This window comes from Mobula birostris, chromosome 7 (assembly GCF_030028105.1).
Source record: "Mobula birostris isolate sMobBir1 chromosome 7, sMobBir1.hap1, whole genome shotgun sequence".
Taxonomy (NCBI): domain Eukaryota; kingdom Metazoa; phylum Chordata; class Chondrichthyes; order Myliobatiformes; family Myliobatidae; genus Mobula; species Mobula birostris.
The window spans coordinates 95,559,606-95,631,694 of NC_092376.1; positions in this window are offsets into that span (position 1 = coordinate 95,559,606).

Sequence of the window (72,089 nt, forward strand, 5' to 3'; positions counted from 1 at the left end):
TCTTGATGTGCACAGCCATAATACAACTTTCAAACAAGTCAGAAACATGTGGGAAGTTAACCTAAGGTGTTTCCATTAGGTTTGCAGTATGTACTTTGGTGTAAAATTGAAATGTATACTATTTGTATTATCTAAGCATTGTATGCACTGAGATAACAACTTTTTTGTGTTGTTGTGTGGAGCCATGAAACAACTTTCAAACTAATCAAAATCATGTGGGAAGTTAATTTGAAATGTTTCCCAATGGTTTGCACTCTGCACTTTGGTTTAAAATTGTGATGTATACTCCCTTTATGTCAGAACATAGTATGCACTGAGAAAGTAACTTTTTTGTCTTGATGAACAGAGGCATGAAACAACTTTCAACCTACTCATACTCATGTGGGAAGTTAACCAAAGGTGTTTCCATTGGGTTTGCAGTAAGTACTTTGGTGTAAATTTGAAATGTATGCTATTTGTATTGTAAAAGCATTGTACGCAGTGAGAAAACAACTTTTTTCTCTTGCTGTGCAGAGCCATAATACAACTTTCAAACAACTCAGAAACATGTGGGAAGTTAACCTAAGGTGTTTCCATTAGGTATGCAGTAAGTGCTTTGGAGTAAAATTGAAATGTATACTATTTGTTTTGTCTTAGTATTGTATGCACTGAGATAACAAGTTTTTTGTTTTCATGTGTATAGCCATGAAACAACTTTCAACCTACTCATACTCATGTGGGAAGTTAACCAAAGGTGTTTCCATTAGGTTTGCAGTATGTACTTTGGTGTGAAATTGAATTGTATACTATTTGTTTTGTCTTAGTATTGTAAGCACTGAGATAACAACTTCTTTGTTTTCATGTGTAGAGCCATGAAACAACTTTCAAACTACTCATAATCATGTGGGAAGTTAATCTGTGGTGTTTCCATTCGTTTTGCAGTAAGTATTTTGGTGTAAAATTGAAATGCATACTATTTGTATTGTAAAAGCATTGTACGCCCGGATAAAACAGCTTTTTTGTCTTGATGTGCACAGCCATAATACAACTTTCAAACAACTCAGAAACATGTGGGAAGTTAACCTAAGGTGTTTCCATTAGGTTTGCAGTATGTACTTTGGTGTAAAATTGAAATGTATAGTATTTGTATTATCTGAGCATTGTATGCACTGAGATAACAACTTTTTTGTGTTGATGTGTGGAGCCATGAAACAACTTTCAAACTAATCAAAATCATGTGGGAAGTTAATTTAAAATGTTTCCCAATGGTTTGCACTCTGCACGTTGGTTGAAAATTGAGATGTGTACTCCCTTTATGTCAGAACATAGTATGCACTGAGAAAGTAACTTTTTTGTCTTGATGAACAGAGGCATGAAACAACTTTCAACCTACTCATACTCATGTGGGAAGTTAACCAAAGGTGTTTCCATTGGGTTTGCAGTCAGTACTTTGGTGTAAAATTGAAATGTATGCTATTTTTATTGTAAAAGCATTGTACGCAGTGAGAAAACAACTTTTTTCTCTTGCTGTGGAGAGCCATAATACAACTTTCAAACAACTCAGAAACATGTGGGAAGTTAACCTAAGGTGTTTCCATTAGGTTTGCAGCAAGTGCTTTGGAGTAAAATTGAAATGTATACTATTTGTATTATCTTACCATTTTAAGCCCTGAGTTAACAACATTTTTTTGTTGATGTGTAGAGCCATGAAACAACTTTCAACCTACTCATACTCATGTGGGAAGTTAAGCAAAGGTGTTTCCATTAGGTTTGCAGTAAGTGCTTTGGAGTAAAATTGAAATGTATACTATTTGTTTTGTCTTAGTATTGTATGCACAGAGGTAATAACTTTTTTGTTTTCATGTGTATAGCCATGAAACAACTTTCAACCTACTCATAATCATGTGGGAAGTTAACCAAAGGTGATTCCATTAGGTTTGCAGTATGTACTTTGGTGTAAAATTGAATTGTATACTATTTGTTTTGTCTTAGTATTGTATGCACTGAGATAACAACTTTTTTGTTTTCATGTGTAGAGCCATGAAACAACTTTCAAACTACTCATAATCATGTGGGAAGTTAACCTATGGTGTTTCCATTCGTTTTGCAGTAAGTATTATGGTGTCAAATTGAAATGTATACTATTTGTATTGTAAAAGCATTGTATGCACTGAGATAACAACTTTTTTGTGTTGATGTGTGGAGCCATGAAACAACTTTCAAACTAATCAAAATCATGTGGGAAGTTAATTTAAAATGTTTCCCAATGGTTTGCACTCTGCACGTTGGTTGAAAATTGAGATGTGTACTCCCTTTATGTCAGAACATAGTATGCACTGAGAAAGTAACTTTTTTGTCTTGATGAACAGAGGCATGAAACAACTTTCAACCTACTCATACTCATGTGGGAAGTTAACCAAAGGTTTTTCCATTAGGTTTGCAGTCAGGACTTTTGAGTACTTTTGATATGAATACTACCTTTATGTCAAAGCATTCTATGCACTGAGAGATCAACTTTTTTGTCTTTATGTGCACAGGTATGAAACAACTTTCAGACATCTCAGAATCATGTGGGAAGTTAATCTAAGGTGTTTCCATTAGGTTTGCAGTCAGAACTTTGGTGTAAAATTGAAATGTATACTATTTGCATTATCTAACCATTGTATGCCCTGAATGAACAACTTTTTTGGGTTGATGTGTAGAGGCATGAAACAACTTTCAGACATCTCAGAATAATGGGTGAAGTTAACCTAAGGTGTTTCCATTAGGTTTGCAGGATGTACTTTGGTGTAAAATTGAAATGTATACTATTTGTATTATCTAAGCATTGTATGCCCTGAGTTAACAACATTTTTGTGTTGATGTGTTGAGCCATGAAACAACTTTCAAAATACTCATAATCATGTGGGAAGTTAAATTAAAATGTTTCCCAATGGTTTGCACTCTGCACTTTGGTGGAAAATTGAGATGTATACTACCTTAATGTCAGAACATAGTATGCACTGAGAAAATAACTTTTTTGTCTTGATGAACAGAGGCATGAAACAACTTTCAACATACTCATACTCATGTGGGAAGTTAACCAAAGGTGTTTCCATTAGGTTTGCAGTAAGTGCTTTGGAGTAAAATTGAAATGTATAGTATTTGTATTGTCTTAGTATTGTATTCTCTGAGATAACAACTTTTTTGTTTTCATGTGTCGAGCCATGAAACAACTTTTAACCAACTCATACTCATGTGGCAAGTTAACCAAAGGTGTATCCATTAGATTTGCAGTAAGTACTTTGGTGTAAAATTGAAATGTATACTATTTGTATAGTAAAAGCATTGTATGCACTGAGAAAACAACTTTTTTGTCTTGATGTGCAGAGCCATGAAACAACTTTCAAACTACTCATAATCATTTGGGATTTAACCTAAGTTGTTTCCGTTAGGTTTGCAGTAAGTACTTTGGTTTAAAATTGAAATGCAGACTATTTGCATTATCTAACCATTCTATGCCCTGAGTTAACAACATTTTTGTGTTCATGTGTAGGGCCATGAGTCAACTTTCAAAGATCTCAGAAACATTTTGGAAGTTAATGTAAATGTTTCCCTCTGGTTTGCACTCTGCACTTTTGTGGAAAATTGAAATGTATACTACCTTAATGCCAGAACACAGAATGCACTGAAAAAGTAACTTTTTTGTCTTGATGAATAGAGGCATGAAACAACTTTCAACCTACTCATACTCATGTGGGAAGTTAACCAAAGGTGTTTCCATCAGGTTTGCAGTCAGGACTTTTGAGTACAATTGAAATGTATACTACTTTTATGTCAAAGCATTCTATTCACTGAGAGATCAACTTTTTTGTCTTTATGTGCACAGGTATGAAACAACTTTCAGACATCTCAGAATCATGTCAGAAGTTAATCTAAGGTGTTTCCATTAGGTTTGCAGTACGAACTTTGGTGGAAAATTGAAATGTATACTATTTGTACTATCTAACCTTTGTATGCTCTGAATTAACACCATTTTTGTGTTGATGTGTAGAGGCATGAAACAACTTTCAGACATCTCAGAATCATGTGGGAACTTAACCTAATGTGTTTGCATTAGGTCTGCAGTCAGTTCTTTTGAGTACAACTGAAATGTATACTACATTTATGTCAAAGCATTCTATTCACTGAGAAATCAACTATTTTGTCTTTATGTGCAGAGCCATGAGACAACATTCAAAGAACTCCGAAACATGTTGGAAGTTAAGTGAAAATGTATCCCTCTGGTTTGCACTCTGCACTTTGTTGAAAATTGAAATGCATACTACCTTAAAGTCAGAACATATTAAGCACTGAAAAAGTAACTTTTTTGTCTTGATCAACAGAGGCATGAAACAACTTTCAACCTACTCATACTCATGAGGGAAGTTAACCAAAGGTGTATCCATTAGATTTGCAGTAAGTACTTTGGTGTAAAATTGAAATGTATACTATTTGTATAGTAAAAGCATTGTATGCACTGAGAAAACAACTTTTTTGTCTTGATGTGCAGAGCCATAATACAACTTTCAAACAACTCAGAAACATGTGGGAAGTTAACCTAAGGTTTTTCCATTAGGTTTGCAGTCAGGACTTTTGAGTACAATTGAAATGTATACAACTTTTATGTCAAAGCATTCTATTCACTGAGAGATCAACTTTTTTGTCTTTATGTGCACAGGTATGAAACAACTTTCAGGCATCTGAGAATCATGTGGGAAGTTAATCAAAGGTGTTTCCATTAGGTTTGCAGTAAGTACTTTGGTGTAAAATTGAAATGTATACTATTTGTATTATCTAACCATTCTATGCCCTGAGTTAACAACATTTTTGTGTTGATGTGTAGAGCCATGAGACAACTTTCAAAGAACTCAGAAACATGTTGGAAGTTAACGTAAATGTATCCCTCTGGTTTGCACTCTGCAATATGGTGGAAAAATGAAATCTATATTACCTTAATGTCAGAACGTAGTATGCACTGCGAAAGTAACTTTTTTGTCTTGATGAAGTGAGGCATGAAACAACTTTCAACATACTCATACTCATGTGGGAAGTTAACCAATGGTGTTTCCATTAGGTTTGCAGTAAGTGCTTTGGAGTAAAATTGAAATGTATACTATTTGTATTGTCTTAGTATTGTATTCACTGAGATAACAACTTTTTTGTTTTCATTTGTAGAGCCATGAAACAACTTTCAACCTACTCATACGCATGTGGGAAGTTAACCAAATGTGTTTCCATTAGGTTTGCAGTAAGTACTTTGGTGTAAAATTGAAATGTATGCTATTTGTATTGTAAAAGCATTGTATGCACTGAGAAAACAACTTTTTTGTCTTGATGTGCAGAGCCATAATACAACTTACAAACAACTCAGAAACCTGTGGGAAGTTAACGTAAGGTGTTTCCATTAGGTTTGCAGTAAGTACTTTGGTGTAAAATTGAAATGTATACTATTTGTATTATCTAAGCATTGTATGCACTGAGATAACAACTTTTTTGTGTTGATGTGTGGAGCCATGAAAAAACTTTCAAACTACTCATAATCATTTTGGAAGTTCACCTAAGGTATTTCCATTAGGTTTGCAGTAAGTACTGTGGTGTAAAATTGAAATGTATGCTATTTGTATTGTAAAAGCAGTGTATGCACTGACAAAACAACTTTTTTGTCTTGATGTGCAGAGCCATAATACAAATTTCAAACAACTCAGAAACATGTGGGAAGTTAACCGAAGGTGTTTCCTTTAGGTTAGCACTAAGTACTTTGGTGTAAATTTGAAATGTATACTATTTGTATTATCTACCCATTCTATGCCCTGAGTTAACAACATTTTTGTGTTGATGTGTAGAGCCAACAGACAACTTTCAAAGAACTCAGAAACATGTTGGAAGTTAACGTAAATGTTTCCCTCTGGTTTGCACTCTGCACTTTGGTGGAAAATTGAATTGTTTTCTACCTTAATGTCAGAACATAGTATGCACTGAGAAAGTAACTTTCTTTTCTTGATGAACAGACGCGTGAAACAACTTTCAAAATACTGATACTCATGTGGGAAGTAACCCAAAGGTGTTTCCATTACGTTTGCAGTCAGGTCTTTTGAGTACAATGGAAATGTATACTAAATGTATGTCAAAGCATTCTATTCACTGAGAAATCAACTTTTTTGTCTTTATGTGCAGAGCCATGAGTCAACTTTCAAAGAACTCAGAAACATGTTGGAAGTTATGTTAAAATGTATCCCTCTGGTTTGCACTCTGCACTTTGTTGGAAAATTGAAATGTATACTACCTTAATGTCAGAACATAGTATGCACTGAGAAAGTAACTTTTTTGTCTTGATGAACAGAGGCATGAAACAACTTTCAACCTACTCATACTCATGAGGGAAGTTGACCAAAGGTGTTTCCATTAGGTTTACAGTAAGTACTTTGGCGGAAAATTGAGAAGTATACTATTTGTATAGTAAAAGCATTGTATGCACTGAGAAAACAACTTTTTTGTCTTGATGTGCAGAGCCATAATACAACTTTCAAACAACTCAGAAACATGTGGGAAGTTAACCTAAGGTGTTTCCATTAGGTTTGCAGTAAATACTTTGGTGTAAAATTGAAATGTTACTATTTGTATTATCTAACCATTCTATGCCCTGAGTTAACATACATTTTTGTGTTGATGTGTAGAGCCACGAGACAACTTTCAAACAACTCAGAAACATGTGGGAAGTTAACTTGAAATGTATCCCAATGGTTTGCACTCTGCACTTTGCTGGAAAATTGAAATTTATGCTAACTTAATGTGAGAACATAGTATGCACTGAGAAAGTAACTTTTTTGTCTTGATGAACAGAGGCATGAAACAACTTTGAACCTACTTATATTCATGTAGGAAGTTCACCAAAGGTGTTCCCATTAGGTTTGCAGTAAGTGCTTTGGAGTAAAATTGAAATGTATACTATCTGTATTGTCTTTGTATTGTATGCACTGAGATAACAACTTTTTTGTGTTGATGTTTAGAGCCATGAAACAACTTTCAACCTACTCATAATCATGTGGGAAGTTAACCTAAGGTGTTTCCATTAGGTTTGCAGTAAGTCCTTTGGTGTAAGATTGAAATGTATACTATTTGTATTGTCTAAGCATAGAATGCACTGAGAAAGTAACTTTTTTGTCTTGATGAACAGAGGCATGAAGCAACTTCCAACCTACTCATACTCATTTGGGAAGTTAACCAAAGGTGTTTCCATTAGGTTTGCAGTCAGGACTTTTGAGTACAATTGAAATGTATACTACTTTTATGTCAAAGCATTCTATTCACTGAGAGATCAACTTTTTTGTCTTTATGTGCAGAGGTATGAAACAACTTTCAGACATCTCAGAATCATGTGGGAAGTTAACCTAAGGTGTTTCCATTAGGTTTGCAGTAAGAACGTTGGAGTAAAATTGAAATGTATACTATTTGTATTATCTAACCATTGTATGCCCTGAATTAACAACTTTTTTGTGTTGATGTGTAGAGGCATGAAACAACTTTCAGACATCTCAGAAACATGTGGCAAGTTAACTTAAAATGTTTCCCAATGGTTTGCAATCTGCACTTTGGTGGAAAATTGAGATGTATACTACCTTAATGTCAGAAAATAGTATGCACTGAGAAAGTAACTTTTTTGTCTTGATGAACCGAGGCATGAAACAACTTTCAACCTACTCATACTCATGTGGGAAGGTAACCTAATGTGTTTCCATTAGGTTTGCAGTAAGTACTTTGGTGTAAAATTGAAATGTATGCTATTTGTATTGCAAAAGTATTGTATGTACAGAGAAAACAACTTTTTTGTCTTGATGTGCAGAGCCATAATACAACTTTCAAACAACTCAGAAACATGTGGTAAGTTACCCTAAGGTGTTTCCATAAGGTTTGCAGTAAGTACTTTGGTGTAAAATTGAAATGTATACTATTTGTATTATCTAAGCATTGTATGCACTGAGATAACAACTTTTTTGTGTTGATGTGTGGAGCCATGAAAAAACTTTCAAACTACTCATAATCATTTGGGAAGTTAACCTAAGGTTTTTCCATTAGGTTTGCAGTAAGTACCTTGGTGTAAAATTGAAATGTATACTATTTGTATTATCTAACCATTGTATGCCCTGAATTAACAACTTTTTTGTGTTGATGTGTAGAGGCATGAAACAACTTTCAGACGTCTCAGAAACATGTGGCAAGTTAACTTAAAATGTTTCCCAATGGTTTGCACTCTGCACTTTGCTGGAAAATTGAGATGTATACTACCTTAATGTCAGAAAACAAATATGCACTGAGAAAGTAACTTTTTTGTCTTGATGAACAGAGGCATGAAACAACTTTCAACCTACTCATACTCACGTGGGAAGTTAACCAAAGGTTTTTCCATTAGGTTTGCAGTCAGGACTTTTGAGTACTTTTGATATGAATACTACCTTTATGTCAAAGCATTCTATGCACTGAGAGATCAACTTTTTTGTCTTTATGTGCACAGGTATGAAACAACTTTCAGACATCTCAGAATCATGTGGGAAGTTAATCTAAGGTGTTTCCATTAGGTTTGCAGTCAGAACTTTGGTGTAAAATTGAAATGTATACTATTTGCATTATCTGACCATTGTATGCCCTGAATGAACAACTTTTTTGGGTTGATGTGTAGAGGCATGAAACAACTTTCAGACATCTCAGAATAATGGGTGAAGTTAACCTAAGGTGTTTCCATTAGGTTTGCAGGATGTACTTTGGTGTAAAATTGAAATGTATACTATTTGTATTATCTAAGCATTGTATGCCCTGAGTTAACAACATTTTTGTGTTGATGTGTTGAGCCATGAAACAACTTTCAAAATACTCATAATCATGTGGGAAGTTAAATTAAAATGTTTCCCAATGGTTTGCACTCTGCACTTTGGTGGAAAATTGAGATGTATACTACCATAATGTCAGAACATAGTATGCACTGAGAAAATAACTTTTTTGTCTTGATGAACAGAGGCATGAAACAACTTTCAACATACTCATACTCATGTGGGAAGTTAACCAAAGGTGTTTCCATTAGGTTTGCAGTAAGTGCTTTGGAGTAAAATTGAAATGTATAGTATTTGTATTGTCTTAGTATTGTATTCTCTGAGATAACAACTTTTTTGTTTTCATGTGTCGAGCCATGAAACAACTTTCAACCAACTCATACTCATGTGGCAAGTTAACCAAAGGTGTATCCATTAGATTTGCAGTAAGTACTTTGGTGTAAAATTGAAATGTATACTATTTGTATAGTAAAAGCATTGTATGCACTGAGAAAACAACTTTTTTGTCTTGATGTGCAGAGCCATGAAACAACTTTCAAACTACTCATAATCATTTGGGATTTAACCTAAGTTGTTTCCGTTAGGTTTGCAGTAAGTACTTTGGTTTAAAATTGAAATGCAGACTATTTGCATTATCTAACCATTCTATGCCCTGAGTTAACAGCATTTTTGTGTTCATGTGCAGGGCCATGAGTCAACTTTCAAAGATCTCAGAAACATTTTGGAAGTTAATGTAAATGTTTCCCTCTGGTTTGCACTCTGCACTTTTGTGGAAAATTGAAATGTATACTACCTTAATGCCAGAACACAGAATGCACTGAAAAAGTAACTTTTTTGTCTTGATGAATAGAGGCATGAAACAACTTTCAACCTACTCATACTCATGTGGGAAGTTAACCAAAGGTGTTTCCATCAGGTTTGCAGTCAGGACTTTTGAGTACAATTGAAATGTATACTACTTTTATGTCAAAGCATTCTATTCACTGAGAGATCAACTATTTTGTCTTTATGTGCACAGGTATGAAACAACTTTCAGACATCTCAGAATCATGTCAGAAGTTAATCTAAGGTGTTTCCATTAGGTTTGCAGTAAGTACTGTGGTGTAAAATTGAAATGTATGCTATTTGTCTTGTAAAAGCAGTGTATGCACTGACAAAACAACTTTTTTGTCTTGATGTGCAGAGCCATAATACAAATTTCAAACAACTCAGAAACATGTGGGAAGTTAACCGAAGGTGTTTCCTTTAGGTTAGCACTAAGTACTTTGGTGTAAATTTGAAATGTATACTATTTGTATTATCTACCCATTCTATGCCCTGAGTTAACAACATTTTTGTGTTGATGTGTAGAGCCAACAGACAACTTTCAAAGAACTCAGAAACATGTTGGAAGTTAACGTAAATGTTTCCCTCTGGTTTGCACTCTGCACTTTGGTGGAAAATTGAATTGTTTTCTACCTTAATGTCAGAACATAGTATGCACTGAGAAAGTAACTTTTTTTTCTTGATGAACAGACGCGTGAAACAACTTTCAAAATACTGATACTCATGTGGGAAGTAACCCAAAGGTGTTTCCATTACGTTTGCAGTCAGGTCTTTTGAGTACAATGGAAATGTATACTAAATGTATGTCAAAGCATTCTATTCACTGAGAAATCAACTTTTTTGTCTTTATGTGCAGAGCCATGAGTCAACTTTCAAAGAACTCAGAAACATGTTGGAAGTTATGTTAAAATGTATCCCTCTGGTTTGCACTCTGCACTTTGTTGGAAAATTGAAATGTATACTACCTTAATGTCAGAACATAGTATGCACTGAGAAAGTAACTTTTTTGTCTTGATGAACAGAGGCATGAAACAACTTTCAACCTACTCATACTCATGAGGGAAGTTGACCAAAGTTGTTTCCATTAGGTTTACAGTAAGTACTTTAGCGGAAAATTGAGAAGTATACTATTTGTATAGTAAAAGCATTGTATGCACTGAGAAAACAACTTTTTTGTCTTGATGTGCAGAGCCATAATACAACTTTCAAACAACTCAGAAACATGTGGGAAGTTAACCTAAGGTGTTTCCATTAGGTTTGCAGTAAATACTTTGGTGTAAAATTGAAATGTTACTATTTGTATTATCTAACCATTCTATGCCCTGAGTTAACATACATTTTTGTGTTGATGTGTAGAGCCACGAGACAACTTTCAAACAACTCAGAAACATGTGGGAAGTTAACTTGAAATGTATCCCAATGGTTTGCACTCTGCACTTTGCTGGAAAATTGAAATTTATGCTAACTTAATGTGAGAACATAGTATGCACTGAGAAAGTAACTTTTTTGTCTTGATGAACAGAGGCATGAAACAACTTTGAACCTACTTATATTCATGTAGGAAGTTCACCAAAGGTGTTCCCATTAGGTTTGCAGTAAGTGCTTTGGAGTAAAATTGAAATGTATACTATCTGTATTGTCTTTGTATTGTATGCACTGAGATAACAACTTTTTTGTGTTGATGTTTAGAGCCATGAAACAACTTTCAACCTACTCATAATCATGTGGGAAGTTAACCTAAGGTGTTTCCATTAGGTTTGCAGTAAGTCCTTTGGTGTAAGATTGAAATGTATACTATTTGTATTGTCTAAGCATAGAATGCACTGAGAAAGTAACTTTTTTGTCTTGATGAACAGAGGCATGAAGCAACTTCCAACCTACTCATACTCATTTGGGAAGTTAACCAAAGGTGTTTCCATTAGGTTTGCAGTCAGGACTTTTGAGTACAATTGAAATGTATACTACTTTTATGTCAAAGCATTCTATTCACTGAGAGATCAACTTTTTTGTCTTTATGTGCAGAGGTATGAAACAACTTTCAGACATCTCAGAATCATGTGGGAAGTTAACCTAAGGTGTTTCCATTAGGTTTGCAGTAAGAACGTTGGAGTAAAATTGAAATGTATACTATTTGTATTATCTAACCATTGTATGCCCTGAATTAACAACTTTTTTGTGTTGATGTGTAGAGGCATGAAACAACTTTCAGACATCTCAGAAACATGTGGCAAGTTAACTTAAAATGTTTCCCAATGGTTTGCAATCTGCACTTTGGTGGAAAATTGAGATGTATACTACCTTAATGTCAGAAAATAGTATGCACTGAGAAAGTAACTTTTTTGTCTTGATGAACCGAGGCATGAAACAACTTTCAACCTACTCATACTCATGTGGGAAGGTAACCTAATGTGTTTCCATTAGGTTTGCAGTAAGTACTTTGGTGTAAAATTGAAATGTATGCTATTTGTATTGCAAAAGTATTGTATGTACAGAGAAAACAACTTTTTTGTCTTGATGTGCAGAGCCATAATACAACTTTCAAACAACTCAGAAACATGTGGTAAGTTACCCTAAGGTGTTTCCATAAGGTTTGCAGTAAGTACTTTGGTGTAAAATTGAAATGTATACTATTTGTATTATCTAAGCATTGTATGCACTGAGATAACAACTTTTTTGTGTTGATGTGTGGAGCCATGAAAAAACTTTCAAACTACTCATAATCATTTGGGAAGTTAACCTAAGGTTTTTCCATTAGGTTTGCAGTAAGTACCTTGGTGTAAAATTGAAATGTATACTATTTGTATTATCTAACCATTGTATGCCCTGAATTAACAACTTTTTTGTGTTGATGTGTAGAGGCATGAAACAACTTTCAGACGTCTCAGAAACATGTGGCAAGTTAACTTAAAATGTTTCCCAATGGTTTGCACTCTGCACTTTGCTGGAAAATTGAGATGTATACTACCTTAATGTCAGAAAACAAATATGCACTGAGAAAGTAACTTTTTTGTCTTGATGAACAGAGGCATGAAACAACTTTCAACCTACTCATACTCACGTGGGAAGTTAACCAAAGGTTTTTCCATTAGGTTTGCAGTCAGGACTTTTGAGTACTTTTGATATGAATACTACCTTTATGTCAAAGCATTCTATGCACTGAGAGATCAACTTTTTTGTCTTTATGTGCACAGGTATGAAACAACTTTCAGACATCTCAGAATCATGTGGGAAGTTAATCTAAGGTGTTTCCATTAGGTTTGCAGTCAGAACTTTGGTGTAAAATTGAAATGTATACTATTTGCATTATCTGACCATTGTATGCCCTGAATGAACAACTTTTTTGGGTTGATGTGTAGAGGCATGAAACAACTTTCAGACATCTCAGAATAATGGGTGAAGTTAACCTAAGGTGTTTCCATTAGGTTTGCAGGATGTACTTTGGTGTAAAATTGAAATGTATACTATTTGTATTATCTAAGCATTGTATGCCCTGAGTTAACAACATTTTTGTGTTGATGTGTTGAGCCATGAAACAACTTTCAAAATACTCATAATCATGTGGGAAGTTAAATTAAAATGTTTCCCAATGGTTTGCACTCTGCACTTTGGTGGAAAATTGAGATGTATACTACCTTAATGTCAGAACATAGTATGCACTGAGAAAATAACTTTTTTGTCTTGATGAACAGAGGCATGAAACAACTTTCAACATACTCATACTCATGTGGGAAGTTAACCAAAGGTGTTTCCATTAGGTTTGCAGTAAGTGCTTTGGAGTAAAATTGAAATGTATAGTATTTGTATTGTCTTAGTATTGTATTCTCTGAGATAACAACTTTTTTGTTTTCATGTGTCGAGCCATGAAACAACTTTCAACCAACTCATACTCATGTGGCAAGTTAACCAAAGGTGTATCCATTAGATTTGCAGTAAGTACTTTGGTGTAAAATTGAAATGTATACTATTTGTATAGTAAAAGCATTGTATGCACTGAGAAAACAACTTTTTTGTCTTGATGTGCAGAGCCATGAAACAACTTTCAAACTACTCATAATCATTTGGGATTTAACCTAAGTTGTTTCCGTTAGGTTTGCAGTAAGTACTTTGGTTTAAAATTGAAATGCAGACTATTTGCATTATCTAACCATTCTATGCCCTGAGTTAACAGCATTTTTGTGTTCATGTGCAGGGCCATGAGTCAACTTTCAAAGATCTCAGAAACATTTTGGAAGTTAATGTAAATGTTTCCCTCTGGTTTGCACTCTGCACTTTTGTGGAAAATTGAAATGTATACTACCTTAATGCCAGAACACAGAATGCACTGAAAAAGTAACTTTTTTGTCTTGATGAATAGAGGCATGAAACAACTTTCAACCTACTCATACTCATGTGGGAAGTTAACCAAAGGTGTTTCCATCAGGTTTGCAGTCAGGACTTTTGAGTACAATTGAAATGTATACTACTTTTATGTCAAAGCATTCTATTCACTGAGAGATCAACTATTTTGTCTTTATGTGCACAGGTATGAAACAACTTTCAGACATCTCAGAATCATGTCAGAAGTTAATCTAAGGTGTTTCCATTAGGTTTGCAGTAAGTACTGTGGTGTAAAATTGAAATGTATGCTATTTGTCTTGTAAAAGCAGTGTATGCACTGACAAAACAACTTTTTTGTCTTGATGTGCAGAGCCATAATACAAATTTCAAACAACTCAGAAACATGTGGGAAGTTAACCGAAGGTGTTTCCTTTAGGTTAGCACTAAGTACTTTGGTGTAAATTTGAAATGTATACTATTTGTATTATCTACCCATTCTATGCCCTGAGTTAACAACATTTTTGTGTTGATGTGTAGAGCCAACAGACAACTTTCAAAGAACTCAGAAACATGTTGGAAGTTAACGTAAATGTTTCCCTCTGGTTTGCACTCTGCACTTTGGTGGAAAATTGAATTGTTTTCTACCTTAATGTCAGAACATAGTATGCACTGAGAAAGTAACTTTTTTTTCTTGATGAACAGACGCGTGAAACAACTTTCAAAATACTGATACTCATGTGGGAAGTAACCCAAAGGTGTTTCCATTACGTTTGCAGTCAGGTCTTTTGAGTACAATGGAAATGTATACTAAATGTATGTCAAAGCATTCTATTCACTGAGAAATCAACTTTTTTGTCTTTATGTGCAGAGCCATGAGTCAACTTTCAAAGAACTCAGAAACATGTTGGAAGTTATGTTAAAATGTATCCCTCTGGTTTGCACTCTGCACTTTGTTGGAAAATTGAAATGTATACTACCTTAATGTCAGAACATAGTATGCACTGAGAAAGTAACTTTTTTGTCTTGATGAACAGAGGCATGAAACAACTTTCAACCTACTCATACTCATGAGGGAAGTTGACCAAAGTTGTTTCCATTAGGTTTACAGTAAGTACTTTAGCGGAAAATTGAGAAGTATACTATTTGTATAGTAAAAGCATTGTATGCACTGAGAAAACAACTTTTTTGTCTTGATGTGCAGAGCCATAATACAACTTTCAAACAACTCAGAAACATGTGGGAAGTTAACCTAAGGTGTTTCCATTAGGTTTGCAGTAAATACTTTGGTGTAAAATTGAAATGTTACTATTTGTATTATCTAACCATTCTATGCCCTGAGTTAACATACATTTTTGTGTTGATGTGTAGAGCCACGAGACAACTTTCAAACAACTCAGAAACATGTGGGAAGTTAACTTGAAATGTATCCCAATGGTTTGCACTCTGCACTTTGCTGGAAAATTGAAATTTATGCTAACTTAATGTGAGAACATAGTATGCACTGAGAAAGTAACTTTTTTGTCTTGATGAACAGAGGCATGAAACAACTTTGAACCTACTTATATTCATGTAGGAAGTTCACCAAAGGTGTTCCCATTAGGTTTGCAGTAAGTGCTTTGGAGTAAAATTGAAATGTATACTATCTGTATTGTCTTTGTATTGTATGCACTGAGATAACAACTTTTTTGTGTTGATGTTTAGAGCCATGAAACAACTTTCAACCTACTCATAATCATGTGGGAAGTTAACCTAAGGTGTTTCCATTAGGTTTGCAGTAAGTCCTTTGGTGTAAGATTGAAATGTATACTATTTGTATTGTCTAAGCATAGAATGCACTGAGAAAGTAACTTTTTTGTCTTGATGAACAGAGGCATGAAGCAACTTCCAACCTACTCATACTCATTTGGGAAGTTAACCAAAGGTGTTTCCATTAGGTTTGCAGTCAGGACTTTTGAGTACAATTGAAATGTATACTACTTTTATGTCAAAGCATTCTATTCACTGAGAGATCAACTTTTTTGTCTTTATGTGCAGAGGTATGAAACAACTTTCAGACATCTCAGAATCATGTGGGAAGTTAACCTAAGGTGTTTCCATTAGGTTTGCAGTAAGAACGTTGGAGTAAAATTGAAATGTATACTATTTGTATTATCTAACCATTGTATGCCCTGAATTAACAACTTTTTTGTGTTGATGTGTAGAGGCATGAAACAACTTTCAGACATCTCAGAAACATGTGGCAAGTTAACTTAAAATGTTTCCCAATGGTTTGCAATCTGCACTTTGGTGGAAAATTGAGATGTATACTACCTTAATGTCAGAAAATAGTATGCACTGAGAAAGTAACTTTTTTGTCTTGATGAACCGAGGCATGAAACAACTTTCAACCTACTCATACTCATGTGGGAAGGTAACCTAATGTGTTTCCATAAGGTTTGCAGTAAGTACTTTGGTGTAAAATTGAAATGTATACTATTTGTATTATCTAAGCATTGTATGCACTGAGATAACAACTTTTTTGTGTTGATGTGTGGAGCCATGAAAAAACTTTCAAACTACTCATAATCATTTGGGAAGTTAACCTAAGGTTTTTCCATTAGGTTTGCAGTAAGTACCTTGGTGTAAAATTGAAATGTATACTATTTGTATTATCTAACCATTGTATGCCCTGAATTAACAACTTTTTTGTGTTGATGTGTGGAGGCATGAAACAACTTTCAGACGTCTCAGAAACATGTGGCAAGTTAACTTAAAATGTTTCCCAATGGTTTGCACTCTGCACTTTGGTGGAAAATTGAGATGTATACTACCTTAATGTCAGAAAATAATATGCACTGAGAAAGTAACTTTTTTGTCTTGATGAACAGAGGCATGAAACAACTTTCAACCTACTCATACTCATGTGGGAAGTTAACCAAAGGTTTTTCCATTAGGTTTGCAGTCAGGACTTTTGAGTACTTTTGATATGAATACTACCTTTATGTCAAAGCATTCTATGCACTGAGAGATCAACTTTTTTGTCTTTATGTGCACAGGTATGAAACAACTTTCAGACATCTCAGAATCATGTGGGAAGTTAATCTAAGGTGTTTCCATTAGGTTTGCAGTCAGAACTTTGGTGTAAAATTGAAATGTATACTATTTGCATTATCTAACCATTGTATGCCCTGAATGAACAACTTTTTTGGGTTGATGTGTAGAGGCATGAAACAACTTTCAGACATCTCAGAATAATGGGTGAAGTTAACCTAAGGTGTTTCCATTAGGTTTGCAGGATGTACTTTGGTGTAAAATTGAAATGTATACTATTTGTATTATCTAAGCATTGTATGCCCTGAGTTAACAACATTTTTGTGTTGATGTGTTGAGCCATGAAACAACTTTCAAAATACTCATAATCATGTGGGAAGTTAAATTAAAATGTTTCCCAATGGTTTGCACTCTGCACTTTGGTGGAAAATTGAGATGTATACTACCTTAATGTCAGAACATAGTATGCACTGAGAAAATAACTTTTTTGTCTTGATGAACAGAGGCATGAAACAACTTTCAACATACTCATACTCATGTGGGAAGTTAACCAAAGGTGTTTCCATTAGGTTTGCAGTAAGTGCTTTGGAGTAAAATTGAAATGTATAGTATTTGTATTGTCTTAGTATTGTATTCTCTGAGATAACAACTTTTTTGTTTTCATGTGTCGAGCCATGAAACAACTTTCAACCAACTCATACTCATGTGGCAAGTTAACCAAAGGTGTATCCATTAGATTTGCAGTAAGTACTTTGGTGTAAAATTGAAATGTATACTATTTGTATAGTAAAAGCATTGTATGCACTGAGAAAACAACTTTTTTGTCTTGATGTGCAGAGCCATGAAACAACTTTCAAACTACTCATAATCATTTGGGATTTAACCTAAGTTGTTTCCGTTAGGTTTGCAGTAAGTACTTTGGTTTAAAATTGAAATGCAGACTATTTGCATTATCTAACCATTCTATGCCCTGAGTTAACAACATTTTTGTGTTCATGTGTAGGGCCATGAGTCAACTTTCAAAGATCTCAGAAACATTTTGGAAGTTAATGTAAATGTTTCCCTCTGGTTTGCACTCTGCACTTTTGTGGAAAATTGAAATGTATACTACCTTAATGCCAGAACACAGAATGCACTGAAAAAGTAACTTTTTTGTCTTGATGAATAGAGGCATGAAACAACTTTCAACCTACTCATACTCATGTGGGAAGTTAACCAAAGGTGTTTCCATCAGGTTTGCAGTCAGGACTTTTGAGTACAATTGAAATGTATACTACTTTTATGTCAAAGCATTCTATTCACTGAGAGATCAACTTTTTTGTCTTTATGTGCACAGGTATGAAACAACTTTCAGACATCTCAGAATCATGTCAGAAGTTAATCTAAGGTGTTTCCATTAGGTTTGCAGTACGAACTTTGGTGGAAAATTGAAATGTATACTATTTGTACTATCTAACCTTTGTATGCTCTGAATTAACACCATTTTTGTGTTGATGTGTAGAGGCATGAAACAACTTTCAGACATCTCAGAATCATGTGGGAACTTAACCTAATGTGTTTGCATTAGGTCTGCAGTCAGTTCTTTTGAGTACAACTGAAATGTATACTACATTTATGTCAAAGCATTCTATTCACTGAGAAATCAACTATTTTGTCTTTATGTGCAGAGCCATGAGACAACATTCAAAGAACTCCGAAACATGTTGGAAGTTAAGTGAAAATGTATCCCTCTGGTTTGCACTCTGCACTTTGTTGAAAATTGAAATGCATACTACCTTAAAGTCAGAACATATTAAGCACTGAAAAAGTAACTTTTTTGTCTTGATCAACAGAGGCATGAAACAACTTTCAACCTACTCATACTCATGAGGGAAGTTAACCAAAGGTGTATCCATTAGATTTGCAGTAAGTACTTTGGTGTAAAATTGAAATGTATACTATTTGTATAGTAAAAGCATTGTATGCACTGAGAAAACAACTTTTTTGTCTTGATGTGCAGAGCCATAATACAACTTTCAAACAACTCAGAAACATGTGGGAAGTTAACCTAAGGTTTTTCCATTAGGTTTGCAGTCAGGACTTTTGAGTACAATTGAAATGTATACAACTTTTATGTCAAAGCATTCTATTCACTGAGAGATCAACTTTTTTGTCTTTATGTGCACAGGTATGAAACAACTTTCAGGCATCTGAGAATCATGTGGGAAGTTAATCAAAGGTGTTTCCATTAGGTTTGCAGTAAGTACTTTGGTGTAAAATTGAAATGTATACTATTTGTATTATCTAACCATTCTATGCCCTGAGTTAACAACATTTTTGTGTTGATGTGTAGAGCCATGAGACAACTTTCAAAGAACTCAGAAACATGTTGGAAGTTAACATAAATGTATCCCTCTGGTTTGCACTCTGCAATATGGTGGAAAAATGAAATCTATATTACCTTAATGTCAGAACGTAGTATGCACTGCGAAAGTAACTTTTTTGTCTTGATGAAGTGAGGCATGAAACAACTTTCAACATACTCATACTCATGTGGGAAGTTAACCAATGGTGTTTCCATTAGGTTTGCAGTAAGTGCTTTGGAGTAAAATTGAAATGTATACTATTTGTATTGTCTTAGTATTGTATTCACTGAGATAACAACTTTTTTGTTTTCATTTGTAGAGCCATGAAACAACTTTCAACCTACTCATACGCATGTGGGAAGTTAACCAAATGTGTTTCCATTAGGTTTGCAGTAAGTACTTTGGTGTAAAATTGAAATGTATGCTATTTGTATTGTAAAAGCATTGTATGCACTGAGAAAACAACTTTTTTGTCTTGATGTGCAGAGCCATAATACAACTTACAAACAACTCAGAAACCTGTGGGAAGTTAACGTAAGGTGTTTCCATTAGGTTTGCAGTAAGTACTTTGGTGTAAAATTGAAATGTATACTATTTGTATTATCTAAGCATTGTATGCACTGAGATAACAACTTTTTTGTGTTGATGTGTGGAGCCATGAAAAAACTTTCAAACTACTCATAATCATTTTGGAAGTTCACCTAAGGTATTTCCATTAGGTTTGCAGTAAGTACTGTGGTGTAAAATTGAAATGTATGCTATTTGTATTGTAAAAGCAGTGTATGCACTGACAAAACAACTTTTTTGTCTTGATGTGCAGAGCCATAATACAAATTTCAAACAACTCAGAAACATGTGGGAAGTTAACCGAAGGTGTTTCCTTTAGGTTAGCACTAAGTACTTTGGTGTAAATTTGAAATGTATACTATTTGTATTATCTACCCATTCTATGCCCTGAGTTAACAACATTTTTGTGTTGATGTGTAGAGCCAACAGACAACTTTCAAAGAACTCAGAAACATGTTGGAAGTTAACGTAAATGTTTCCCTCTGGTTTGCACTCTGCACTTTGGTGGAAAATTGAATTGTTTTCTACCTTAATGTCAGAACATAGTATGCACTGAGAAAGTAACTTTCTTTTCTTGATGAACAGACGCGTGAAACAACTTTCAAAATACTGATACTCATGTGGGAAGTAACCCAAAGGTGTTTCCATTACGTTTGCAGTCAGGTCTTTTGAGTACAATGGAAATGTATACTAAATGTATGTCAAAGCATTCTATTCACTGAGAAATCAACTTTTTTGTCTTTATGTGCAGAGCCATGAGTCAACTTTCAAAGAACTCAGAAACATGTTGGAAGTTATGTTAAAATGTATCCCTCTGGTTTGCACTCTGCACTTTGTTGGAAAATTGAAATGTATACTACCTTAATGTCAGAACATAGTATGCACTGAGAAAGTAACTTTTTTGTCTTGATGAACAGAGGCATGAAACAACTTTCAACCTACTCATACTCATGAGGGAAGTTGACCAAAGGTGTTTCCATTAGGTTTACAGTAAGTACTTTGGTGGAAAATTGAGAAGTATACTATTTGTATAGTAAAAGCATTGTATGCACTGAGAAAACAACTTTTTTGTCTTGATGTGCAGAGCCATAATACAACTTTCAAACAACTCAGAAACATGTGGGAAGTTAACCTAAGGTGTTTCCATTAGGTTTGCAGTAAATACTTTGGTGTAAAATTGAAATGTTACTATTTGTATTATCTAACCATTCTATGCCCTGAGTTAACATACATTTTTGTGTTGATGTGTAGAGCCACGAGACAACTTTCAAACAACTCAGAAACATGTGGGAAGTTAACTTGAAATGTATCCCAATGGTTTGCACTCTGCACTTTGCTGGAAAATTGAAATTTATGCTAACTTAATGTGAGAACATAGTATGCACTGAGAAAGTAACTTTTTTGTCTTGATGAACAGAGGCATGAAACAACTTTGAACCTACTTATATTCATGTAGGAAGTTCACCAAAGGTGTTCCCATTAGGTTTGCAGTAAGTGCTTTGGAGTAAAATTGAAATGTATACTATCTGTATTGTCTTTGTATTGTATGCACTGAGATAACAACTTTTTTGTGTTGATGTTTAGAGCCATGAAACAACTTTCAACCTACTCATAATCATGTGGGAAGTTAACCTAAGGTGTTTCCATTAGGTTTGCAGTAAGTCCTTTGGTGTAAGATTGAAATGTATACTATTTGTATTGTCTAAGCATAGAATGCACTGAGAAAGTAACTTTTTTGTCTTGATGAACAGAGGCATGAAGCAACTTCCAACCTACTCATACTCATTTGGGAAGTTAACCAAAGGTGTTTCCATTAGGTTTGCAGTCAGGACTTTTGAGTACAATTGAAATGTATACTACTTTTATGTCAAAGCATTCTATTCACTGAGAGATCAACTTTTTTGTCTTTATGTGCAGAGGTATGAAACAACTTTCAGACATCTCAGAATCATGTGGGAAGTTAACCTAAGGTGTTTCCATTAGGTTTGCAGTAAGAACGTTGGAGTAAAATTGAAATGTATACTATTTGTATTATCTAACCATTGTATGCCCTGAATTAACAACTTTTTTGTGTTGATGTGTAGAGGCATGAAACAACTTTCAGACATCTCAGAAACATGTGGCAAGTTAACTTAAAATGTTTCCCAATGGTTTGCAATCTGCACTTTGGTGGAAAATTGAGATGTATACTACCTTAATGTCAGAAAATAGTATGCACTGAGAAAGTAACTTTTTTGTCTTGATGAACCGAGGCATGAAACAACTTTCAACCTACTCATACTCATGTGGGAAGGTAACCTAATGTGTTTCCATTAGGTTTGCAGTAAGTACTTTGGTGTAAAATTGAAATGTATGCTATTTGTATTGCAAAAGTATTGTATGTACAGAGAAAACAACTTTTTTGTCTTGATGTGCAGAGCCATAATACAACTTTCAAACAACTCAGAAACATGTGGTAAGTTACCCTAAGGTGTTTCCATAAGGTTTGCAGTAAGTACTTTGGTGTAAAATTGAAATGTATACTATTTGTATTATCTAAGCATTGTATGCACTGAGATAACAACTTTTTTGTGTTGATGTGTGGAGCCATGAAAAAACTTTCAAACTACTCATAATCATTTGGGAAGTTAACCTAAGGTTTTTCCATTAGGTTTGCAGTAAGTACCTTGGTGTAAAATTGAAATGTATACTATTTGTATTATCTAACCATTGTATGCCCTGAATTAACAACTTTTTTGTGTTGATGTGTAGAGGCATGAAACAACTTTCAGACGTCTCAGAAACATGTGGCAAGTTAACTTAAAATGTTTCCCAATGGTTTGCACTCTGCACTTTGGTGGAAATTTGAGATGTATACTACCTTAATGTCAGAAAATAATATGCACTGAGAAAGTAACTTTTTTGTCTTGATGAACAGAGGCATGAAACAACTTTCAACCTACTCATACTCATGTGGGAAGTTAACCAAAGGTTTTTCCATTAGGTTTGCAGTCAGGACTTTTGAGTACTTTTGATATGAATACTACCTTTATGTCAAAGCATTCTATGCACTGAGAGATCAACTTTTTTGTCTTTATGTGCACAGGTATGAAACAACTTTCAGACATCTCAGAATCATGTGGGAAGTTAATCTAAGGTGTTTCCATTAGGTTTGCAGTCAGAACTTTGGTGTAAAATTGAAATGTATACTATTTGCATTATCTAACCATTGTATGCCCTGAATGAACAACTTTTTTGGGTTGATGTGTAGAGGCATGAAACAACTTTCAGACATCTCAGAATAATGGGTGAAGTTAACCTAAGGTGTTTCCATTAGGTTTGCAGGATGTACTTTGGTGTAAAATTGAAATGTATACTATTTGTATTATCTAAGCATTGTATGCCCTGAGTTAACAACATTTTTGTGTTGATGTGTTGAGCCATGAAACAACTTTCAAAATACTCATAATCATGTGGGAAGTTAAATTAAAATGTTTCCCAATGGTTTGCACTCTGCACTTTGGTGGAAAATTGAGATGTATACTACCTTAATGTCAGAACATAGTATGCACTGAGAAAATAACTTTTTTGTCTTGATGAACAGAGGCATGAAACAACTTTCAACATACTCATACTCATGTGGGAAGTTAACCAAAGGTGTTTCCATTAGGTTTGCAGTAAGTGCTTTGGAGTAAAATTGAAATGTATAGTATTTGTATTGTCTTAGTATTGTATTCTCTGAGATAACAACTTTTTTGTTTTCATGTGTCGAGCCATGAAACAACTTTCAACCAACTCATACTCATGTGGCAAGTTAACCAAAGGTGTATCCATTAGATTTGCAGTAAGTACTTTGGTGTAAAATTGAAATGTATACTATTTGTATAGTAAAAGCATTGTATGCACTGAGAAAACAACTTTTTTGTCTTGATGTGCAGAGCCATGAAACAACTTTCAAACTACTCATAATCATTTGGGATTTAACCTAAGTTGTTTCCGTTAGGTTTGCAGTAAGTACTTTGGTTTAAAATTGAAATGCAGACTATTTGCATTATCTAACCATTCTATGCCCTGAGTTAACAACATTTTTGTGTTCATGTGTAGGGCCATGAGTCAACTTTCAAAGATCTCAGAAACATTTTGGAAGTTAATGTAAATGTTTCCCTCTGGTTTGCACTCTGCACTTTTGTGGAAAATTGAAATGTATACTACCTTAATGCCAGAACACAGAATGCACTGAAAAAGTAACTTTTTTGTCTTGATGAATAGAGGCATGAAACAACTTTCAACCTACTCATACTCATGTGGGAAGTTAACCAAAGGTGTTTCCATCAGGTTTGCAGTCAGGACTTTTGAGTACAATTGAAATGTATACTACTTTTATGTCAAAGCATTCTATTCACTGAGAGATCAACTTTTTTGTCTTTATGTGCACAGGTATGAAACAACTTTCAGACATCTCAGAATCATGTCAGAAGTTAATCTAAGGTGTTTCCATTAGGTTTGCAGTAAGTACTGTGGTGTAAAATTGAAATGTATGCTATTTGTATTGTAAAAGCAGTGTATGCACTGACAAAACAACTTTTTTGTCTTGATGTGCAGAGCCATAATACAAATTTCAAACAACTCAGAAACATGTGGGAAGTTAACCGAAGGTGTTTCCTTTAGGTTAGCACTAAGTACTTTGGTGTAAATTTGAAATGTATACTATTTGTATTATCTACCCATTCTATGCCCTGAGTTAACAACATTTTTGTGTTGATGTGTAGAGCCAACAGACAACTTTCAAAGAACTCAGAAACATGTTGGAAGTTAACGTAAATGTTTCCCTCTGGTTTGCACTCTGCACTTTGGTGGAAAATTGAATTGTTTTCTACCTTAATGTCAGAACATAGTATGCACTGAGAAAGTAACTTTTTTTTCTTGATGAACAGACGCGTGAAACAACTTTCAAAATACTGATACTCATGTGGGAAGTAACCCAAAGGTGTTTCCATTACGTTTGCAGTCAGGTCTTTTGAGTACAATGGAAATGTATACTAAATGTATGTCAAAGCATTCTATTCACTGAGAAATCAACTTTTTTGTCTTTATGTGCAGAGCCATGAGTCAACTTTCAAAGAACTCAGAAACATGTTGGAAGTTATGTTAAAATGTATCCCTCTGGTTTGCACTCTGCACTTTGTTGGAAAATTGAAATGTATACTACCTTAATGTCAGAACATAGTATGCACTGAGAAAGTAACTTTTTTGTCTTGATGAACAGAGGCATGAAACAACTTTCAACCTACTCATACTCATGAGGGAAGTTGACCAAAGTTGTTTCCATTAGGTTTACAGTAAGTACTTTGGCGGAAAATTGAGAAGTATACTATTTGTATAGTAAAAGCATTGTATGCACTGAGAAAACAACTTTTTTGTCTTCATGTGCAGAGCCATAATACAACTTTCAAACAACTCAGAAACATGTGGGAAGTTAACCTAAGGTGTTTCCATTAGGTTAGCAGTAAATACTTTGGTGTAAAATTGAAATGTTACTATTTGTATTATCTAACCATTCTATGCCCTGAGTTAACATACATTTTTGTGTTGATGTGTAGAGCCACGAGACAACTTTCAAACAACTCAGAAACATGTGGGAAGTTAACTTGAAATGTATCCCAATGGTTTGCACTCTGCACTTTGCTGGAAAATTGAAATTTATGCTAACTTAATGTGAGAACATAGTATGCACTGAGAAAGTAACTTTTTTGTCTTGATGAACAGAGGCATGAAACAACTTTGAACCTACTTATATTCATGTAGGAAGTTCACCAAAGGTGTTCCCATTAGGTTTGCAGTAAGTGCTTTGGAGTAAAATTGAAATGTATACTATCTGTATTGTCTTTGTATTGTATGCACTGAGATAACAACTTTTTTGTGTTGATGTTTAGAGCCATGAAACAACTTTCAACCTACTCATAATCATGTGGGAAGTTAACCTAAGGTGTTTCCATTAGGTTTGCAGTAAGTCCTTTGGTGTAAGATTGAAATGTATACTATTTGTATTGTCTAAGCATAGAATGCACTGAGAAAGTAACTTTTTTGTCTTGATGAACAGAGGCATGAAGCAACTTCCAACCTACTCATACTCATTTGGGAAGTTAACCAAAGGTGTTTCCATTAGGTTTGCAGTCAGGACTTTTGAGTACAATTGAAATGTATACTACTTTTATGTCAAAGCATTCTATTCACTGAGAGATCAACTTTTTTGTCTTTATGTGCAGAGGTATGAAACAACTTTCAGACATCTCAGAATCATGTGGGAAGTTAACCTAAGGTGTTTCCATTAGGTTTGCAGTAAGAACGTTGGAGTAAAATTGAAATGTATACTATTTGTATTATCTAACCATTGTATGCCCTGAATTAACAACTTTTTTGTGTTGATGTGTAGAGGCATGAAACAACTTTCAGACATCTCAGAAACATGTGGCAAGTTAACTTAAAATGTTTCCCAATGGTTTGCAATCTGCACTTTGGTGGAAAATTGAGATGTATACTACCTTAATGTCAGAAAATAGTATGCACTGAGAAAGTAACTTTTTTGTCTTGATGAACCGAGGCATGAAACAACTTTCAACCTACTCATACTCATGTGGGAAGGTAACCTAATGTGTTTCCATTAGGTTTGCAGTAAGTACTTTGGTGTAAAATTGAAATGTATGCTATTTGTATTGCAAAAGTATTGTATGTACAGAGAAAACAACTTTTTTGTCTTGATGTGCAGAGCCATAATACAACTTTCAAACAACTCAGAAACATGTGGTAAGTTACCCTAAGGTGTTTCCATAAGGTTTGCAGTAAGTACTTTGGTGTAAAATTGAAATGTATACTATTTGTATTATCTAAGCATTGTATGCACTGAGATAACAACTTTTTTGTGTTGATGTGTGGAGCCATGAAAAAACTTTCAAACTACTCATAATCATTTGGGAAGTTAACCTAAGGTTTTTCCATTAGGTTTGCAGTAAGTACCTTGGTGTAAAATTGAAATGTATACTATTTGTATTATCTAACCATTGTATGCCCTGAATTAACAACTTTTTTGTGTTGATGTGTAGAGGCATGAAACAACTTTCAGACGTCTCAGAAACATGTGGCAAGTTAACTTAAAATGTTTCCCAATGGTTTGCACTCTGCACTTTGGTGGAAATTTGAGATGTATACTACCTTAATGTCAGAAAATAATATGCACTGAGAAAGTAACTTTTTTGTCTTGATGAACAGAGGCATGAAACAACTTTCAACCTACTCATACTCATGTGGGAAGTTAACCAAAGGTTTTTCCATTAGGTTTGCAGTCAGGACTTTTGAGTACTTTTGATATGAATACTACCTTTATGTCAAAGCATTCTATGCACTGAGAGATCAACTTTTTTGTCTTTATGTGCACAGGTATGAAACAACTTTCAGACATCTCAGAATCATGTGGGAAGTTAATCTAAGGTGTTTCCATTAGGTTTGCAGTCAGAACTTTGGTGTAAAATTGAAATGTATACTATTTGCATTATCTAACCATTGTATGCCCTGAATGAACAACTTTTTTGGGTTGATGTGTAGAGGCATGAAACAACTTTCAGACATCTCAGAATAATGGGTGAAGTTAACCTAAGGTGTTTCCATTAGGTTTGCAGGATGTACTTTGGTGTAAAATTGAAATGTATACTATTTGTATTATCTAAGCATTGTATGCCCTGAGTTAACAACATTTTTGTGTTGATGTGTTGAGCCATGAAACAACTTTCAAAATACTCATAATCATGTGGGAAGTTAAATTAAAATGTTTCCCAATGGTTTGCACTCTGCACTTTGGTGGAAAATTGAGATGTATACTACCTTAATGTCAGAACATAGTATGCACTGAGAAAATAACTTTTTTGTCTTGATGAACAGAGGCATGAAACAACTTTCAACATACTCATACTCATGTGGGAAGTTAACCAAAGGTGTTTCCATTAGGTTTGCAGTAAGTGCTTTGGAGTAAAATTGAAATGTATAGTATTTGTATTGTCTTAGTATTGTATTCTCTGAGATAACAACTTTTTTGTTTTCATGTGTCGAGCCATGAAACAACTTTCAACCAACTCATACTCATGTGGCAAGTTAACCAAAGGTGTATCCATTAGATTTGCAGTAAGTACTTTGGTGTAAAATTGAAATGTATACTATTTGTATAGTAAAAGCATTGTATGCACTGAGAAAACAACTTTTTTGTCTTGATGTGCAGAGCCATGAAACAACTTTCAAACTACTCATAATCATTTGGGATTTAACCTAAGTTGTTTCCGTTAGGTTTGCAGTAAGTACTTTGGTTTAAAATTGAAATGCAGACTATTTGCATTATCTAACCATTCTATGCCCTGAGTTAACAACATTTTTGTGTTCATGTGTAGGGCCATGAGTCAACTTTCAAAGATCTCAGAAACATTTTGGAAGTTAATGTAAATGTTTCCCTCTGGTTTGCACTCTGCACTTTTGTGGAAAATTGAAATGTATACTACCTTAATGCCAGAACACAGAATGCACTGAAAAAGTAACTTTTTTGTCTTGATGAATAGAGGCATGAAACAACTTTCAACCTACTCATACTCATGTGGGAAGTTAACCAAAGGTGTTTCCATCAGGTTTGCAGTCAGGACTTTTGAGTACAATTGAAATGTATACTACTTTTATGTCAAAGCATTCTATTCACTGAGAGATCAACTTTTTTGTCTTTATGTGCACAGGTATGAAACAACTTTCAGACATCTCAGAATCATGTCAGAAGTTAATCTAAGGTGTTTCCATTAGGTTTGCAGTACGAACTTTGGTGGAAAATTGAAATGTATACTATTTGTACTATCTAACCTTTGTATGCTCTGAATTAACACCATTTTTGTGTTGATGTGTAGAGGCATGAAACAACTTTCAGACATCTCAGAATCATGTGGGAACTTAACCTAATGTGTTTGCATTAGGTCTGCAGTCAGTTCTTTTGAGTACAACTGAAATGTATACTACATTTATGTCAAAGCATTCTATTCACTGAGAAATCAACTATTTTGTCTTTATGTGCAGAGCCATGAGACAACATTCAAAGAACTCCGAAACATGTTGGAAGTTAAGTGAAAATGTATCCCTCTGGTTTGCACTCTGCACTTTGTTGAAAATTGAAATGCATACTACCTTAAAGTCAGAACATATTAAGCACTGAAAAAGTAACTTTTTTGTCTTGATGAACAGAGGCATGAAACAACTTTCAACCTACTCATACTCATGAGGGAAGTTAACCAAAGGTGTATCCATTAGATTTGCAGTAAGTACTTTGGTGTAAAATTGAAATGTATACTATTTGTATAGTAAAAGCATTGTATGCACTGAGAAAACAACTTTTTTGTCTTGATGTGCAGAGCCATAATACAACTTTCAAACAACTCAGAAACATGTGGGAAGTTAACCTAAGGTTTTTCCATTAGGTTTGCAGTCAGGACTTTTGAGTACAATTGAAATGTATACAACTTTTATGTCAAAGCATTCTATTCACTGAGAGATCAACTTTTTTGTCTTTATGTGCACAGGTATGAAACAACTTTCAGGCATCTGAGAATCATGTGGGAAGTTAATCAAAGGTGTTTCCATTAGGTTTGCAGTAAGTACTTTGGTGTAAAATTGAAATGTATACTATTTGTATTATCTAACCATTCTATGCCCTGAGTTAACAACATTTTTGTGTTGATGTGTAGAGCCATGAGACAACTTTCAAAGAACTCAGAAACATGTTGGAAGTTAACGTAAATGTATCCCTCTGGTTTGCACTCTGCAATATGGTGGAAAAATGAAATCTATATTACCTTAATGTCAGAACGTAGTATGCACTGCGAAAGTAACTTTTTTGTCTTGATGAAGTGAGGCATGAAACAACTTTCAACATACTCATACTCATGTGGGAAGTTAACCAATGGTGTTTCCATTAGGTTTGCAGTAAGTGCTTTGGAGTAAAATTGAAATGTATACTATTTGTATTGTCTTAGTATTGTATTCACTGAGATAACAACTTTTTTGTTTTCATTTGTAGAGCCATGAAACAACTTTCAACCTACTCATACGCATGTGGGAAGTTAACCAAATGTGTTTCCATTAGGTTTGCAGTAAGTACTTTGGTGTAAAATTGAAATGTATGCTATTTGTATTGTAAAAGCATTGTATGCACTGAGAAAACAACTTTTTTGTCTTGATGTGCAGAGCCATAATACAACTTACAAACAACTCAGAAACCTGTGGGAAGTTAACGTAAGGTGTTTCCATTAGGTTTGCAGTAAGTACTTTGGTGTAAAATTGAAATGTATACTATTTGTATTATCTAAGCATTGTATGCACTGAGATAACAACTTTTTTGTGTTGATGTGTGGAGCCATGAAAAAACTTTCAAACTACTCATAATCATTTTGGAAGTTCACCTAAGGTATTTCCATTAGGTTTGCAGTAAGTACTGTGGTGTAAAATTGAAATGTATGCTATTTGTATTGTAAAAGCAGTGTATGCACTGACAAAACAACTTTTTTGTCTTGATGTGCAGAGCCATAATACAAATTTCAAACAACTCAGAAACATGTGGGAAGTTAACCGAAGGTGTTTCCTTTAGGTTAGCACGAAGTACTTTGGTGTAAATTTGAAATGTATACTATTTGTATTATCTACCCATTCTATGCCCTGAGTTTACAACATTTTTGTGTTGATGTGTAGAGCCAACAGACAACTTTCAAAGAACTCAGAAACATGTTGGAAGTTAACGTAAATGTTTCCCTCTGGTTTGCACTCTGCACTTTGGTGGAAAATTGAATTGTTTTCTACCTTAATGTCAGAACATAGTATGCACTGAGAAAGTAACTTTTTTTTCTTGATGAACAGACGCGTGAAACAACTTTCAAAATACTGATACTCATGTGGGAAGTAACCCAAAGGTGTTTCCATTAGGTTTGCAGTAAGTGCTTTGGAGTAAAATTGAAATCTATACTATTTGTATTGTCTTACTATTGTATGCACTGAGATAACAACTTTATGGTTTTCATGTGTAGAGCCATGAAACAACTTTCAAACTACTCATAATCATGTGGGAAGTTAACCTAAGGTTTTGCCATTAGGTTTCCAGTAAGTGCTTTGGAGTAAAATTGAAATGTATACTATTTGTATAGTAAAAGCATTGTATGCACTGAGAAAACAACTTTTTTGTCTTGATGTGCATCCATAATACAACATTCAAACAACTCAGAAACATGTGGGAAGTTAACCTAAGGTGTTTCCATTAGGTTTGCAGTGAGTACTTTGGTGTAAAATTGAAATGTATACTATTTGTATTATCTAAGCATTGTATGCACAGAGATAACAACTTTTTTGTGTTGAAATGTAGAGCCACGGGACAACTTTCAAACAACTCAGAAACATGTGGGAAGTTAACTTGAAATGTATCCCAATGGTTTGCACTCTGCACTTTGCTGGAAAATTGAAATTTCTACTATCGTATTGTCGGAACATAGTATGCACTGAGAAAGTAACTTTTTTGTCTTGATGAACAGAGGCATGAAACAACTTTCAACATACTCATACTCATGTGGGAAGTTAACGAATGGTGTTTCCATTAGGTTTGCAGTAAGTATTTTGGTGTAAAACTGAAATGTATACTATTTGTATTATCTAACCATTCTATGCCCTGAGTTAACAACATTTTTGTGCTGATGTGCAGAGCCATGAGACAACTTTCAAAGAACTCAGAAACATGTTGGAAGTTAATGTAAATGTTTCCCTCTGGTTTGCACTCTGCACTTTGGTGGATAATTGAAATGTATACTAACTTAATGTCAGAACATAGTATGCACTGTGAAAGTAACTTTTTTGTCTTGATGAACAGAGGCATGAAACAACTTTCAACATATTCATACTCATGTGGGAAGTTAACAAAAGGTGTGTCCATTAGGTTTGCAGGAAGTGCTTTGGAGTAAAATTGAAATGTATAATATTTGTATTGTCTTAGTATTGCATTCACTGAGATAACAACTTTTTTGTTGTCATGTGTAGAGGCATGAAACAACTTTCAACCTACTCATACTCATGTGGGAAGTTAACCAAACGTGCTTCCATTAGGTTTGCCATAAGTACTTTGGTGTAAAATTGAAATGTATACTATTTGTATTGTCTTAGTATTCTATGCACTGAGAAAGTAACTCATTTGTCTTGATGAACAAAGGCATGAAACAACTTTCAACGTACTCATAATCATGTGAGAAGTTAACCAAAGGTGTTTCCATCAGGTTTGCAGTCAGGTCTTTTGTGTACAACTGAAATGTATACTACATTTATGTCAATGCATTCTATTCACTGAGAAATCAACTTTTTTGTCTTTATGTGCAGAGACATGAGACAACATTCAAAGAACTCAGAAACATGTTGGAAGTTAAGTTAAAATGTATCCCTCTGGTTTGCACTCTTGACTTTGGTGGAAAATTGAAATGTAGACTACCTTAAAGTCAGAACATAGTATGCACGGAGAAAGTAACTTTTTTGTCTTGATGAACAGAGGCATGAAACAGCTTTCAACCTACTCATGCTCATGAGGAAAGTTAATCAAAGGTGTTTCCATTAGGTTTGCAGTAAGTACTTTGGTGTAAAATTGAAATGTATGCTATTTGTATTGTAAAAGCATTGTATGCACTGAGAAAACAACTTTTTTGTCTTGATGTGCTGAGCCATAATACAACTTTCAAACAACTCAGAAACATGTGGGAAGTTAACCAAATGTGTTTCCATTAGGTTTGCAGTAAGTACTTTGGTGTAAATTTGAAATGTATACTATTTGTATTATCTAAGCATTTTATGCACTGAGATAACAACTTTTTTGTGTTGATGTGTGGAGCCATGAAAAAACTTTCAAACTACTCATAATCGTTTGGGAAGTTAACCTAAGTTGTTTCCATTAGGTTTGCAGTAAGTACTTTGGTGTAAAATTGAAATGTATACTATTTGTATTGTTTAAGCACAGTATGCACTGAGAAAGTAGCTTTTTTGTCTTGATGAACAGAGGCATGAAACAACTTTCAACCTACTCATACTCATGTGGGAAGTTAACCAAAGGTGTTTCCATTAGGTTTGCAGTCAGGACTTTTGAGTACAATTGAAATGTATACTACTTTTATGTCAAAGCATTCTATCCACTGAGAGATCAACTTTTTTGTCTTTGTGTGCACAGGTATGAAACAACTTTCAGACATCTCAGAATCATGTGGGAAGTTAATCTAAGGTGTTTCCATTAGGTTTGCAGTCAGAACTTTGGTGTCAAATTGAAATGTATACTATTTGCATTATCCAAGCATTGTATGCACTGAGATAACAACTTTTTTGTGTTGATGTGTGGAGCCATGAAAAAACTTTCAAACTACTCATAATCATTTGGGAAGTTAACCTAAGTTGTTTCCATTAGGTTTGCAGTAAGTACTTTGGTGTAAAATTGAAATGTATACTATTTGTATTATCTACCCATTCTATGCCCTGAGTTAACAACATGTTTGTGTTGATGTGTAGTGCCATGAGACAACTTTCAAAGAACTCAGAAACATGTTGGAAGTTAACGTAAATGTTTCCCTCTGGTTTGCACTCTGCACTTTGGTGGAAAATTGAAATGTATACTAACTTAATTTCAGAACATAGTATGCACTGTGAAAGTAACTTTTTTGTCTTGATGAACAGAGGCATGAAACAACTTTCAACATACTCATACTCATGTGGGAAGTTAACCAAAGGTGTTTCCATTAGGTTTGCAGTAAGTACTTTGGTTTAAAATTGAAATGTATACTATTTGTATTATCTAACCATTCTATGCCCTGAGTTAACAACATTTTTGTTTTCATGTGTAGAGCCATGAAACAACTTACAAACTACTCATAATCATGTGGGAAATTAACCTAAGGTGTTTCCATCAGGTTTCCAGTAAGTACTTTGGTGGAAAATTGAAATGTATACTATTTGTATTGTAAAAGCTTTGTATGCACTGAGAAAACAACTTTTTTGTCTTGATGTGCAGAGCCATGATACAACTTTCAAACAACTCAGAAACATGTGGGAAGTTAACCTAAGGTGTTTCCATTAGGTTTGTAGTAAGTACTTTGGTGTAAAATTGAAATGTATACTATTGGTATTATCTAAGCATTGTATGCACTGACATAACAACTTTTTTGTGTTGATGTGTGGAGCCATGAAAAAACTTTCAAACTACTCATAATCATTTGGGAACTTAACCTAAGGTGTTTCCATTAGGTTTGAAGTAAGTACTTCGGAGTAAAATTGAAATGTATACTATTTGTATTATCTAAGCATTGTATGCACTGAGATAACAACCTTTTTGTGTTGATCTGTGGAGCCATGAAAAAACTTTCAAACTACTCCGAATCATGTGGGAAGTTAATCTAAGGTGTTTCCATTAGGTTTGCAGTCAGAACTTTGGTGTCAAATTGAAATGTATACTCTTTGCATTATCAAACCATTGTATGCCCTGAATTAACAACTTTTTTGTGCTGATGTGTAGAGGCATGAAACAACTTTCAGACATCTCAGAATCATGTGGGAAGTTAACCTAAGGTGTTTCCATTGGGTTTGCAGTAAGTACTTTGGTGTAAAATTGAAATGTATACTATTTGTATTATCTAAGCATTGTATGCACTGAGATAACAACTTTTTTGTGTTGATGTGTGGAGCCATGAAAAAACTTTCAAACTACTCATAATCATTTGGGAAGTTAACCTAAGGTGTTTCCATTAGGTTTGCAGTAAGTACTGTGGTGTAAAATTGAAATATATACTATTTGTATTATCTAAGCATTGTATGCACTGAGATAACAACTTTTTTGTGTTGATGTGTGGAGCCATGAAAAAACTTTCAAACTACTCATAATCATTTGGGAAGTTAACCTAAGGTGTTTCCATTAGGTTTGCAGTAAGTACTTTGGTGTAAAATTGAAATGTATACTATTTGTATTATCTGACCATTCTATGCCCTGAGTTAACAACATTTTTGTGTTGATGTGTAGAGCCATGAGACAACTTTCAAACAACTCAGAAACATGTGGGAAGTTAACTTAAAATGTATCCCAATGGTTTGCACTCTGCACTTTTCTGGAAAATTGAAATTTACACTCCCTTATTGTCAGGACATAGCATGCACTGAGAAAGTAACTTTTTTGTCTTGATGAACAGAGGCATGAAACAACTTTCAACCTACTTATACTCATGTGGGAAGTTAACCAAAGGTGTTCCCATTAGGTTTGCAGTAAGTGCTTTGGAGTAAAATTGAAATGCATACTATTTGTAATGTCTTAGTATTGTATGCACTGAGAAAACAACTTTTTTGTTTACATGTGTAGAGCCATGAAACAACTTTCAACCTACTCATACTAATGTGGGAAGTTAACCTAAGGTGCTTGCATTAGGTTTGCAGTCAGGACTTTTGAGTACAATTGAAATGTATACTACTTTTATGTCTAAGCATTCTATTCACTCAGAGATCAACTTTTTTGTGTTGATGTGTAGAGGCATGAAACAACTTTCAGACATCTCAGAATCATGTGGGAAGTTAACTTAATGTGTTTCCATTAGGTTTGCAGTCAGGTCTTTTGAGTACAATTGAAATGTATACTACATGTATGTCAAAGCATTCTATTCACTGAGAAATCAACTTTTTTGTCTTTATGTGCAGAGCCATGAGACAACTTTCAAAGAACTCAGAAACATGTTGGAAGTTAAGTTAAAATGTATCCGTCTGGTTTGACCTCTGCACTTTGGTGGAAAATTGAAATGTATACTACCTTAATGTCAGAACATAGTATGCACTGAGAAAGTAACTTTTTTGTCTTGATGAACAGAGGCATGAAACAACTTTCAACATACTCATACTCATGTGGGAAGTTAACCAAAGGTGTTTCCATTAGGTTTGCAGTAAGTGCTTTGGAGTAAAATTGAAATGTATAGTATTTGTATTGTCTTAGTATTGTATTCTCTGAGATAACAACTTTTTTGTTTTCATGTGTCGAGCCATGAAACAACTTTCAACCAACTCATACTCATGTGGCAAGTTAACCAAAGGTGTATCCATTAGATTTGCAGTAAGTACTTTGGTGTAAAATTGAAATGTATACTATTTGTATAGTAAAAGCATTGTATGCACTGAGAAAACAACTTTTTTGTCTTGATGTGCAGAGCCATGAAACAACTTTCAAACTACTCATAATCATTTGGGAATTAACCTAAGTTGTTTCCGTTAGGTTTGCAGTAAGTACTTTGGTTTAAAATTGAAATGCAGACTATTTGCATTATCTAACCATTCTATGCCCTGAGTTAACAACATTTTTGTGTTCATGTGTAGGGCCATGAGTCAACTTTCAAAGATCTCAGAAACATTTTGGAAGTTAATGTAAATGTTTCCCTCTGGTTTGCACTCTGCACTTTTGTGGAAAATTGAAATGTATACTACCTTAATGCCAGAACACAGAATGCACTGAAAAAGTAACTTTTTTGTCTTGATGAATAGAGGCATGAAACAACTTTCAACCTACTCATACTCATGTGGGAAGTTAACCAAAGGTGTTTCCATCAGGTTTGCAGTCAGGACTTTTGAGTACAATTGAAATGTATACTACTTTTATGTCAAAGCATTCTATTCACTGAGATATCAACTTTTTTGTCTTTATGTGCACAGGTATGAAACAACTTTCAGACATCTCAGAATCATGTCAGAAGTTAATCTAAGATGTTTCCATTAGGTTTACAGTAAGTGCTTTGGAGTAAAATTGAAATGTATACTATTTGTTTTGTAAAAGCTTTGTATGCACTGAGAAAACAACTTTTTTCTCTTGATGTGCAGAGCCATAATACAACTTTCAAACAACTCAGAAACATGTAGGAAGATAACCTAACGTGTTTCCATTAGGTTTGTAGTCAGGACTTTTGAGTACAATTGAAATGTATACTACATTTATGTCAAAGCATTCTACTGACTGAGAAATCAACTTTTTTGTCTTTATGTGCAGAGCCATGAGACAACTTGCAAAGAACTCAGAAACATGTTGGAAGTTAAGTTAAAATGTATCCCTCTGGTTTGCCCTACGCACTTTGGTGTCAAATTGAAATGTATAATATTTGTTTTGTCTAAGCATAGTATGCACTGAGAAAGTAACTTTTTTGTCTTGATGAACAGAGGCATGAAACAACTTTCAACCTACTCATACTCATGTGGGAAGTTAACCAAAGGTGTTTCCATTAGGTTTGCAGTCAGGACTTTTAAGTACAATTAAAATGTATACTACCTATATGTCAAAGCATTCTATTCACTGAGCGATCAACTTTTTTGTCTTTATGTGCACAGGTATGAAATAACTTTCAGACATCTCAGAATCATGTGGGAAGTTAATCTAAGGTGTTTCCATTAGGTTTGCAGTAAGAACTTTGGTGTAAAATTGAAATGTATACTATTTGTATTATCTAACCATTGTATGCCCTGAGTTAACAACTTTTTTGTGTTGATGTGTAGAGGCATGAAACAACTTTCAAACTACTCATAATCATGTGGGAAGTTAACCTAAGGTGTTTCTATTAGGTTTGCAGTCAGGCCTTTTGAGTACAATTGAAATGTATACTACATTTATGTCAAAACATTCTATTCACTGAGAAATCAACTTTTTTGTCTTTATGTGCAGAGCCATGAGACAACTTTCAAAGAACTCAGAAACATGTTGGAAGTTAAGTTAAAATGTATCCCTCTGGTTTGCCCTCTGCACTTTGGTGGAAAATTGAAATGTATACGACCTTAATGTCAGAAAATAGTATGCATTGAGAACGTAACTTTTTTGTCTTGATGAACAGAGGCATGAAACAACTTTCAAACTACTCATAATCATTTGGGAAGTTAACCTAAGGTGTTTCAATTAGGTTTGCAGTAAGTACTTCGGTGTAAATTTGAAATGTATACTATTTGTATTGTCTAAGCATAGTATGCACTGAGAAAGTAACTTTTTTGTCTTGATGAACAGAGGCATGAAACAACTTTCAACCTACTCATACTCATGTGGGAAGTTAACCAAAGGTGTTTCCATTAGGTTTGCAGTCAGGACTTTTGAGTACAATTGAAATGTATACTACTTTTATGTCAAAGCATTTTATTCACTGAGAGATCAACTTTTTTGTCCTTATGTGCACAGGTATGAAACAACTTTCAGGCATCTCAGAACCATGTGGGAAGTTAATCTAAGGTGTTTCCATTAGGTTTGCAGTAGGAACTTTGGTGTAAAATTGAAATGTATACTATTTGTATTGTCTAAGCATAGTATGCACTGAGAAAGTAACTTTTTTGTCTTGATGAACAGAGGCATGAAACAACTTTCAACCTACTCATACTCATGTGGGAAGTTACCCAAAGGTGTTTCCATTAGGTTTGCAGTAAGTGCTTTGCAGTAAAATTGAAATGTATACTATTTGTTTTGTCTTAGTATTGTATGCACTGAGATAACAAATTTTTTGTTTTCATGTGTATAGCCATGAAACAACTTTCAACCTACTCATACTCATGTGGGAAGTTAACCAAAGGTGTTTCCATTAGGTTTGCAGTGTGTACTTTGGTGTAAAATTGAAATGTATACTATTTGTTTTGTCTTAGTATTGTACGGACTGAGATAACAACTTTTTTGTTTTCATGTGTAGAGCCATGAAACAACTTTCAAACTACTCCTACTCATGTGGGAAGTTAACCTGTGGTGCTTCCATTAGGTTTGCTGTAAGTAGTTAGGTGTAAAATTGAAATGTATACTATTTTTATTATCTAACCATTGTATGCCCTGAGTTAACAACATATTTGTGTTGATGTGTAGAGCCATGAAACAACTTTCAAACTACTCATAAACATGTGGGAAGTTAAATTAAAATGTTTCCCAATGGTTTGCACTCTGCACTTTGGTGGAAAATTGAGATATATACTAGCTTAATGTCAGAGCATTGAATGCACTGAGAAAGTAACTTTTTTGTCTTGATGAACAGAGGCGTGAAGCAATTTTCAACCTACTCATACTCATTTGGGAAGTTAACCAAAGGTGTTTCCATTAGGTTTGCAGTCAGGACTTTTGAGTACAATTGAAATTTATACTACTTTTATGTCAAAGCATTCTATTCACTGAGAGATCAACTTTTTTGTCTTTATGTGCACAGGTATGAAACAACTTTCAGACATCTCAGAATCATGTGAGAAGTTAATCTAAGGTGTTTCCATTAGGTTTGCAGTAAGAACTTTGTTGTAAAATTGAAATATAGACTATTTGTATTGTAAAAGCATTGTATGCACTGAGAAAACAACTTTTTTGTCTTGATGTGCAGAGCGCTAATACAACTTTCAAACAACTCAGAAACATGTGGGAAGTTAAACTAAGGTGTTTCCTTTAGGTTTGCAGTATGTACTTTGGTGTAAAATTGAAATGTATACTCTTTGTATTATCTAACCTTTGTATGCACTGAGTTAACAACATTTTTGTGTTGATGTGTAGAGCCATGAAACAACTTTAAAACTACTCCTGATCATGTGGGAAGTTAAGCTATGGTGTTTCCATTAGGTTCGCAGTAAGTACTTTGGTGTAAAATTGAAATGTATACTATTTGTATTATCTAAGCATAGTATGCACTGAGAAACTAACTTTTTTGTCTTGATGAACAGAGGCATGAAACAACTTTCAACCTACTCATACTCATGTGGGAAGTTAACCAAAGGTGTTTCCATTAGGTTTGCAGTCAGCACTTTTGAGTACAATTGAAATGTATACTACTTTTATGTCAAAGCATTCTATTCACTGAGAGCTCAACTTTTTTGTCCTTATGTGCACAGGTATAAAACAACTTTCAGACATCTCAGAATCATGTGGGTTAATCTAAGGTGTTTCCATTAGGTTTGCAGTAGGAACTTTGGTGTAAAATTGAAATGTATACTATTTGTATTGTCTAAGCATAGTATGCACTGAGAAAGTAACTTTTTTGTCTTGATGAACAGAGGCATGAAACAACTTTCAACCTACTCATACTCATGTGGGAAGTTAACCAAAGGTGTTTCCATTAGGTTTGCAGCGTGTACTTTGGTGTAAAATTGAAATGTATACTATTTGTTTTGTCTTAGTATTGTATGGACTGAGATAACAACTTTTTTGTTTTCATGTGTAGAGCCATGAAACAACTTTCAAACTACTGATACTCATGTGGGAAGTTAACCTGTGGTGTTTCCATTAGGTTTGCAGTAAGTAGTTAGGTGTAAAATTGAAATGTATACTATTTGTATTGTAAAAGCTTTGTCTGCACTCAGAAAAAAACTTTTTTGTGTTGATGTGCAGAGCCATAATACAACTTTCAAACAACTCAGAAACATGTGGGAAGTTAACCTAAGGTGTTTCCATTAGGTTTGCAGTATGTACTTTGGTGTAAAATTGAAATGTATACTATTTGTATATCTCAGCATTGTATGCACTGAGATAACAAATTTTTTGTGTTGATGTGTGGAGCCATGAAACAACTTTCAAACTACTCATAATGAAGTGAGAAGTTAAATTAAAATGTTTCACAATGGTTTGCTCTCTGCACTTTGCTGCAAAATTGATGTCTATACTGCCTTTATGTCAGAACATAGTATGCACTGAGAAAGTAACTTTTTTGTGTTGATGTGCGGAGCCATGAAACAACTTTCAACCTACTCATAATCATGTGGGAAGTTAACCTAAGGTGTTTCCATTAGGTTTGCATTCAGGTCTTTTGAGTACAATTGAAATGTATACTACTTTTATGTCAAAGTATTCTATTCACTGAGAAAGTAGCTGTTGTGTCTTGATGAACAGAGGCATGAAACAACTTTCAACCTACTCATACTCATGTGGGTAGTTAACCAAAGGTGTTTCTATTAGGTTTGCAGTAAGTGCTTTGGAGTAAAATTGAAATGTATACTATTTGTATTATCTAAGCATTGTATGCACTGAGATAACAACTTTTTTGTGTTGCTGTGTGGAGAAATGAAAAAACTTTCAAACTACTGGTGATCATTTGGGAAGTTAACCTAAGGTGTTTCCATTAGGTTTGGAGTAAGTACTTTGGTGTAAAATTGAAATGTATACTATTTGTATTGTCTAAGCATAGTATGCACTGAGAAAGTAACTTTTTTGTCTTGATGAACAGAGGCATGAAACAACTTTCAACCTCCTCATACTCATGTGGGAAGTTAACCAAAGGTTTTTCCATTATGTTTGCACTGAGTGCTTTAGAGTAAAATTGAAATGTATACTATTTGCATTGTCTTAGTATTGTATGCACTGAGATAACAACTTTTCTGTGTTGATGTGTAGAGCCATGAAACAACTTTCAACCTACTCATAATGATGTGGGAACTTAACCTAAGGTGTTTCCATTAGATTTGCAGTCAGGTCTTTTGAGTACAATTGAAATGTATACTACATTTATGTCAAAGCATTCTATTCACTGAGAAAGTAACTTTGTTGTCTTGATGAACAGAGGCATGAAACAACTTTCAACCTACTCATACTCATCTGGGCAGTTAACCAAAGGTGTTTCCATTAGGTTTGCAGTAAGTGCTTTGGAGTAAAATTGAAATGTATGCTATTTGTATTGTCTTAGTATTGTATGCACTGAGATATCAACTTTTTTGTCTTGATGAACAGAGGCATGAAACAACTTTCAACCTACTCATACTCATGTGGGAAGTTAACCAAAGGTGTTTCCATTAGTTTTGCAGTAAGTGCTTTGGAGTAAAATTGAAATGTATGCTATTTGTATTGTCTTAGTATTGTATGCACTGAGATATCAACTTTTTTGTCTTGATGAACAGAGGCATGAAACAACTTTCAACCTACTCATACTAATGTGGGAAGTTAACCTAAGGTGCTTGCATTAGGTTTGCAGTCAGGACTTTTGAGTACAATTGAAATGTATACTACTTTTATGTCTAAGCATTCTATTCACTCAGAGATCAACTTTTTTGTGTTGATGTGTAGAGGCATGAAACAACTTTCAGACATCTCAGAATCATGTGGGAAGTTAACTTAATGTGTTTCCATTAGGTTTGCAGTCAGGTCTTTTGAGTACAATTGAAATGTATACTACATGTATGTCAAAGCATTCTATTCACTGAGAAATCAACTTTTTTGTCTTTATGTGCAGAGCCATGAGACAACTTTCAAAGAACTCAGAAACATGTTGGAAGTTAAGTTAAAATGTATCCGTCTGGTTTGACCTCTGCACTTTGGTGGAAAATTGAAATGTATACTACCTTAATGTCAGAACATAGTATGCACTGAGAAAGTAACTTTTTTGTCTTGATGAACAGAGGCATGAAACAACTTTCAACATACTCATACTCATGTGGGAAGTTAACCAAAGGTGTTTCCATTAGGTTTGCAGTAAGTGCTTTGGAGTAAAATTGAAATGTATAGTATTTGTATTGTCTTAGTATTGTATTCTCTGAGATAACAACTTTTTTGTTTTCATGTGTCGAGCCATGAAACAACTTTCAACCAACTCATACTCATGTGGCAAGTTAACCAAAGGTGTATCCATTAGATTTGCAGTAAGTACTTTGGTGTAAAATTGAAATGTATACTATTTGTATAGTAAAAGCATTGTATGCACTGAGAAAACAACTTTTTTGTCTTGATGTGCAGAGCCATGAAACAACTTTCAAACTACTCATAATCATTTGGGAATTAACCTAAGTTGTTTCCGTTAGGTTTGCAGTAAGTACTTTGGTTTAAAATTGAAATGCAGACTATTTGCATTATCTAACCATTCTATGCCCTGAGTTAACAACATTTTTGTGTTCATGTGTAGGGCCATGAGTCAACTTTCAAAGATCTCAGAAACATTTTGGAAGTTAATGTAAATGTTTCCCTCTGGTTTGCACTCTGCACTTTTGTGGAAAATTGAAATGTATACTACCTTAATGCCAGAACACAGAATGCACTGAAAAAGTAACTTTTTTGTCTTGATGAATAGAGGCATGAAACAACTTTCAACCTACTCATACTCATGTGGGAAGTTAACCAAAGGTGTTTCCATCAGGTTTGCAGTCAGGACTTTTGAGTACAATTGAAATGTATACTACTTTTATGTCAAAGCATTCTATTCACTGAGATATCAACTTTTTTGTCTTTATGTGCACAGGTATGAAACAACTTTCAGACATCTCAGAATCATGTCAGAAGTTAATCTAAGATGTTTCCATTAGGTTTACAGTAAGTGCTTTGGAGTAAAATTGAAATGTATACTATTTGTTTTGTAAAAGCTTTGTATGCACTGAGAAAACAACTTTTTTCTCTTGATGTGCAGAGCCATAATACAACTTTCAAACAACTCAGAAACATGTAGGAAGATAACCTAACGTGTTTCCATTAGGTTTGTAGTCAGGACTTTTGAGTACAATTGAAATGTATACTACATTTATGTCAAAGCATTCTACTGACTGAGAAATCAACTTTTTTGTCTTTATGTGCAGAGCCATGAGACAACTTGCAAAGAACTCAGAAACATGTTGGAAGTTAAGTTAAAATGTATCCCTCTGGTTTGCCCTACGCACTTTGGTGTCAAATTGAAATGTATAATATTTGTTTTGTCTAAGCATAGTATGCACTGAGAAAGTAACTTTTTTGTCTTGATGAACAGAGGCATGAAACAACTTTCAACCTACTCATACTCATGTGGGAAGTTAACCAAAGGTGTTTCCATTAGGTTTGCAGTCAGGACTTTTAAGTACAATTAAAATGTATACTACCTATATGTCAAAGCATTCTATTCACTGAGCGATCAACTTTTTTGTCTTTATGTGCACAGGTATGAAATAACTTTCAGACATCTCAGAATCATGTGGGAAGTTAATCTAAGGTGTTTCCATTAGGTTTGCAGTAAGAACTTTGGTGTAAAATTGAAATGTATACTATTTGTATTATCTAACCATTGTATGCCCTGAGTTAACAACTTTTTTGTGTTGATGTGTAGAGGCATGAAACAACTTTCAAACTACTCATAATCATGTGGGAAGTTAACCTAAGGTGTTTCTATTAGGTTTGCAGTCAGGCCTTTTGAGTACAATTGAAATGTATACTACATTTATGTCAAAACATTCTATTCACTGAGAAATCAACTTTTTTGTCTTTATGTGCAGAGCCATGAGACAACTTTCAAAGAACTCAGAAACATGTTGGAAGTTAAGTTAAAATGTATCCCTCTGGTTTGCCCTCTGCACTTTGGTGGAAAATTGAAATGTATACGACCTTAATGTCAGAAAATAGTATGCATTGAGAACGTAACTTTTTTGTCTTGATGAACAGAGGCATGAAACAACTTTCAAACTACTCATAATCATTTGGGAAGTTAACCTAAGGTGTTTCAATTAGGTTTGCAGTAAGTACTTCGGTGTAAATTTGAAATGTATACTATTTGTATTGTCTAAGCATAGTATGCACTGAGAAAGTAACTTTTTTGTCTTGATGAACAGAGGCATGAAACAACTTTCAACCTACTCATACTCATGTGGGAAGTTAACCAAAGGTGTTTCCATTAGGTTTGCAGTCAGGACTTTTGAGTACAATTGAAATGTATACTACTTTTATGTCAAAGCATTTTATTCACTGAGAGATCAACTTTTTTGTCCTTATGTGCACAGGTATGAAACAACTTTCAGGCATCTCAGAACCATGTGGGAAGTTAATCTAAGGTGTTTCCATTAGGTTTGCAGTAGGAACTTTGGTGTAAAATTGAAATGTATACTATTTGTATTGTCTAAGCATAGTATGCACTGAGAAAGTAACTTTTTTGTCTTGATGAACAGAGGCATGAAACAACTTTCAACCTACTCATACTCATGTGGGAAGTTACCCAAAGGTGTTTCCATTAGGTTTGCAGTAAGTGCTTTGCAGTAAAATTGAAATGTATACTATTTGTTTTGTCTTAGTATTGTATGCACTGAGATAACAAATTTTTTGTTTTCATGTGTATAGCCATGAAACAACTTTCAACCTACTCATACTCATGTGGGAAGTTAACCAAAGGTGTTTCCATTAGGTTTGCAGTGTGTACTTTGGTGTAAAATTGAAATGTATACTATTTGTTTTGTCTTAGTATTGTACGGACTGAGATAACAACTTTTTTGTTTTCATGTGTAGAGCCATGAAACAACTTTCAAACTACTCCTACTCATGTGGGAAGTTAACCTGTGGTGCTTCCATTAGGTTTGCTGTAAGTAGTTAGGTGTAAAATTGAAATGTATACTATTTTTATTATCTAACCATTGTATGCCCTGAGTTAACAACATATTTGTGTTGATGTGTAGAGCCATGAAACAACTTTCAAACTACTCATAAACATGTGGGAAGTTAAATTAAAATGTTTCCCAATGGTTTGCACTCTGCACTTTGGTGGAAAATTGAGATATATACTAGCTTAATGTCAGAGCATTGAATGCACTGAGAAAGTAACTTTTTTGTCTTGATGAACAGAGGCGTGAAGCAATTTTCAACCTACTCATACTCATTTGGGAAGTTAACCAAAGGTGTTTCCATTAGGTTTGCAGTCAGGACTTTTGAGTACAATTGAAATTTATACTACTTTTATGTCAAAGCATTCTATTCACTGAGAGATCAACTTTTTTGTCTTTATGTGCACAGGTATGAAACAACTTTCAGACATCTCAGAATCATGTGAGAAGTTAATCTAAGGTGTTTCCATTAGGTTTGCAGTAAGAACTTTGTTGTAAAATTGAAATATAGACTATTTGTATTGTAAAAGCATTGTATGCACTGAGAAAACAACTTTTTTGTCTTGATGTGCAGAGCGCTAATACAACTTTCAAACAACTCAGAAACATGTGGGAAGTTAAACTAAGGTGTTTCCTTTAGGTTTGCAGTATGTACTTTGGTGTAAAATTGAAATGTATACTCTTTGTATTATCTAACCTTTGTATGCACTGAGTTAACAACATTTTTGTGTTGATGTGTAGAGCCATGAAACAACTTTAAAACTACTCCTGATCATGTGGGAAGTTAAGCTATGGTGTTTCCATTAGGTTCGCAGTAAGTACTTTGGTGTAAAATTGAAATGTATACTATTTGTATTATCTAAGCATAGTATGCACTGAGAAACTAACTTTTTTGTCTTGATGAACAGAGGCATGAAACAACTTTCAACCTACTCATACTCATGTGGGAAGTTAACCAAAGGTGTTTCCATTAGGTTTGCAGTCAGCACTTTTGAGTACAATTGAAATGTATACTACTTTTATGTCAAAGCATTCTATTCACTGAGAGCTCAACTTTTTTGTCCTTATGTGCACAGGTATAAAACAACTTTCAGACATCTCAGAATCATGTGGGTTAATCTAAGGTGTTTCCATTAGGTTTGCAGTAGGAACTTTGGTGTAAAATTGAAATGTATACTATTTGTATTGTCTAAGCATAGTATGCACTGAGAAAGTAACTTTTTTGTCTTGATGAACAGAGGCATGAAACAACTTTCAACCTACTCATACTCATGTGGGAAGTTAACCAAAGGTGTTTCCATTAGGTTTGCAGCGTGTACTTTGGTGTAAAATTGAAATGTATACTATTTGTTTTGTCTTAGTATTGTATGGACTGAGATAACAACTTTTTTGTTTTCATGTGTAGAGCCATGAAACAACTTTCAAACTACTGATACTCATGTGGGAAGTTAACCTGTGGTGTTTCCATTAGGTTTGCAGTAAGTAGTTAGGTGTAAAATTGAAATGTATACTATTTGTATTGTAAAAGCTTTGTCTGCACTCAGAAAAAAACTTTTTTGTGTTGATGTGCAGAGCCATAATACAACTTTCAAACAACTCAGAAACATGTGGGAAGTTAACCTAAGGTGTTTCCATTAGGTTTGCAGTATGTACTTTGGTGTAAAATTGAAATGTATACTATTTGTATATCTCAGCATTGTATGCACTGAGATAACAACTTTTTTGTGTTGATGTGTGGAGCCATGAAACAACTTTCAAACTACTCATAATGAAGTGAGAAGTTAAATTAAAATGTTTCACAATGGTTTGCTCTCTGCACTTTGCTGCAAAATTGATGCCTATACTGCCTTTATGTCAGAACTTAGTATGCACTGAGAAAGTAACTTTTTTGTGTTGATGTGCGGAGCCATGAAACAACTTTCAACCTACTCATAATCATGTGGGAAGTTAACCTAAGGTGTTTCCATTAGGTTTGCATTCAGGTCTTTTGAGTACAATTGAAATGTATACTACTTTTATGTCAAAGTATTCTATTCACTGAGAAAGTAGCTGTTGTGTCTTGATGAACAGAGGCATGAAACAACTTTCAACCTACTCATACTCATGTGGGTAGTTAACCAAAGGTGTTTCTATTAGGTTTGCAGTAAGTGCTTTGGAGTAAAATTGAAATGTATACTATTTGTATTATCTAAGCATTGTATGCACTGAGATAACAACTTTTTTGTGTTGCTGTGTGGAGAAATGAAAAAACTTTCAAACTACTGGTGATCATTTGGGAAGTTAACCTAAGGTGTTTCCATTAGGTTTGGAGTAAGTACTTTGGTGTAAAATTGAAATGTATACTATTTGTATTGTCTAAGCATAGTATGCACTGAGAAAGTAACTTTTTTGTCTTGATGAACAGAGGCATGAAACAACTTTCAACCTCCTCATACTCATGTGGGAAGTTAACCAAAGGTTTTTCCATTATGTTTGCACTGAGTGCTTTAGAGTAAAATTGAAATGTATACTATTTGCATTGTCTTAGTATTGTATGCACTGAGATAACAACTTTTCTGTGTTGATGTGTAGAGCCATGAAACAACTTTCAACCTACTCATAATGATGTGGGAACTTAACCTAAGGTGTTTCCATTAGATTTGCAGTCAGGTCTTTTGAGTACAATTGAAATGTATACTACATTTATGTCAAAGCATTCTATTCACTGAGAAAGTAACTTTGTTGTCTTGATGAACAGAGGCATGAAACAACTTTCAACCTACTCATACTCATCTGGGCAGTTAACCAAAGGTGTTTCCATTAGGTTTGCAGTAAGTGCTTTGGAGTAAAATTGAAATGTATGCTATTTGTATTGTCTTAGTATTGTATGCACTGAGATATCAACTTTTTTGTCTTGATGAACAGAGGCATGAAACAACTTTCAACCTACTCATACTCATGTGGGAAGTTAACCAAAGGTGTTTCCATTAGTTTTGCAGTAAGTGCTTTGGAGTAAAATTGAAATGTATACTATTTGTATTGTCTTAGTATTGTATGCACTGAGATATCAACTTTTTTGTCTTGATGAACAGAGGCATGAAACAACTTTCAACCTACTCATAATCATGTGAGAAGTTAACCTAAGGTGTTTCCATTAGGTTTGCAGTAGGTAGTTTGGTGTAAAATTGAAATGTATACTATTTCCATTATCTAAGCATTGTATGCACTGAGATAACAACTTTTTTGTGTTGATGTGTGGAGAAATGAAAAAACTTTCAAACTACTCATGATCATTTGGGAAGTTAACCTAAGGTGTTTCCTTTAGGTTTGCAGTAAGTACTTTGGTGTAAAATTGAAATGTTTACTATTTGTATTGTCTAAGCATAGTATGCACTGAGAAAGTAACTTTTTTGTCTTGATGAACAGAGGCATGAAACAACTTTCAACCTACTCATACTCATTTGGGAAGTTAACCAACCGTGTTTCCATTGGGTTTGCAGTACGTGCTTTGGAGTAAAATTGAAATGTATACTATTTGTATTATCAAAACATTGTATGCACTGAGATAACAAATATTTTGTGTTGATGTATGGAGAAATGAAAAAACTTTCAAATTACTCATGATCATTTGGGAAGTTAACCTAAGGTGTTTCCATTAGGTTTACAGTAAGTACTTTGGTGTAAAATTGAAATGTATACGATTTGTATTATCTGACCTTTGTATGCTCTGAATTAACACCTTTTTTGTGTTGATGTGTAGAGGCATGAAACAACTTTCAGACATCTCAGAATCATGTGGGAAGCTAACCTAATGTGTTTCCATTAGGTTTGCAGTCAGGTCTTTTCAGTACAATTGAAATGTATACTACATTTATGTCAAAGCATTCTATTCACTTAGAAGTCAACTTTTTTGACTTTATGTACAGAGGCATGAATCAACTTTCAGACATCTCAGAATCATGTGAGAAGTTAAACTAAGGTGTTTCCATTAGGTTTGCTCTAAATGCGTTGGTGTAAAATTGAAATGTATACTATTTGTATTGTCAAAGCTTTGTATGCACTGAGAAAACAACTTTTTTGTATTGATGTGCAGAGCCATGAGTCAACTTTCAAAGAACTCAGAAACATGTTGGAAGTTAAATTAAAATGTATCCTTCTGGTTTGCACTCTGCACTTTGTTGGAAAATTGAAATGTATACTACCTTAATGTCAGAACATCGTATGCACTGAGAAAGTAAGTTTTTTGTCTTGATGAACAGTGGCATGAAACAACTTTCAACCTACTCATAGTCATGTGGGAAGTTAACCAAAGGTGTTTCCATTAGGTTTGCAGTAAGTGCTTTGGAGTAAAATTGAAATGTATACTATTTGTTTTGTCTTAGTACTGTAAGCACTGAGATAACAAATTTTTTATTTTCATGTGTATAGCCATGAAACAACTTTCAACCTACTCGTACTCATCTGGGAAGTTAACCAAAGGTGCTTCCATTAGGTTTGCAGTATGTACTTCGGTGTAATATTGAAATGTATACTATTTGTATTGTCTAAGCATTGTATGCACTGAGATAACAACTTTTTTGTGTTGATGTGTGGAGCCATGAAAAAACTTTCAAACTACTCATGATCATTTGGGAAGTTAACCTAAGGTGTTTCCATTAGGTTTGCAGTCAGGGCTTTTGAGTACAATTGAAATGTATACTACTTTTATGTCAAAGCATTCTATTAACTGAGAGATCAACATTTTTGTCTTTATGTGCACAGGTATGAAACAACTTTCAGACATCTCAGAATCATGTACGACGTTAATCTAAGGTGTTTCCATTAGGTTTGCAGTAAGAACTTTGTTGTAAAATTGAAAAAGAAACTATTTGTATTAACTGAGCATTCTATGCACTGAGATAACAACTTTTTGTGCTGATATGAGGAGCCATGAAACAACTTTCAAACTAATCATAATCATGTGGGAAGTTAAATGAAAATCTTTCCCAATGGTTTGCACTCTGCACTTTGGTTGAAAATTGAGATTTATACTCCCTTTATGTCAGAACATAGTATGCACTGAGAAAATAACTTTTTTGTCTTGATGAACAGAGGCATGAAACAACTTTCAACCTACTCATACTCATGAGGGAAGTTAACCAAAGGTGTTTCCATTAGGTTTGCAGTAAGTACTTTGGTGCAAAATTGAAATGTATGCTATTTGTATTCTAAAAGCATTGTACGCACTGAGAAAACAACTTATTTCTCTTGCTGTGCAGAGCCATAATACAACTTTCAACCTACTCATAATCATGTGGGAAGTTAACCTAAGGTGTTTCCATTAGGTTTGCAGTAAGTACGTTCGTGTAAAATTGAAATCTATGCTATTTCTATTGTCTAAGCATAGTATGCACTGAGATAACAACTTTTTTGTGTTGATGAACAGAGGCATGAAACAACCTTCAACCTACTATACTCATGTGGGAAGTTAACCAAAGGTGTTTCCATTAGGTTTGCAGTCAGGACTTTTGTGTAAAATTGAAATGTGTACTATTTGTTTTGTCTTAGTATTGCATGCACTGAGAAAGTAACTTTTTTGTCTTGATGAACAGAGGCATGAAACAACTTTCAACCTACTCATGCTCATGTCTGAAGTTAACCAAAGGTGTTTCCATTAGGTTTGCAGTAAGTGCTTTGGACTAAAATTGAAATGTATACTATTTCTTTTGTCTTAGTATTGTATGCACTGAGAAAACAACTTTTTTGTTTTCATGTGTATAGCCATGAAACAACTTTCAACCAACTCATACACATGTGGGAAGTTAACCAAATGTGTTTCCATTAGGTTTGCAGTATGTACTTTGGTGTAAAATTGAAATGTATACTATTTGTTTTGTCTTAGTATTGTATGCACTGAGAAAGTAACTTTTTTGTCTTCATGAACAGAGGCATGAAACAACTTTCAACCTACTCATACTCATGTGGGAAGTTAACCAAAGGTGTTTCCATTGGGTTTGCAGTAAGTACTTTGTTGTAAAATTGAAATGTATGCTATTTGTATTGTAAAAGCATTGTACGCAGTGAGAAAACAACTTTTTTCTCTTGCTGTGCAGAGCCATGATACAACTTTCAAACAACTCAGAAACATGTGGGAAATTAACCTAAGGTGTTTCCATTAGGTTTGCAGTAAGTACTTTGGTGTAAAATTGAAATGCATACTATTTGTATTACCTAACCATTGTATGCACTGAGTTAACAACATTTTTGTGTTGATGAATAGAGCCATGACAGAACTTTCAAACTACTCATAATCATGTGGGAAGTTAAATTAATATGTTTCCCAATGGTTTGCACTCTGCACTTTGGTGGAAAATTGAGATGTATACTACCTTTATGTCAGAACATAGAATGCACTGAGAAAGTAACTTTTTTGTCATGATGAACAGAGGCATGAAACAACTTTCAACCTACTCATACTCATGCGGGAAGTTAACCAAAGGTGTTTCCATTAGGTTTGCCGTCAGGACTTTTGAGTACAATTGAAATGTATACTACTTTTATTTCAAAGCATTCCATTTACTGAGATATCAACTTTTTTGTCTTTATGTGCACAGGTATGAAACAACTTTCAGACATCTAAGAATCATGTGGGAAGTTAATCTAAGCTGTTTCCATTAGGTTTGCAGTAAGAACTGTGTTGTAAAATTGAAATATATACTATTTGTATTATCTAAGCATTGTATGCACTGACATATGAACTTTTTTCTGTTGATGTGTGGAGCCATGAAAAAACTTTCAAACTACTCATAATCATTAGGGAAGTTAACCTAAGGTGTTTCCATTAGGTTTGCCGTAAGTACTTTGGTGTAAAATTGAAATGTATACTATTCGTATTATCTAACCATTTTAAGCCTTGAGTTAACAACATTTTTGTGTTGATCTGTAGAGCCATGAGACAAATTTCAAACAACTCAGAAACATGTGGGAAGTTAACTTAAAATGTATCCCAATGGTTTGCACTCTGCACTTTGCTGGAAAATTGAAATTTATACTAACTTAATGTAAGAACATAGTATGCACTGAGAAAGTAACTTTTTTGTCCTGATGAACAGAGGCATGAAACAACTTTCAACCTACTCATAGTCATGTGGGAAGTTAACCACAGGTGTTTCCATTAGGTTTGCAGTAAGTGCTTTGGAGTAAAATTGAAATGTATACTATCTGTATTGTCTTAGTGTTGTATGCACTGAGATAACAACTTTTTTGTGTTGATGTGTAGAGTCATGAAACAACTTTCAACCTACTCATAATCATGTGGGAATTTAACCTAAGGTGTTTCCATTAGGTTTGCAGTAAGTAATTTGGTGTAAAATTGAAATGTATACTATTTGCATTGTTAAGCATAGTATGCACTGAGAGAGTAACTTTTTTGTCTTGATGAACAGAGGCATGAAACAACTTTCAACCTACTCATACTCATGTAGGAAGTTAACCAAAGGTGTTTGCATTAGGTTTGCAGTAAGTGCTTTGGAGTAAAATTGAAATGTATACTATTTGTTTTGTCTTAGTATTGTATGCACTGAGATAACAACTTTTTTGTTTTCATGTGTATAGCCATGAAACAACTTTCAACCTACTCATACTCATGTGGGAAGTTAACCAAAGGTGTTTCCATTCGGTTTGCAGTATGTACTTTGGTGTAAAATTGAAATGTATACTATTTGTTTTGTCTTAGTATTGTATGCACTGAAAAAGTAACTTTTTTGTCTTGATGAACAGAGGCATGAAACAACTTTCAACCTACTCATGCTCATGTGTGAAGTTAACCAAAGGTGTTTCCATTAGGTTTGCAGTAAGTGCTTTGGACTAAAATTGAAATGTATACTATTTCTTTTGTCTTAGTATTGTATGCACTGAGAAAACAACTTTTTTGTTTTCATGTGTATAGCCATGAAACAACTTTCAACCTACTCATACACATGTGGGAAGTTAACCAAATGTGTTTCCATTAGGTTTGCAGTATGTACTTTGGTGTAAATTTGAAATGTATACTATTTGTTTTGTCTTAGTATTGTATGCACTGAGAAAGTAACTTTTTTGTCTTCATGAACAGAGGCATGAAACAACTTTCAACCTACTCATACTCATGTGGGAAGTTAACCAAAGGTGTTTCCATTGGGTTTGCAGTAAGTACTTTGTTGTAAAATTGAAATGTATGCTATTTGTATTGTAAAAGCATTGTACGCAGTGAGAAAACAACTTTTTTCTCTTGCTGTGCAGAGCCATAATACAACTTTCAAACAGCTCAGAAACATGTGGGAAATTAACCTAAGGTGTTTCCATTAGGTTTGCAGTAAGTACTTTGGTGTAACATTGAAATGCATACTATTTGTATTACCTAACCATTGTATGCACTGAGTTAACAACATTTTTGTTTTGATGTGTAGAGCCATGACAGAACTTTCAAACTACTCATAATCATGTGGGAAGTTAAATTAATATGTTTCCCAATGGTTTGCACTCTGCACTTTGGTGGAAAATTGAGATGTATACTAACTTTATGTCAGAACATAGTATGCGCTGAGAAAGAAACTTTTTTGTCTTGATGAACAGAGGCATGAAACAACTTTCAACCTACTCGTACTCATGTGGGAAGTTAAATAAAGGTGTTTCCATTAGGTTTGCAGTAACTGCTTTGGAGTAAAATTGAAACGTATACTATTTCTATAGTCGTAGTATTGTATGCACTGAGATAACAACTTTTTTGTGTTGATCTATCGAGCCATGAAACAACTTTCAAACTACTCATAATCATGTGGGAAGTTAACCTAAGATGTTTCCATTAGATTTGCAGTAAGTACTTTGGTGTAAAATTGAAACGTATACTATTTGTATTGTCTAAGCATTCTATGCAGTGAGATAACAACTTTTTTGTGTTGATGTGTGGAGCCATGAAAAAACTTTCAAACTAATCATAATCATGTGGGAAGTTAACTTAAAATCTTTCCCAATGGTTTACACTCTGCACTTTGGTTGAAAATTGAGATTTATTCTCCCTTTATGTCAGAACATAGTAGGCACTGAGAAAATAACTTTTTTCTCTTGCTGTGCAGAGCCATAATACAACTTTCAACCTACTCATAATCATGTGGGAAGTTAACCTAAGGTGTTTCCATTAGGTTTGCAGTAAGTACGTTGGTGTAAAATTGAAATCTATACTATTTCTATTGTCTAAGCATAGTATGCACTGAGATAACAACTTTTTTGTGTTGATGAACAGAGGCATGAAACAACCTTCAACCTACTCATACTCATGTCGGAAGTTAACCAAAGGTGTTTCCAGTCAGGACTTTTGAGTACAATTGAAATGTATACTACTTTTATGTCAAAGCATTCTATTAAATGAGAGATCAACTTTTTTGTCTTTATGTGCACAGGTTTGAAACAACTTTCAGACATCTCAGAATCATGTGGGAAGTTAATCTAAGGTGTTTCCATTAGGTTTGCAGTAAGAACTTTGTTGTAAAATTGAAATATATACTATTTGTATTCTCTGAGCATTCCATGCACTGAGATAACAACTTTTTTGTGCTGATGTGTGGAGCCATGAACCAACTTTCAAACTAATCATAATCATGTGGGAAGTTAACTTAAAATGTTTCCCAATGGTTTGCACTCTGCACTTTGGTTGAAAATTGAGATTTATACTCCCTTTATGTCAGAACATAGTATGCACTGAGAAAGTAACTTTTTTGTCTTGATGAACAGAGGCATGAAACAACTTTCAACCTACTCATACTCATGTGGGAAGTTAACCAAAGGTGTTTCCATTAGGTTTGCAGTAAGTACTTTGGTGTAAAATTGAAATGTATGCTATTAGTACTGTAAAAGCATTGTACGCCCTGAGAAAACAACTTTATTCTCTTGCTGTGCTGAGCCATAAAACAACTTTCAACCTCCTCATAATCATGTGGGAAGTTAATCTAAGGTGTTTCCATTAGGTTTGCAGTAAGAACTTTGTTGTAAAATTGAAATATATACTATTTGTATTATCTAAGCATTGTATGCACTGAGATATCAACTTTTTTGTGTTGATGTGTGGAGCCATGAAAAAACTTTCAAACTACTCATAATCATTTGGGAAGTTACCTAAGGCGTTTCCATTACGTTTGCAGTAAGTACTTTGGTGTAAAATTGAAATGTATACCATTTTTATTATCTAACCATTGTATGCCCTGAGTTAACAACATTTTTGTGTTGATGTGTAGAGCCATGAAACAACTTTCAAACTACTGATAATCATGTGGGAAGTTAAACTAAAATGTTTCCCAATGGTTTGCACTCTGCACTTTGGTGGAAAATTGAGATGTATACTACCTTAATGTCAGAACATAGAATGCACTGAGAAAGTAACTTTTTTGTCTCGATGAACAGAGGCATGAAACAACTTTCAACCTACTCATACTCATGTGGGAAGTTAACCAAAGGTGTTTCCATTAGGTTTGCAGTCAGGACTTCTGAGTACAATTGAAATGTATACTACTTTTATTTCAAAGCATTCTATTTACTGAGATATCAACTTTTTTCTGTTGATGTGTGGAGCCATGAAACAACTTTCAAACTACTCATAATCATTTGGGAAGTTAACCTAAGGTGTTTCCATTAGGTTTGCAGTAAGTGCTTTGGTGTAAAATTGAAATGTATACTATTTGTATTGTAAAAGCATTGTATGCACAGAGAAAACATCTTTTTTGTCTTGATGTGCAGAGCCATAATACAACTTTCAAACAACTCAGAAACATGTGGGATGTTAACCTAAGGTGTTTCCATTAGGTTTGCCATATGTACTTTGGTGGAAAATTGAAATGTATACTATTTGTATTATCTAAGCATTGTATGCACTGAGAAAACAACTTTTTTGTGTTTATGTGTGGAGCCATGAAAATACTTTCAAACTACTCATAATCATTGGATAAGTTAACCTGAGGTGTTTCCATGAGGTTTGCAGTAAGTACTTTGGTGTAAAATTGAAATGTATACTATTCGTATTATCTAACCATTTTAAGGCCTGAGTTAACAACATTTTTGTGTTGATGTGTAGAGCCATGAGACAACTTTCAAACAACTCAGAAACATGTGGGAAGTTAACTTAAAATGTATCCCAATGGTTTGCACTCTGCACTTTGCTGGAAAATTGAAATTTATACTAACTTAATGAGAGAAGATAGTATGCACTGAGAAAGTAACTTTTTTGTCTTGATGAAAGAGGCATGAAACAACTTTCAACCTACTCATACTCATGTGGGAAGTTAACCAAAGGTGTTTCCATTAGGTTTGCAGTAAGTGCTTTGCAGTAAAATTGAAATGTATACTATTTGTTTTGTCTTAGTATTGTATGCACTGAGATAACAACTTTTTTGTTTTCATGTGTATAGCCATGAAACAACTTTCAACCTACTCATACTCATGTGGGAAGTTAACCAAAGGTGTTTCCATTGGGTTTGCAGTAAGTACTTTGTTGTAAAATTGAAATATATGCTATTTGTCTTGTAAAAGCATTGTACGCAGTGAGAAAACAACTTTTTTCTCTTGCTGTGCAGAGCCATAATACAACTTTCAAACAACTCAGGAACATGTGGGAAGTTGACCTAAGGTGTTTCCATTAGGTTTGCAGTAAGTACTTTGGTGTAAAATTGAAATGTATACTATTTGTATTATCTGAGCATTGTATGCACTGACATATCAACTTTTTTCTGTTGATGTGTGGAGCCATGAAAAAACTTTCAAACGACTCAGAAACATGTGGGAAGTTAACTTAAAATGTATCCCAATGGTTTGCACTCTGCACTTTGCTGAAAAATTGAAATTTGTACTAACTTAATGTGAGAACATAGTATGCACTGAGAAAGTAACTTTTTTGTCCTGATGAACAGAGGCATGAAACAACTTTCAACCTACTCATACTCATGTAGGAAGTTAAACAAAGGTGTTTCCATTAGGTTTGCAGTAAGTGCTTTCGAGTAAAATTGAAATGTATACTATTTGTTTTGTCTTAGTATTGTATGCACTGAGATAACAACTTGTTTGTTTTCATGTGTATAGCCATGAAACAACTTTCAACCTACTCATACTCATGTGGGAAGTTAACCAAAGGTGTTTCCATTAGGTTTGCAGTAAGTGCTTTGGTGTAAAATTGAAATGTATACTATTTGTTTTGTCTTAGTATTGTATGCACTGAGAAAGTAACTTTTTTGTCTTGATGAACAGAGGCATGAAAAAACTTTCAACCTACTCATGCTCATGTGTGAAGTTAACCAAAGGTGTTTCCATTAGGTTTGCAGTAAGTGCTTTCGACTAAAATTGAAATGTATACTATTTCTTTTGTCTTAGTATTGTATGCACTGAGAAAACAACTTTTTTGTTTTCATGTGTACAGCCATGAAACAACTTTCAACCTACTCATACACATGTGGGAAGTTAACCAAATGTGTTTCCATTAGGTTTGCAGTATGTACTTTGGTGTAAATTTGAAATGTATACTATTTGTTTTGTCTTAGTATTGTATGCACTGAGAAAGTAACTTTTTTGTCTTCATGAACAGAGGCATGAAACAACTTTCAACCTACTCATACTCATGTGGGAAGTTAACCAAAGGTGTTTCCATTGGGTTTGCAGTAAGTACTTTGTTGTAAAATTGAAATGTATGCTATTTGTATTGTAAAAGCATTGTACGCAGTGAGAAAACAACTTTTTTCTCTTGCTGTGCAGAGCCATAATACAACTTTCAAACAACTCAGAAACATGTGGGAAATTAACCTAAGGTGTTTCCATTAGGTTTGCAGTAAGTACTTTGGTGTAAAATTGAAATGCATACTATTTGTATTACCTAACCATTGTATGCACTGAGTTAACAACATTTTTGTGTTGATGTGTAGAGCCATGACAGAACTTTCAAACTACTCATAATCATGTGGGAAGTTAAATTAATATGTTTCCCAATGGATTGCACTCTGCACTTTGGTGGAAAATTGAGATGTATACTACCTTTATGTCAGAACATAGTATGCGCTGAGAAAGTAACTTTTTTGTCTTGATGAACAGAGGCATGAAACAACTTTCAACCTACTCGTACTCATGTGGGAAGTTAAATAAAGGTGTTTCCATTAGGTTTGCAGTAACTGCTTTGGAGTAAAATTGAAACGTATACTATTTCTATTGTCGTAGTATTGTATGCACTGAGATAACAACTTTTTTGTGTTGATCTATCGAGCCATGAAACAACTTTCAAGCTACTCATAATCATGTGGGAAGTTAACCTAAGATGTTTCCATTAGATTTGCAGTAAGTACTTTGGTGTAAAATTGAAACGTATACTATTTGTATTGTCTAAGCATTCTATGCAGTGAGATAACAACTTTTTTGTGTTGATGTGTGGAGCCATGAAAAAACTTTCAAACTAATCATAATCATGTGGGAAGTTAAATTAAAATCTTTCCCAATGGTTTGCACTCTGCACTTTGGTTGAAAATTGAGATTTATTCTCCCTTTATGTCAGAACATAGTAGGCACTGAGAAAATAACTTTTTTCTCTTGCTGTGCAGAGCCATAATACAACTTTCAACCTACTCATAATCATGTGGGAAGTTAACCTAAGGTGTTTCCATTAGGTTTGCAGTAAGTACGTTGGTGTAAAATTGAAATCTATACTATTTCTATTGTCTAAGCATAGTATGCACTGAGATAACAACTTTTTTGTGTTGATGAACAGAGGCATGAAACAACCTTCAACCTACTCATACTCATGTCGGAAGTTAACCAAAGGTGTTTCCAGTCAGGACTTTTGAGTACAATTGAAATGTATACTACTTTTATGTCAAAGCATTCTATTAAATGAGAGATCAACTTTTTTGTCTTTATGTGCACAGGTTTGAAACAACTTTCAGACATCTCAGAATCATGTGGGAAGTTAATCTAAGGTGTTTCCATTAGGTTTGCAGTAAGAACTTTGTTGTAAAATTGAAATATATACTATTTGCATTCTCTGAGCATTCCATGCACTGAGATAACAACTTTTTGGTGCTGATGTGTGGAGCCATGAACCAACTTTCAAACTAATCATAATCATGTGGGAAGTTAACTTAAAATGTTTCCCAATGGTTTGCACTCTGCACTTTGGTTGAAAATTGAGATTTATACTCCCTTTATGTCAGAACATAGTATGCACTGAGAAAGTAACTTTTTTGTCTTGATGAACAGAGGCATGAAACAACTTTCAACCTACTCATACTTATGTGGGAAGTTAACCAAAGGTGTTTCCATTAGGTTTGCAGTAAGTACTTTGGTGTAAAATTGAAATGTATGCTATTTGTATTATCTAAGCATTGTAAGCACTGAGAGAACAACTTTTTTGTGTTTATGTGTGGAGACATGAAAAAACTTTCAAACTACTCATAATCATATGGGAAGTTAACCTAAGGTGTTTCCATTAGGTTTGCTGTAAGTACTTTGGTGTAAAATTGAAATGTATATTATTTGTATTGTCTAAGCGTAGTATGCACTGCGAAAGTAACTTTTTTGTCTTGATGAACAGAGGCATGAAACAACTTTCAACCTACTCATACTCATGTGGGAATCTATCCAAAGGTCTTTGCATTAGGTTTCCAGTCAGGACTTTTGAGTACAATTGAAATGTATAGTACTTTTATGTCAAAGCATTCTAATCACTGAGAGATCAACTTTTTTGTCTATATGTGCACAGGTATGAAACAACTTTCAGACATCTCAGAATCATGTGGGAAGTTAATCTAAGGTGTTTCCATTAGGTTTGCAGTAAGAAATTTCGTGTAAAATTGAAATGTATACTATTTGTATTATCTAACCATTGTATGCCCTGAATTAACAACTTTTTTGTGTTGATGTGCAGAGGCATGAAACAACTTTCAGACATCTCAGAATCATGTGGGAAGTTAACTTAAAATGTATCCCTCTGGTTTCCACTCTGCACTTTGGTGGAAAATTGAAATGTAAACAACCTTAATGTCAGAACATATTATGCACTGAGAAAGTAACTTTTTTCTCTTGATGAACAGAGGGATGAATCAACTTTCAACCTACTCATACTCATGTGGGAATTTAAACAAAGGTGTTTCCATTAGGTTTGCAGTAAGTACTTTGGTGTAAAATTGAAATGTATACTATTTGTATTATCTAACCATTGTATGCACTGAGTTAACGACATTTTTGTGTTGGTGTGTAGAGCCATGAAACAACTTTCAAAGTACTCATAATCATGTGGGAAGTTAAATTAAAATGTTTCCCAATGGTTTGCACTCTGCACTTTGGTGGAATATTGAGATGTATACTACCTTAATGTCAGAACATTGTATGCACTGAGAAATTAACTTTTTTGTCTTGATGAACAGAGGCATGAAACAACTTTCAACCTACTCATACTCATGTGGGAAGTTAACCTAAGGTAATTCCATTAGGTTTGCAGTAAGTGCTTTGGAGTAAAATTGAAATGTATACTATTTGTATTGTCTTAGTATTGTAAGCACTGAGATAACAACTTTTTAGTTTTCATGTATAGAGCCATGAATCAAGTTTCAACCTACTCATACTCATGTGGGAAGTTAACCAAAGGTGTTTCCATTAGGTTTGCAGTAAGTACTTTGGTGTAAAATTGAAATGTATGCTATTTGTATTGTAAAAGCATTGTATGCACTGAGAAAACAACTTTTTTGTCTTGATGTGCAGAGCCATAATACAACTTTCAAACAACTCAGAAAAATGTGGGAAGTTAATCTAAGGTGTTTCCATTAGGTTTGCAGTAAGTGCCTTGGTGTAAAATTGAAATGTATACCATTTGTATTGTCAAAGCTTTGTATGCACTGAGAAAACAACTTTTTTCTCTTGATGTGCAGAGCCATGAGACGACTTTCAAAGAACTCAGAAACATGTTGGAAGTTAACGTAAATGTATCCCTCTGGTTTGCACTATGCACTTTCGTGGAAAATTGAAATGTAAACTACCTTAATGTCAGAACATATTATGCACTGAGAAAGTAACTTTTTTCTCTTGATGAACAGAGGGATGAATCAACTTTCAACCTACTCATACTCATGTGGGAATTTAAACAAAGGTGTTTCCATTAGGTTTGCAGTAAGTACTTTGGAGTAAAATTGAAATGTATACTATTTGTTTTGTCTTAGTATTGTATGCACTGAGATAACAACTTTTTTGTTTTCATGTGTATAGCCATGAAACAACTTTCAACCTACTCATACTCATGTGGGAAGTTAACCAAAGGTGTTTCCATTAGGTTTGCAGTAAGTGCTTTGGAGTAAAATTGAACTGCATACTATTTGTTTTGTCTTAGTATTGTATGCACTGAGAAAGTAACTTTTTTGTCTTGATGAACAGAGGCATGAAACAACTTTCAACCTACTCGTACTCATGTGGGAAGTTAACCAAAGGTGTTTCCATTAGGTTTGCAGTAACTGCTTTGGTGTAAAATTGAAATGTACTCTATTTCTATTGTCTTAGTATTGTATGCACTGAGATAACAACTTTTTTGTGTTGATGTGTCGAGCCATGAAACAACTTTCAACCTACTCATACTCATGTGGGAAGTTAACCAAAGGTGTTTCCATTAGGTTTGCAGTAAGTACTCTGGTGTAAAATTGAAATGTATACTATTTGTATTCTCTAACCATTCTATGCACTGAGTTAACAACATTTTTGTGTTGATGTGTAGAGCCATGAAACAACTTTCAAACTGCTCATAATCATGTGGGAAGTTAAAGTAAGATGTTTCCCAATGGATTGCACTCTGCACTTTGGTGGAAAATTGAGATATATACTACCTTAATGTCAGAACATAGAATGCACTTAGAAAGTAACTTTTTTGTTTTGTTGAACAGAGGCATGAAGCAACTTTCAACCTACTCATACTCATGTGGGAAGTTAACCAAAGGTGTTTCCATTAGGTTTGCAGTAAGTGCTTTGCAGTAAAATTGAAATGTATACTATTTGTTTTGTCTTAGTATTGTATGCACTGAGATAACAACTTTTTTGTTTTCATGTGTATAGCCATGAAACAACTTTCAACCTACTGATACTCATGTGGAAAGTTAACCAAAGGTGTTTCCATTGGGTTTGCAGTAAGTACTTTGTTGTAAAATTGAAATATATGCTATTTGTCTTGTAAAAGCATTGTACGCAGTGAGAAAACAACTTTTTTCTCTTGCTGTGCAGAGCCATAATACAACTTTCAAACAACTCAGGAACATGTGGGAAGTTGACCTAAGGTGTTTCCATTAGGTTTGCAGTAAGTACTTTGGTGTAAAATTGAAATGTATACTATTTGTATTATCTGAGCATTGTATGCACTGACATATCAACTTTTTTCTGTTGATGTGTGGAGCCATGAAAAAACTTTCAAACGACTCAGAAACATGTGGGAAGTTAACTTAAAATGTATCCCAATGGTTTGCACTCTGCACTTTGCTGAAAAATTGAAATTTGTACTAACTTAATGTGAGAACATAGTATGCACTGAGAAAGTAACTTTTTTGTCCTGATGAACAGAGGCATGAAACAACTTTCAACCTACTCATACTCATGTAGGAAGTTAAACAAAGGTGTTTCCATTAGGTTTGCAGTAAGTGCTTTGGAGTAAAATTGAAATGTATACTATTTGTTTTGTCTTAGTATTCTATGCACTGAGATAACAACTTTTTTGTGTTGATGTGTCGAGCCATGAAACAACTTTCAACCTACTCATACTCATGTGGGAAGTTAACCAAAGGTGTTTCCATTAGGTTTGCAGTAAGTACTCTGGTGTAAAATTGAAATGTATACTATTTGTATTCTCTAACCATTCTATGCACTGAGTTAACAACATTTTTGTGTTGATGTGTAGAGCCATGAAACAACTTTCAAACTGCTCATAATCATGTGGGAAGTTAAAGTAAGATGTTTCCCAATGGATTGCACTCTGCACTTTGGTGGAAAATTGAGATATATACTACCTTAATGTCAGAACATAGAATGCACTTAGAAAGTAACTTTTTTGTTTTGTTGAACAGAGGCATGAAACAACTTTCAACCTACTCATACTCATGTGGGAAGTTAACCAAAGGTGTTTCCATTAGTTTTGCAGTATGTACTTTGGTGTAAAATTGAAATGTATACTATTTGTTTTGTCTTAGTATTGTAGGCACTGAGAAAGTAACTTTTTTGTCTTGATGAACAGAAGCATGAAACAACTATCAACCTACTCATACTCATGTGGGAAGTTAAGCAAAGGTGTTTCCATTGGGTTTGCAGTAACTACTTTGGTGTAAAATTGAAATGTATGCTTTTTGTATTGTAAAAGCATTGTTCGCAGTGAGAAAACAACTTTTTTCTCTTGCTGTACAGAGCCATAAAACAACTTTCAAACAACTCAGAAACATATGGGATGTTAACCTAAGGTGTTTCCATTGGGTTTGCAGTAAGTGCTTTGGTGTAAAATTGAAATGTATACTATTTTTATTTCTAACCATTGTATGCCCTGAGTTAACAACATTTTTGTGTTGATGTGTAGAGCCATGAAACAACTTTCAACCTACTCATAATCATGTGGAAGTTAACCTAAGGTGTTTCCATTAGGTTTGCAGTCAGGACTTTTGAGTACAATTGAAATGTATACTACTTTTATTTCAAAGCATTCTATTTACTGAGATATCAACTTTTTTGTCTTTATGTGCACAGGTATGAAACAAATTTCAGACATCTAAGAATCATGTGGGAAGTTAATCTAAGGTGTTTCCATTAGGTTTGCAGTAAGAACTTTGTTGTAAAATTGAAATATATACTATTTGTATTATTTAAGCATTGTATGCACTGACATATCAACTTTTTTCTGTTGATGTGTGGAGCCATGAAAAACCTTTCAAACTACTTATAATCATTTGGGAAGTTATCCTAAGTTATTTCCATTAGGTTTGCCGTAAGTACTTTGGTGTAAAATTGAAATGTATACTATTCGTATTATCTAACCATTTTAAACCTTGAGTTAACAACATTTTTGTATTGATGTGTAGAGCCATGAGACAACTTTCAAACAACTCAGAAACATGTGGGAAGTTAACATAAAATGTATCCCAATGGTTTGCACTCTGCACTTTGCTGGGAAATTGAAATTTATGCCAACTTAATGTGAGAACATAGTATGCACTGAGAAAGTAACTTTTTTGTCCTGATGAACAGAGGCATGAAACAACTTTCAACCTACTCATAGTCATGTGGGAAGTTAACCAAAGGTTTTTCCATTAGGTTTGCAGTATGTACTTAGGTGTAAAATTGAAATGTATACTATTTGTTTTGTCTTAGTATTGTATGCACTGAGAAAGTAACTTTCTTGTCTTGATGAACAGAGGCATGAAACAACTTTCAACCTACTCATACTCATGTGGGAAGTTAACCAACGGTGTTTCCATTAGGTTTGCAGTAAGTGCTTTGGAGTAAAATTGAAATGTATACTATTTGTTTTGTCTTTGTATTGTATGCACTGAGATAACAATTTTTTTGTTTTCATGTGTAGAGCCATGAAACAACTTACAACCTACTCGTACTCATCTGGGAAGTTAACCAAAGGTGCTTCCATTAGGTTTGCAGTATGTACTTCGGTGTAAAATTGAAATGTATACTATTTGTATTGTCTAAGCATTGTATGCACTGAGATAACAACTTTTTTGTGTTGATGTGTGGAGCCATGAAAAAACTTTCAAACTACTCATGATCATTTGGGAAGTTAACCTAAGGTGTTTCCATTAGGTTTGCAGTCAGGGCTTTTGAGTACAATTGAAATGTATACTACTTTTATGTCAAAGCATTCTATTAACTGAGAGATCAACATTTTTGTCTTTATGTGCACAGGTATGAAACAACTTCCAGACATCTCAGAATCATGTACGACGTTAATCTAAGGTGTTTCCATTAGGATTGCAGTAAGAACTTTGTTGTAAAATTGAAAAAGATACTATTTGTATTAACTAAGCATTCTATGCACTGAGATAACAACTTTTTGTGCTGCTATGTGGAGCCATGAAACAACTTTCAAACTAATCATAATCATGTGGGAAGTTAAATGAAAATCTTTCCAATGGTTTGCACTCTGCACTTTGGTTGAAAATTGAGATTTATACTCCCTTTATGTCAGAACATACTATGCACTGAGAAAATAACTTTTTTGTCTTGATGAACAGAGGCATGAAACAACTTTCAACCTACTCATACTCATGAGGGAAGTTAACCAAAGGTGTTTCCATTAGGTTTGCAGTAAGTACTTTGGTGTAAAATTGAAATGTATGCTATTTATATTCTAAAAGCATTGTACGCACTGAGAAAACAACTTATTTCTCTTGCTGTGCAGAGCCATAATACAACTTTCAACCTACTCATAATCATGTGGGAAGTTAACCTAAGGTGTTTCCCATTAGGTTTGCAGTAAGTACGTTCGTGTAAAATTGAAATCTATGCTATTTCTATTGTCTAAGCATAGTATGCACTGAGATAACAACTTTTTTGTGTTGATGAACAGAGGCATGAAACAACCTTCAACCTACTCATACTCATGTGGGAAGTTAACCAAAGGTGTTTCCATTAGGTTTGCAGTCAGGACTTTTGAGTACAATTGAAATGTATACTACTTTTATTTCAAAGCATTCTATTTACTGAGATATCAACTTTTTTGTCTTTATGTGCACAGGTATGAAACAACTTTCAGACATCTAAGAATCATGTGGGAAGTTAATCTAAGCTGTTTCCATTAGGTTTGCAGTAAGAACTTTGTTGTAAAATTGAAATATATACTATTTGTATTATCTAAGCATTGTATGCACTGACATATCAACTTTTTTCTGTTGATGTGTGGAGCCATGAAAAAACTTTCAAACTACTCATAATCATTTGAGAAGTTAACCTAAGGTGTTTCCATTAGGTTTGCCGTAAGTACTTTGGTGTAAAATTGAAATGTATACTATTCGTATTATCTAACCATTTTAAGCCTTGAGTTAACAACATTTTTGTGTTGATGTGTAGAGCCATGAGACAAATTTCAAACAACTCAGAAACATCTGGGAAGTTAACTTAAAATGTATCCCAATGGTTTGCACTCTGCACTTTGCTGGAAAATTGAAATTTATACGAACTTAATGTAAGAACATAGTATGCACTGAGAAAGTAACTTTTTTGTCTTGATGAACAGATGCATGAAACAACTTTCAACCTACTCATAATCATGTGGGAAGTTAACCAAAGGTGTTTCCATTAGGTTTGCAGTATGTACTTTGGTGTAAAATTGAAATGTATACTATTTGTTTTGTCTTAGTATTGCATGCACTGAGATAACAACTTTTTTGTGTTGATGTGTCGAGCCATGAAACAACTTTCAACCTACTCATACTCATGTGGGAAGTTAACCAAAGGTGTTTCCATTAGGTTTGCAGTATGTACTTTGGTGTAAAATTGAAATGTATACTATTTGTTTTGTCTTAGTATTGTATGCACTGAGAAAGTAACTTTTTTGTCTTCATGAACAGAGGCATGAAACAACTTTCAACCTACTCATACTCATGTGGGAAGTTAACCAAAGGTGTTTCCATTGGGTTTGCAGGAAGTACTTTGTTGTAAAATTGAAATGTATGCTATTTGTATTGTAAAAGCATTGTACGCAGTGAGAAAACAACTTTTTTCTCTTGCTGTGCCGAGCCATAATACAACTTTCAAACAACTCAGAAACATGTGGGAAATTAACCTAAGGTGTTTCCATTAGGTTTGCAGTAAGTACTTTGGTGTAAAATTGAAATGCATACTATTTGTATTACCTAACCATTGTATGCACTGAGTTAACAACATTTTTGTGTTGATGAATAGAGCCATGACAGAACTTTCAAACTACTCATAATCATTTGGGAAGTTAACCTAAGGTGTTTCCATTAGGTTTGCCGTAAGTACTTTGGTGTAAAATTGAAATGTATACTATTCGTATTATCTAACCATTTTAAGCCTTGAGTTAACAACATTTTTGTGTTGATCTGTAGAGCCATGAGACAAATTTCAAACAACTCAGAAACATGTGCGAAGTTAACTTAAAATGTATCCCAATGGTTTGCACTCTGCACTTTGCTGGAAAATTGAAATTTATACTAACTTAATGTAAGAACATAGTATGCACTGAGAAAGTAACTTTTTTCTCCTGATGAACAGAGGCATGAAACAACTTTCAACCTACTCATAGTCATGTGGGAAGTTAACCACAGGTGTTTCCATTAGGTTTGCAGTAAGTGCTTTGGAGTAAAATTGAAATGTATACTATCTGTATTGTCTTAGTGTTGTTTGCACTGAGATAACAACTTTTTTGTGTTGATGTGTAGAGTCATGAAACAACTTTCAACCTACTCATAATCATGTGGGAATTTAACCTAAGGTGTTTCCATTAGGTTTGCAGTAAGTAATTTGGTGTAAAATTGAAATGTATACTATTTGCATTGTTAAGCATAGTATGCACTGAGAAAGTAACTTTTTTGTCTTGATGAACAGAGGCATGAAACAACTTTCAACCTACTCATACTCATGTAGGAAGTTAACCAAAGGTGTTTGCATTAGGTTTGCAGTAAGTGCTTTGGAGTAAAATTGAAATGTATACTATTTGTTTTGTCTTAGTATTGTATGCACTGAGAAAACAACTTTTTTGTTTTCATGTGTATAGCCATGAAACAACTTTCAACCTACTCATACACATGTGGGAAGTTAACCAAATGTGTTTCCATTAGGTTTGCAGTATGTACTTTGGTGTAAAATTGAAATGTATACTATTTGTTTCGTCTTAGTATTTTATGCACTGAGAAAGTAACTTTTTTGTCTTCATGAACAGAGGCATGAAACAACTTTCAACCTACTCATACTCATGTGGGAAGTTAACCAAAGGTGTTTCCATTGGGTTTGCAGTAAGTACTTTGTTGTAAAATTCAAATGTATGCTATTTGTATTGTAAAAGCATTGTACGCAGTGAGAAAACAACTTTTTTCTCTTGCTGTGCAGAGCCATGATACAACTTTCAAACAACTCAGAAACATGTGGGAAATTAACCTAAGGTGTTTCCATTAGGTTTGCAGTAAGTACTTTGGTGTAAAATTGAAATGCATACTATTTGTATTACCTAACCATTGTATGCACTGAGTTAACAACATTTTTGTGTTGATGAATAGAGCCATGACAGAACTTTCAAACTACTCATAATCATGTGGGAAGTTAAATTAATATGTTTCCCAATGGTTTGCACTCTGCACTTTGGTGGAAAATTGAGATGTATACTACCTTTATGTCAGAACATAGAATGCACTGAGAAAGTAACTTTTTTGTCTTGATGAACAGAGGCATGAAACAACTTTCAACCTACTCATACTCATGCGGGAAGTTAACCAAAGGTGTTTCCATTAGGTTTGCCGTCAGGACTTTTGAGTACAATTGAAATGTATACTACTTTTATTTCAAAGCATTCTATTTACTGAGATATCAACTTTTTTGTATTTATGTGCACAGGTATGAAACAACTTTCAGACATCTAAGAATCATGTGGGAAGTTAATCTAAGCTGTTTCCATTAGGTTTGCAGTAAGAACTGTGTTGTAAAATTGAAATATATACTATTTGTATTATCTAAGCATTGTATGCACTGACATATGAACTTTTTTCTGTTGATGTGTGGAGCCATGAAAAAACTTTCAAACTACACATAATCATTTGGGAAGTTAACCTAAGGTGTTTCCATTAGGTTTGCCGTAAGTACTTTGGTGTAAAATTGAAATGTATACTATTCGTATTATCTAACCATTTTAAGCCTTGAGTTAACAACATTTTTGTGTTGATCTGTAGAGCCAAGAGACAAATTTCAAACAACTCAGAAACATGTGGGAAGTTAACTTAAAATGTATCCCAATGGTTTGCACTCTGCACTTTGCTGGAAAATTGAAATTTATACTAACTTAATGTAAGAACATAGTATGCACTGAGAAAGTAACTTTTTTGTCCTGATGAACAGAGGCATGAAACAACTTTCAACCTACTCATAGTCATGTGGGAAGTTAACCACAGGTGTTTCCATTAGGTTTGCAGTAAGTGCTTTGGAGTAAAATTGAAATGTATACTATCTGTATTGTCTTAGTGTTGTATGCACTGAGATAACAACTTTTTTGTGTTGATGTGTAGAGTCATGAAACAACTTTCAACCTACTCATAATCATGTGGGAATTTAACCTAAGGTGTTTCCATTAGGTTTGCAGTAAGTAATTTGGTGTAAAATTGAAATGTATACTATTTGCATTGTTAAGCATAGTATGCACTGAGAAAGTAACTTTTTTGTCTTGATGAACAGAGGCATGAAACAACTTTCAACCTACTCATACTCATGTAGGAAGTTAACCAAAGGTGTTTGCATTAGGTTTGCAGTAAGTGCTTTGGAGTAAAATTGAAATGTATACTATTTGTTTTGTCTTAGTATTGTATGCACTGAGATAACAACTTTTTTGTTTTCATGTGTATAGCCATGAAACAACTTTCAACCTACTCATACTCATGTGGGAAGTTAACCAAAGGTGTTTCCATTAGGTTTGCAGTAAGTGCTTTGGAGTAAAATTGAAATGTATACTATCTGTATTGTCTTAGTGTTGTATGCACTGAGATAACAACTTTTTTGTGTTGATGTGTAGAGTCATGAAACAACTTTCAACCTACTCATAATCATGTGGGAATTTAACCTAAGGTGTTTCCATTAGGTTTGCAGTAAGTAATTTGGTGTAAAATTGAAATGTATACTATTTGCATTGTTAAGCATAGTATGCACTGAGAAAGTAACTTTTTTGTCTTGATGAACAGAGGCATGAAACAACTTTCAACCTACTCATACTCATGCGGGAAGTTAACCAAAGGTGTTTCCATTAGGTTTGCCGTCAGGACTTTTGAGTACAATTGAAATGTATACTACTTTTATTTCAAAGCATTCTATTTACTGAGATATCAACTTTTTTGTCTTTATGTGCACAGGTATGAAACAACTTTCAGACATCTAAGAATCATGTGGGAAGTTAATCTAAGCTGTTTCCATTAGGTTTGCAGTAAGAACTGTATTGTAAAATTGAAATGTATACTATTTGTTTTGTCTTAGTATTGTATGCACTGAGAAAGTAACTTTTTTGTCTTGATGAACAGAGGCATGAAACAACTTTCAACCTACTCATGCTCATGTGTGAAGTTAACCAAAGGTGTTTCCATTAGGTTTGCAGTAAGTGCTTTGGACTAAAATTGAAATGTATACTATTTCTTTTGTCTTAGTATTGTATGCACTGAGAAAACAACTTTTTTGTTTTCATGTGTATAGCCATGAAACAACTTTCAACCTACTCATACACATGTGGGAAGTTAACCAAATGTGTTTCCATTAGGTTTGCAGTATGTACTTTGGTGTAAATTTGAAATGTATACTATTTGTTTTGTCTTAGTATTGTATGCACTGAGAAAGTAACTTTTTTGTCTTCATGAACAGAGGCATGAAACAACTTTCAACCTACTCATACTCATGTGGGAAGTTAACCAAAGGTGTTTCCATTGGGTTTGCAGTAAGTACTTTGTTGTAAAATTGAAATGTATGCTATTTGTATTGTAAAAGCATTGTACGCAGTGAGAAAACAACTTTTTTCTCTTGCTGTGCAGAGCCATAATACAACTTTCAAACAACTCAGAAACATGTGGGAAATTAACCTAAGGTGTTTCCATTAGGTTTGCAGTAAGTACTTTGGTGTAAAATTGAAATGCATACTATTTGTATTACCTAACCATTGTATGCACTGAGTTAACAACATTTTTGTGCTGATGTGTAGAGCCATGACAGAACTTTCAAACTACTCATAATCATGTGGGAAGTTAAATTAATATGTTTCCCAATGGTTTGCACTCTGCACTTTGGTGGAAAATTGAGATGTATACTACCTTTATGTCAGAACATAGTATGCGCTTAGAAAGTAACTTTTTTGTCTTGATGAACAGAGGCATGAAACAACTTTCAACCTACTCGTACTCATGTGGGAAGTTAAATAAAGTTGTTTCCATTAGGTTTGCAGTAACTGCTTTGGAGTAAAATTGAAACGTATACTATTTCTATTGTCGTAGTATTGTATGCACTGAGATAACAACTTTTTTGTGTTGATCTATCGAGCCATGAAACAACTTTCAAGCTACTCATAATCATGTGGGAAGTTAACCTAAGGTGTTTCCATTAGGTTTGCAGTAAGTACGTTGGTGTAAAATTGAAATCTATACTATTTCTATTGTCTAAGCATAGTATGCACTGAGATAACAACTTTTTTGTGTTGATGAACAGAGGCATGAAACAACCGTCAACCTACTCATACTCATGTCGGAAGTTAACCAAAGGTGTTTCCAGTCAGGACTTTTGAGTACAATTGAAATGTATACTACTTTTATGTCAAAGCATTCTATTAAATGAGAGATCAACTTTTTTGTCTTTATGTGCACAGGTTTGAAACAACTTTCAGACATCTCAGAATCATGTGGGAAGTTAATCTAAGGTGTTTCCATTAGGTTTGCAGTAAGAACTTTGTTGTAAAATTGAAATATATACTATTTGCATTCTCTGAGCATTCCATGCACTGAGATAACAACTTTTTTGTGCTGATGTGTGGAGCCATGAACCAACTTTCAAACTAATCATAATCATGTGGGAAGTTAACTTAAAATGTTTTCCAATGGTTTGCACTCTGCACTTTGGTTGAAAATTGAGATTTATACTCCCTTTATGTCAGAACATAGTATGCACTGAGAAAGTAACTTTTTTGTCTTGATGAACAGAG